This window comes from Triturus cristatus, chromosome 5_1, assembly GCF_964204655.1.
Source record: "Triturus cristatus chromosome 5_1, aTriCri1.1, whole genome shotgun sequence".
Lineage (NCBI taxonomy): Eukaryota > Metazoa > Chordata > Amphibia > Caudata > Salamandridae > Triturus > Triturus cristatus.
In genome coordinates this window covers 470,050,572-470,122,660 of record NC_140587.1, presented here as the reverse complement: position 1 = coordinate 470,122,660, position 72,089 = coordinate 470,050,572, and positions in this window count along the sequence as shown.

Below are 72,089 nucleotides of genomic sequence, written 5' to 3'. Positions count from 1 at the left end.
GATGACTTAGATTCCGTCCCCTCTGATTTGATAAATGTTCAGCAAAAATTTGCCGCAGGAATGGTGATAGGTTCAGAAGTAAGGGAAGCGATAGAACTGATTTTAGCTTATAGGGATGATTCCCCTCTTCGAGCACCAAGGGACCCTGATGGTTCACCGATTACTAGGAAAAGACGAGGTCAATATCCGATGAGGGAAGTTCCACCCATATGGCGCGAAGCAGTTCAAGCTGATGCGGTTAATGGTATTGCAGCTGCTCCGGCACATTTCCATAGAGTGTGGATACACATCCCTTGGAAGCGGGCCGAAGTATTAGCAGTAAAACAAGCGTTGCCAGACCGCGTAAAAATCCTGCTGGTTATTATAAAGAGTAAACGCAGACAGTTAAAGCGTGTGTCATGAATTTGGCAGACATTGAAATGCTATTTGGCAATGTAGTGCCACAGCCTATATGGGCCAAGATTCGGCAAGAGAACCACCCAGTCGCCCTAGGAGGTGATTGGCCAGCTATTGTAGCGGCAGATGCGCAACAAGTTGGCGGTGCTAAACCTGAGCCTCTGATTGCTGCCTTACCTGGCAGAATAATTAATCTAATAAAAACGCTGATGCCAGCGTTACGGGTATATTGGGATAAACTATCAGCATGCAAGCAAAAGAAGGACGAAAGCGTCTCTGACTTTTTCACTAGATTTGAAGAGACCTTCGTAGACCACAGTGGGCAAGATATGAGTACTGAGGGAGGTCAGAGGTTGTTTGTCGACAAGTTCGTGTTTAATTTACTACCTGAGCATAGTAACAAGTTAAAGGACGACAGCACAGATACTTGCAACTGCTCAGTATTACGAGAATAGAGAGAAAGAAGAGAAGGAAAAGTCAGAAAAGAAGACAAAAGATTTGAAGACTAAAGTACTATTGCAACAAGCGTATCCGCCTCGCTCGAATCAGTCAGATTCACAGCAGCGACCCCAGTTTCAACAACAGCCACAATTCCAGCAAGGGACGTCCCAAAGATTTAATTATGGATTTCCTCGACAACAGTTAGCATGGAATCAGTGTGCCTATTGTAAAAAGGAGGGCCATTATAAGAATGAGTGTCCAGTACTCCACGCACAGACTAGTGGTGTCCCAGCTCAGAGAGGAAATGTTGGGTTTATGCAAGCTCCTAGAGGTAGAGGACGTGGTACTATGACACCACCGGCTGATCGCCCATCAAATTATTTCGATCAGCGAAATGTACAATCTACGCAACCGGGTAGATCTCCACAGTATCATGTTGAAGATTACTATGAACATAATGAAGAGATTCAGAGAAGCGAGTACTAGGACAGCCACAGGCAAAGAGAGGGAGTAGTATCAGTTCCAGTTGATCAGAGTGGACCTTATGTCGCAGTAGTTACATCAGGCGTGGTCGAACCGTTTCTGTTGGATACTGGTGCGGCAAAATGTTCAATTATGCATGCGAAACTCCCTGGCGCACCTTTGTCTGGCTTAACGAATACTTCAGTAGGTTTCTCAGGCACCCCTGTTCACAATCCTGTTTCTAGTCCTTTATCAATTTCTGTTGGGCCATGCGAACTAGAAGCACCCCTTATCCTAACAACCGGTTGTAATGAGAATCTGCTTGGTTTAGATCTGTTAAAACGCCTGCATGCGACACTGTAGTGTTCTCCTTCGGGAGTACAGCTCACATTGGGCAAGAGAGTCATCTCTCCAATGTACTTGTCGATGGATAAGCTCCCACCGGAGCTGCGTTCTCTCCCTGATACTCTTTGGGCGACTGGTCCTAACGATGTAGGCCTCTTGGAAATTCCCCCTTATGTAGTAAGCCTGAAAGCAAATGTTAGATTCCCACGAATCCCACAGTATCGGATTTCGAATGAAGGTGAACGTGCACTTTTGCTGATCGTGAGAGACTTAATACAGAAAGATGTGATAGAGGAAACTAGAGGAAATGTCTGCAATAGTCCTGTTCTACCGATTTTAAAACGCACTGACCCTTCCAAACCTCCAATCTACAGATTTGTGATTGACCTCAGAGAACAAAATAGTGATTCCGCAGTTTCCTGTGGTACCAGATATCACTGCATTATTGATGTTGATTCCTGCCTCAGCCTCATGGTTTACAGTGATCGACTTAAAGAATGCCTTCTTCAGCATACCGATAGCCGAGGAAAGTAGAGACATTTTTGGTTTCTCCTTAGGAGGTCGCAGTTTCAGATTCAAACGCGCTCCACAAGGTTATTGTGAGAGCCCTTCAATTTACAGCCAAGCATTGAAGAGTCAATTAGATGCTCTTGTACTTCCTCCTGGTGTTGCTCTGATCCAATACGTAGATCTTTTATTGGCCGCTGATGACAAGGAAACTTGCAAAGCAGCCACAATTTCTTTATTACGTCATTTGTCAGACTTGCATCACAAGGTTTCACCTTCTAAACTGCAATATTGTTGCCAAGAAGTGACCTACTTACGTCATCTTTTGTCAAAGGAGGGAAGAAGGTTGACCCCAGAGAGAATCAAAGCAATTTCACAGATGACTGTACCAAGCACACAGAGAGAAGTGCGTGCGTTTTTGGGTATTACGTCATACTGTAGGCAATGGATCCCAAATTTTTCTCTCATGGCAAAACCATTGGTAGCCCTGACTGGAAAAGGTGTTCCGAGCCCTTTGCCATGGTCTGATGAATGTCAACAGAGTTTTTCCGACTTACGTGATGCGCTGTGTTCAGCTCCTGTGTTGGGTACTCCTGACTACAGTAAGCCGTTTACACTATATGTCCATGAAAGAGAAGGTTGTGCTTTGAGTGTATTAACGCAACAATTTGGTGACAAACAGCGGCCTTGTGCATATTTCTCATCCACATTAGATCCGGTAGCCCGAGCATTGCCAAGTTGTTTAAGAGCTACAGCAGCAGCTGCAGTGTCTATTCGACAGTCTGCTGGACTAGTCATGAACAACATGTTGGTAGTCATGGTTCCACATGCTGTGGATACACTCATGAATCGAACAAAAACTCAGCACCTCACCAGTGCTAGACTATCAGGCTATGAGCTGACACTTTTGGCAAGTCACATTCAGATCAAGCGATGCAACATATTGAATCCAGCAACGCTGTTGCCGACTACTCAGGAGTCGAGTGATTCAGAGCCCCATGATTGTTGTTTTAGAACTGAGGAAGAGACAAAAGGTAGGATTGATTTAAAAGATACCCCGTTACTAGATCCAGATGGCACTTTGTACGTCGATGGGTCATGTTTTAAACTACAGAATGGTGATGTGACGGCCGCGTATGCAGTTACGACTTTGAGTACGATTGTTGAGACCGCAAGAGTAAGTCAGAATTCTGCCCAAGCTGCAGAATTAATTGCACTAACAAGAGCATGTGTTTTAGCTGAGGGAAAGAGAGTGAATGTGTTTACTGATAGCCAATACGCCTTCGGCGTAGCACATAGCTTTGGACGTCTGTGGAAAGAAAGAGGTTTTCTCACGTCCCATGGGACTAAGATCCAACATGGACAGTTAGTCAGCGATCTATTGGAATCTCTGACCCTACCGAATGAAGTTGCGATTGTGAAGTGCAGTGCACATCGAAAGATTACGGATGATGTTGGCCGTGGGAATGCGTTTGCTGATGAGGTCGCCAAAGAGACGGCCAAGAACATGACGAGCCGAATGTACGTTGCAACGTCTGCGAGATGGATTGCTGAATCAGGAATGTGTGAGAATACGATTGAAAGTGTGAAGGCAATCCAGAATGAAGCAACTGAAAATGAGAAGAATGCATGGAAGGAAAAAACGGGTAAAGTGGATTCGAGTGGATGTTGGGTTGATTTGTCTGAACAGCAGCGTTGGATGTTACCTGATGCGTATGTGCTTGCAGTAGTCACGATGGCGCATGGAGCGGCGCACATCAGTTCGAAAGGGATTTGTAAACTGTTAGCTCCAGTATGGAAGAATGATGGAATTACTAAGTGTGCGGAAAGAGTGGTGAAAAACTGCATGATATGCCTGATGCATAATCCTGGCAAGGGAACCCCAACCCCAACTGGTCATTTTGCTCCCCCTTCTTGTCCCTTTGAAGTGATTCAGTTGGATTTTATCCACATGGACAGGTGTAACAATCTTAAATATGTCCTAGTGGTAGTCTGCCCCTTTTCAAGATGGATTGAGGCATATCCATTAAAGGATAACACTGCTATGTCCACTGCCAAAATCCTCCTCAAAGAGTACTTCCCCAGATATGGTATGCCACGGATTGTTTGGTCGGACAATGGAAGTGAGTTTGTAGGGAAAGTTATGAAGAGTGTGTGTACGGGTCTGGGAATCATCCAGAAATTCCACAGTGCGAATCACCCACAGTCAGCAGGTTTGGTTGAAGGGTACAATGGTACCTTGAAGCTGAAACTTGCTAAAATTCAAGCTTCCACTGGTCTATCTTGGCCAGACGCACTGCCTTTAGCTTTACTGTCCACCAGAGCGACTGTACACTCTCGAGTAGGGCTTAGCCCATATGAGATTGTGTTCGGTCGTCCTGCTAATGTTTGGGGAGTCCCTAGGCCAAAGGAATTCAAACAGATCGAATATCCAATGTTGATTGATTATCTTTATGACCTGACTGCTAAACTGAGCCTTATTCATCAACAGGTATTCGAATCCTTGCCTAAACTGCCAGAGAGTCCAGGTCACACGTTGAAACCCGGTGATCAAGTGGTGGTGCGAAATTTTGGGCGAACCCGGAACCTCCAGCCAAGATTCGTGGGCCCGTTCCAAGTGCTCCTGGCAACGAGAACTGCTGTACGCCTAGCTGGAAGGAAGAATTGGGTGCACGCTAGCCATACGAAGCGTGTCCCTCTCCCACTCCCCTATGACAACTAGGTTAGACAGGGATTTGGTGTATCCGAGACAGAACCTGTTCCTAGGCTCATCCCTTTCAGTGATGCAGAGTACATAACGGACAAACGAACTGAAACGCAGAACTCTGACACCTCACCAGGAACTGCTCCTTTGAACCCTGAACAGAGTGTTGTACGGGGGGAACATTTGTCACCTGTGGATTCAAACATTTCTGCACCTGTAGACCAGCTATTTCAAGATCAGACAAGACCCGGGAAGTACAGATATAATCTACGTTCTCATGCTATGAACCAATGACATTGCATAATTACCTTTCTGTTTGAAAACTGTTTTGATCTTATCGCATTTCATTCAGTCAGGAAGTTTGCTCTAAATTTTTATCCTTTTTTTGTTTTTGTTGTTCTCTCACCTTGCCATCTGGGTTACCGTAGGGTCGTAACGTGTGCCTTGTTTTAATTTGCAGGGAACCAGACACAAGGTCGGTTTCTTCTGTTTTACTTTGGGAACTCCCAGGGTAGACAGAGGCAATTTTTTAACAGGTACAAACCATCCGTTGCGAACGGTTGTAGAAGATGGAGCTTCCTGAACTGCGACGGGTTAACGTCATAAATATGCACAAGACAAAACTATATGAAATATTGTATAGCAAATGTTTTCTAATGCAATGTGCTCTGACACTTCTGATTGTTTTAATAACTTTGGTAGGCGGAATTATTTTTGGTATTCAATTGATCTTTGCACCTGTTACATCTACAGTATCTCCCCATGTTTCCGTTTCTCCGACTGTTGTTTCTCTTCATTCTTTCCATCCTTTTCCTGCCCATGAGCAAGCTCGACGCTCTGAGTTTATAAATTACACTTTCATTCAGCTCTTGCACCAACATCAACTAGTGGTTAACACAACAAACTGCTGGGTGTGTGGCTTGATACCACATACCATGGACAAGGGCATCCCTTATCTGGTTCTGCCCTTTAGTTATAATGGATCATTCTGGGCATTTCAGACCATGTTCGCTTATGCCCTAGAGACCTATCCCCCACGACCTCCGCGTTCCACCAGGTATAACTCCGCTAATAGAGCCTTGGTAAAAGGAATTACTGACATGGTTAGAGACGTCAATAACACTCCGTTCATTCCCAAGGATGAATTGCGAGTTTACATGGGTTGGAATGTTACGGAATATGGCATTACTTTGGGTGAGAACAAACGTAAAAGCTTGACTCCGATCTGGGTCGTACCCCACCAAGGTCACGTCTGTTTGCAAGGAAATGGGAGGAATCCAAAAGCTCGACTAGGGAAGAGTGACTGTGTCGAAACATACGTTTTCCCTTCACAATCTTCCCCTGCATTTTTAGCTGCTAAGGGTACCTATTTTGTTTTACCGAAACTGCGGGTGCCCTTAGTAACCTGACAGCTGAGCTTCAAGCGGATCGCCTCATGACTGTAAGGAATCTGAGGTCTTTCTGCAGGAGCGTCAGGAATCAGTAGAGTATGCCTCAATCCTCCCCTGTGGTTCTCCGACTCTATCAAACACTAGAGTAGCGGATGACTCAACAGGGGAAAACAGGGAAACAAAACAAGGGAAGGAGGGGGGTCCGGTTTATGGATGGGTGAAGAGGTCTTCGAGACTTGGCAACACTCTGCTGTAACATAAAGAATGGGTTAACAAAAACAACATACAGCCCCCTTATCTCTTCAGGAAATATTGTCTGTATATTTGCCTACCAAGCACAGCTACTTCTGATGTGAATCAGGATGGGGCATCACTCTGCAAGGCTTAGGCACATCGAATGTTGACCAGGATTAAAAGATGACTTCACTCTGGAACAGTCTATCGCACAGGCAGTAGACAGTTAATACTACTTCTACCCCAATGCATGTATGTCCCTCTTCCCAGTTTGATAAACTCACATGTTCTTCGTAAAGTGTCTCCTAAGAAGAGTGGAGTTGGTGTGTGGTTAGTGTTGCAGTAATCCTAAGAAAGAAACATAACAATTCACTTCCCACTCTCTGCAATATCCCAATGAGAGCAAATGAAAGCAGCGCCCCGCGCTGTTACCGTTTTCGTTCTGAAGGTGTTGACAAGACTGAGGCACGGTGGTTCACGCTAGCTATCCCTTCTTCTTAGGGGGGCGACAGAACCAAGCTAGCAGTAGATTGCCAGAAGACAGCGCGGATAAAAAGGGCTAATCCTGCTCTACTTCAACCTCCAACCAAACTGGACAAATGAGCGTAGGAACGACTAATGACAAACTATGACAAAACCAGACTATAGGAGAGATAGGGGTACTGCCTACAATCAGGTAAAAGAAACACAAAAACGGGGGACCAAACAAGGAACTGGGATAAGGGGGAAAATCTGCCTCGGTGGAAAGGCGCAGATACACTCACTCAGGTGATGAAGACGTGAGTGACTTCACGATGCTGCAGGCAATTCGTAACCACGGCGAAACCCAGAGAAGACAGACTGGAGACACCGGGGAAACTCTGCCGCTCAAGGCACAAGAGCAACGAACTGAAACGGCGTCACAAACAGCACAATAACGCCGGAGAACTTGTGCTCTCTACTCGTTAGGGAAACAATCCAAGACAACAACGACTCCGGGACGGGAACAGGAAGTCACGTGACGGAAGTCAGGCAAACGAAGTCAAAGACGGAAACAGGGCTCGGAGCTAGAACGCTAAGCGCGTTCGTTCCAGTTTCGAGTCCTTATATACTGGACCTGCGCACCCGTCCGTCCACCAGGCATGACAATGACGTTACAGAACCGTATGGTCCTTGATGTGTTACTTGCAGATCGAGGTGGGGTATGTAAGATGATCCAATCGAGTTGCTGTGTTTTTATCCCAGATAATGCGCCAACGGTATATAAGGCCATCTCTAAGTTACACAAAATCTCTGACTCTATTCATGTAGAGGAAGGTGACTGGTCACTAATGGGATGGTTCTGGAGTCTGTTATGTGCGTGGGGATGGAAGGTTCTGATAGTCACTGGTGTTGCGTTGGTATTTTTATTTTCGTGCTGTCTCATTGTTCAGTGTGGTCCTGCCTTATGTGGCCTTTGTGCTTCAACATGCGTAAGAAGACCACCTGTTTTTGGAGATACGCCACGAGATAGAGTAATGCTCCAGCAACATATCAGTGACCTGATGAACATAGAAATGGACTCTGACATAGAGTAAGTTATTGCCTATGTAAGGGCAAAAGGACGGTCTGAGGTTCTGTAGCGATCCGAACCCGTGTAATCGGTATCATAGTACTGACACGATTTTGGTACCAATGAACCGTAAATGATCCATTATATGCATGACCGTGTTTTCGCTGCACAACTAGCATGAATTCACTGAAAAATAGGGCATTCTGTTAAGTCATGACATCCATTTTAGATAGGGCATCCATTTTGTTTCTTGCCCTCACATAGTCAATGGACGAGCGATGACCCCGGCAGAATCGCCTTGTTAAGGACACGTAAGCTCGAGCCCCAAGAAAGGCTGACGCTGCATGACTAGGCAGAATCAAGCTGCCTCCCTTGCCTGAGGCCAGTCCTGCTATACTGGTTCTCGTGTCCATTATCCTGACTGAGAGGCCGAAGACAGTAGCCATGCCCGTTTATGATCCATAAACACCTCTTATCCTACTTTTTAATCCTTTGCACCTGGCTCTGCTCCTCTCCTTCTGGGCTTTTACAATGGGGAGGTTACGATTTTTATGATGGGGAGGATCGGGCAAAGAATGGAAAACTGACAAGGAGACCTGATCGAATACCGAAAACCTACGACTAATTATTGTTTGATGTCTATTTATTGTCTGTTTGGGATACCGGGTTGGGCATGAGAAATATTCGTGTAATGTTGCCTAAAGACATATTTCGTGTATTTAAGGAGCAACCCACTTAATGCAATTTGAACAGTCTCGTAGATTCTGCCTCTGTGTGGTTCCTATGACTTCTGTGTCCCTGCAGTAAATAAATCTTGGTCTCTGACGACACCATCGAGAAACCCGCGTCTCTGTTTATTTGTGCACCGAGACAGGAAGGAACCCAGGGGTCTTTGGGTGTTGTTTCCCTGACACCTCTGGACTCTTAAAAGTCCAGAACCTCAATGAAGGGACCAGTGCATCAGAGATCCTCCCATGAAGGGACCAGTGCTTCAACGATCATCCCATGAAGGGACCAGTGCATCAACAATCATCTCATGAAAGGGACCAGTGCATCACAGCACTCAAATTAGAGGTATGCAAGATAATCCCATGAAGGGACCAGTGCATCAGAGATCATCCCATGAAGGGACCAGTGCAACACAGCACTCAAATTAGAGGTATGCAAGATCATCCCATGAAGGGACCAGTGCATCAAAGATCATCCCATGAAGGGACCAGTGCATCAGGGATCCTCCCATGAAGGGACCAGTGCATCACAGCACTCCGATTAGAGGTATGCAAGATCATCCCATGAAGGGACCAGTGCAATAGAGATCATCCCATGAAGGGACCAGTGCACCAGATCATCCCATGAAGGGACCAGTGTACCAGATCATCCCATGAAGGGACCAGTGCATCAGAGATCAACCCATGAAGGGACCAGTGCATCAGAGATCAACCCATGAAGGGACCAGAGATCATCCGATGAAGGGACCAGTGCATCATAGCACTCAGTTTAGAGGTTTGCAAGATCATCCCATGAAGGGACCAGTGCATCAGAGATCATTCCATGAAGGGACCAACGCATCAAAGATCATCCCATGAAGGGACCAGCGCAGCAAAGATCATCCCATGAAGGGAGCAGCGCATCAAAGATCATCCCATGAAGGGAGCAGTGCATCAGAGATCATCCCATGAAGGGAAACAGTGTATCAAAGATCATCCCATGAAGGGACCAGTGCACCAGATCATCCCATGAAGGGACCAGTGCACCAGATCATCCCATGAAGGGACCAGTGCACCAGATCATCCCATGAAGGGACCAGTGCACCAGATCATCCCATGAAGGGACCAGTGCACCAGATCATCCCATGAAGGGACCAGTGCACCAGATCATCCCATGAAGGGACCAGTGCACCAGAGATCATCCCATGAAGGGACCAGTGCACCAGAGATCATCCCATGAAGGGGCCAGTGCACCAGAGATCATCCCATGAAGAACCAGGGCACCAGAGATCATCCCATGAAGGGACCAGGGCATCAGAGGTCATCCCATGAAGGAACCAGTGCATCAGAGATCATCCCATGAAGGGACCAGGGCATCACAGATCATCCCATGAAGGGAACCAGGGCATCAGATCATCCCATGAAGGGAACCAGTGTATCAAAGATCATCCCATGAAGGGACCAGAGATCATCCCATGAAGTGACCAGTGCATCAAAGATCATACCATGAAGGGACCAGTGCATCAAAGATCATCCCATGAAGGGACCAGTGCATCAAAGATCATCCCATGAAGGGACCAGTGCATCAGAGATCATCCCATGAAGGGACCAGTGCAGCGATCATCCGATGAAGGTACAAGTGCATCAAGGATCATCCCATGAAGGGACCAGTGCATCACAGATCATCCCATGAAGGGACCAGTGCAACACATCATCCCATGAGGGGACCAGTGCAACAGATCATCCCATACAGGGACCAGTGCAACAGATCATCCCACGAAGGGACCAGTGCAACAGATCATCCCACGAAGGGACCAGTGCAACAGATCATCCCACGAAGGGACAAGTGCATCAAAGATCATCCCACGAAGGGACAAGTGCATCAAAGATCATCCAATGAAGGGACCAGTGCATCAAAGATCATCCAATGAAGGGAGCAGCAAATCACAGCACTCAGATTAGAGGTATGCAAGATCATCCCATGAAGGGACCAGCGCACCACAGATCATCCCATGAAGGGACCAGTGCACCAGATCATTCCATGAAGCGACCAGTGCAGAGATCATCCCATGAAGGGACCAGTGCACCAGACATCATCCATGAAGGAACCAGTGCACCAGAGATCATCCCATGAAGGGACCAGGGTATCAGAGATCATCCCATGAAGGGACCAGGGTATCAGAGATCATCCCATGAAGGGACAAGGGCATCAGAGATCATCCCATGAAGGGACCAGGGCATCAGAGATCATCCCATGAAGAACCAGTGCACCAGAGATCATCCCAAGAAGGGACCAGGGCACCAGAGATCATCCCATGAAAGGACCAGGGCATCAGAGATCATCCCATGAAGGGACCAGGCATCAGAGATCATCCCATGAAGGGATCAGGGCATCAGAGATCATCCCATGAAGGGACCCAGTGCATTAGAGATCATCCCATGAAGAACCAGTGCACCAGAGATCATCCCAAGAAGGGACCAGTGCATCAAAGATCATCCCATGAAGGGACCAGTGCATCAGAGATCATCCCATGAAGGGACCAGTGCATCAGAGATCATCCCATGAAGGGACCAGTGCAGAGATCATCCCATGAAGGGACCAGTGCAACAGATCATCCCATGAAGGGACCAGTGCATCACAGATCATCCCATGAAGGGACCAGTGCATCACAGATCATCCCATGAAGGGACCAGTGCATCAGAGATCAACCCATGAAGGGACCAGTGCATCAGATAATCCCATGAGGGGACTAGAGATCATCCCATGAAGGGACCATTGCATCACAGCACTCAGAGGTATGAAAGATCATCCCATGAAGGGACCAGTGCATCAAAGATCATCCAAAGAAGGGACCAGTGCACCAGAGATCATCCCATGAAGGGACCAGTGCACCAGAGATCATCCCATGAAGTGACCAGTGCATCAAAGATCATACCATGAAGGGACCAGTGCATCAAAGATCATCCCATGAAGGGACCAGTGCATCAAAGATCATCCCATGAAGGGACCAGTGCATCAGAGATCATCCCATGAAGGGACCAGTGCAGCGATCATCCGATGAAGGTACAAGTGCATCAAGGATCATCCCATGAAGGGACCAGTGCATCACAGATCATCCCATGAAGGGACCAGTGCAACAGATCATCCCATGAGGGGACCAGTGCAACAGATCATCCCATACAGGGACCAGTGCGACAGATCATACCACGAAGGGACCAGTGCAACAGATCATCCCACGAAGGGACCAGTGCAACAGATCATCCCACGAAGGGACAAGTGCATCAAAGATCATCCCACGAAGGGACAAGTGCATCAAAGATCATCCAATGAAGGGACCAGTGCATCAAAGATCATCCAATGAAGGGAGCAGCAAATCACAGCACTCAGATTAGAGGTATGCAAGATCATCCCATGAAGGTACCAGCGCACCACAGATCATCCCATGAAGGGACCAGTGCACCAGATCATTCCATGAAGCGACCAGTGCAGAGATCATCCCATGAAGGGACCAGTGCACCAGACATCATCCATGAAGGAACCAGTGCACCAGAGATCATCCCATGAAGAACCAGTGCACCAGAGATCATCCCAAGAAGGGACCAGGGCACCAGAGATCATCCCATGAAGGGACCAGGGCATCAGAGATCATCCCATGAAGGGACCAGGGCATCAGAGATCATCCCATGAAGGGACCAGGGCATCAGAGATCATCCCATGAAGGGACCCAGTATATTAGACATCATCCCATGAAGGGACCCAGTGCATCAGATCAATGCATGAAGGGACCAGAGATCATCCCATGAAGGGGCCAGTGCATCACAGCACTCAGATTAGAGGTATGCAAGATCACCCCATGAAGGGACCAGTGCATCAGATAATCCCATGAGGGGACTAGAGATCATCCCATGAAGGGACCATTGCATCACAGCACTCAGAGGTATGAAAGATCATCCCATGAAGGGACCAGTGCATCAAAGATCATCCAAAGAAGGGACCAGTGCACCAGAGATCATCCCATGAAGGGACCAGTGCACCAGAGATCATCCCATGAAGGGACCAGTGCATCAAAGATCATCCCATGAAGGGACCCAGTGCATTAGAGATCATCCCATGAAGGGACCCAGTGCATCAGATCAATGCATGAAGGGACCAGAGATCATCCCATGAAGGGGCCAGTGCATCACAGCACTCAGATTAGAGGTATGCAAGATCACCCCATGAAGGGACCAGTGCATCAGATAATCCCATGAGGGGACTAGAGATCATCCCATGAAGGGACCATTGCATCACAGCACTCAGAGGTATGAAAGATCATCCCATGAAGGGACCAGTGCATCAAAGATCATCCAAAGAAGGGACCAGTGCACCAGAGATCATCCCATGAAGGGACCAGTGCACCAGAGATCATCCCATGAAGGGACCAGTGCATCACAGCACTCAGAGGTATGAAAGATCATCCCATGAAGGGACCAGTGCACCAGAGATCATCCCATGAAGGGACCAGTGCACCAGAGATCATCCCATGAAGGGACCAGTGCACCAGAGATCATCCCACGAAGGGACCAGTGCATCAGAGATCATCCCACGAAGGGACCAGTGCATCAGAGATGATCCCACGAAGGGACCAGTGCAACAGATGATCCCACGAAGGGACCAGTGCAACAGATGATCCCACGAAGAGACCAGTGCAACAGATGATCCCACGAAGGGACCAGTGCAACAGATGATCCCACGAAGGGACCAGTGCAACAGATGATCCCACAAAGGGACCAGTGCAACAGATGATCCCACAAAGGGACCAGTGCAACAGATGATCCCACAAAGGGACCAGTGCAACAGATGATCCCACAAAGGGACCAGTGCACAAAGGGACCAGTGCAACAGATGATCCCACAAAGGGACCAGTGCAACAGATGATCCCACAAAGGGACCAGTGCAATAAATGATCCCACAAAGGGACCAGTACAACAGATGATCCCACAAAGGGACCAGCGCATCAGAGATCATCCCATGAAGGGACCAGCGCATCACAGATCATCCCATGAAGGGACCAGTGCATCACAGATAATCCCATGAAGGGACCAGTGCATCAAAGATCATCCCATGGGGGACTAGAGGTCCTCCCTTGAAGGTACCAGTGCATCACAGTACTCAGATAAGACGTATGAAAACATCCTATGAAGGGACCAGTGCATCCAAGATCATCCCATGAAGGGACCAGTGCATCAAAGACGATCCCATGAAGGGACCAGTGCATCAAAGACGATCCCATGAAGGGACCAGTGCATCACAGCACTCAGATTAGAGGTATGCAAGATCATCCCATGAAGGGACCAGTGCAGCAATCATCCCATGAAGGGACAAGTGCATCAAGGATCATCCCTTGAAGGGACCAGTGCACCAGAGATCATCCCTTGAAGGGACCAGTGCACCAGAGATCATCCCATGAAGGGACCAGTGCACCAGAGATCATCCCATGAAGGGACCAGTGCACCAGAGATCAAGATTAGAGGTATGCAAGATCATCCCATGAAGGGACCAGTGCAACAGATCATCCCATGAAGGTACCAGTGCATCAGAGAACATCGCATGAAGGGACCAGTGCATCACAGCATTAAGATTAGAGGTATGCGCGATCATTCCATGAAGGGACCAGTGCATTAGAGATCATCCCATGAAGGGACCAGTGCACCAGATCATCCAATGACAGGACCAGTGCACCAGATCATCCCATGAAGGGACCAGTGCATCAGAGATCATCCCATGAAGGGACTAGTGCATCAGAGATCATCCCATGAAGGAACAAGTGCATCAGAGATCATCCCATGAAGGAACCAGTGCATCAGAGATCATCCCATGAAGGGACCAGTGCATAGGAGCACGCAGATTATAGGTATGCAAGATCATCCCATGAAGGGACCAGTGCATCAGAGATCATCCCATTTAGGGTAGGGGTGGGCGGAATTTGCGTAGTCGCGTTACGCAAATCTCTGCGAAATGGTTTAAAATCTCCGCGAACACGCAGAAATTCCGCGAACACGCGGAATTGCTTGTTCGCGAAGCTTTTTTCCTGTTCGCGACCTCTGTTTGCGTGCTCGGGGGAAATATCTCGCGAACACGCATTTTGAGATCGCGAACAAGCAAAAATTCCGCGAAGCCGCAGAAAGCGGAATTTTGGGCAATTCCGCGTTCTTCGCAGAACGCGAAATTACCTAGATTCCGCAAATTCCGCGAGCGGAACGGAATTTGCCACCCAGGCCTAATTTAGGGACCAGTACATCAGAGATCATCCCATGAAGGGAACCACTGCATCAGATCATCCCATGAAGGGAACCAGTGCATCAGATCCTCCCATGAAGGGAACCAGTGCATCAGATCCTCCCATGAAGGGAACCAGTGCATCAGATCCTCCCATGAAGGGAACCAGTGCATCAGATCATTCCATGAAGGGAACCAGTGCATCAGATAATCCCATGAAGGGAACCAGTGCATCAGATCATCCCATGAAGGGAACCAGTGCATCAGATCATCCCATGAAGGGGACCAGAGATCATCCCATGAAGGGACCAGAGATCATCCCATGAAGGGACCAGAGATCATCCCATGAAGGGACCAGAGATCATCCCATGAAGGGACCAGAGATCATCCCATGAAGGGACCAGTGCATCAGATCATCCCATGAAGGGAACCAGTGCATCAGATCATCCCATGAAGGGAACCAGTGCATCAGATCATACCATGAAGGGAACCAGTGCATCAGATCAACCCATGAAGGGGACCAGAGATCATCCCATGAAGGGACCAGAGATCATCCCATGAAGGGACCAGAGATCATCCCATAAAGGGACCAGAGATCATCCCATAAAGGGACCAGAGATCATCCCATGAAGGGACCAGTGCATCAAAGATCATCCTATGAAGGGACCAGTGCACCAAAGATCATCCCATGAAGGGACCAGTGCATCACAGCACTCAGATTAGAGGAATGAAAGATCATCCCATGACGGGACCAGTGCACCAAAGATCATCCTATGAAGGGACCAGTGCACCAAAGATCATCCCATGAAGGGACCAGTGCATCACAGCACTCAGATTAGAGGTATGAAAGATCATCCCATGACGGGACCAGTGCACCAAAGATAATCCCATGACGGAACAAGTGCACGGGAGATCATTCCATGATGGGACCAGTGCACGGGAGATCATCCCATGAAGGGACCAGTGCACGGGAGATCATCCCATGACGGGACCAGTGCACGGGAGATCATCCCATGACGGGACCAGTGCACGGGAGATCATCCCATGACGGGACCAGTGCACGGGAGATCATCCCATGACGGGACCAGTGCACGGGAGATCATCCCATGACGGGACCAGTGCACGGGAGATCATCCCATGACGGGACCAGTGCACGGGAGATCATCCCATGACGGGACCAGTGCACGGGAGATCATCCCATGACGGGACCAGTGCACGGGAGATCATCCCATGACGGGACCAGTGCATGGGAGATCATCCCATGACGGGACCAGTGCATGGGAGATCATCCCATGACGGGACCAGTGCATGGGAGATCATCCCATGAAGGGACCAGTGCATGGGAGATCATCCCATGAAGGGACCAGTGCATGGGAGATCATCCCATGAAGGGACCAGTGCATGGGAGATCATCCCATGAAGGGACCAGTGCATGGGAGATCATCCCATGAAGGGACCAGTGCATGGGAGATCATCCCATGAAGGGACTAGAGATCATCCCATGAAGGGACCAGGGCATCAGATCATCCCATGAAGGGACCAGTGCATCAGAGAACTCAGATTAGAGCCATGCAAGATCATCCCATGAAGGGACCAGTGCAACAGATCATCCCATGAAGGGACCAGTGCATCGGAGATCATCCCATGAAGGGACCAGTGCATCGGAGATCATCCCATGAAGGGATGAGTGCACCGGAGATCATCCCATTATGGGACCAGTGCATCAGAGTTCATCCCATGAAGGGACCAGTGCATCAACGATCATCCCATAAAGGGACCAGTGCATCAACGATCATCCCATGAAGGGACCAGTGCATCAAAGATCATCCCATGAAGGGACCAGTGCACCAGAGATCATCCCATGAAGGGACCAGTGCACCAGAGATCATCCAATGAAGGGACCAGTGCAACAAAGATCATCCAATGAAGGGAGCAGCGAATCACAGCACTCAGATTAGAGGTATGCAAGATCATCCCATGAAGGGACCAGCGCACCACAGATCATCCCATGAAGGGACCAGTGCACCAGATCATTCCATGAAGCGACCAGTGCAGAGATCATCCCATGAAGGGACCAGTGCACCAGACATCATCCATGAAGGAACCAGTGCACCAGAGATCATCCCATGAAGGGACCAGGGTATCAGAGATCATCCCATGAAGGGACCAGGGTATCAGAGATCATCCCATGAAGGGACAAGGGCATCAGAGATCATCCCATGAAGGGACCAGGGCATCAGAGATCATCCCATGAAGAACCAGTGCACCAGAGATCATCCCAAGAAGGGACCAGGGCACCAGAGATCATCCCATGAAAGGACCAGGGCATCAGAGATCATCCCATGAAGGGACCAGGCATCAGAGATCATCCCATGAAGGGACCAGGGCATCAGAGATCATCCCATGAAGGGACCCAGTGCATTAGAGATCATCCCATGAAGGGACCCAGTGCATCAGATCAATGCATGAAGGGACCAGAGATAATCCCATGAAGGGGCCAGTGCATCACAGCACTCAGATTAGAGGTATGCAAGATCACCCCATGAAGGGACCAGTGCATCAGATAATCCCATGAGGGGACTAGAGATCATCCCATGAAGGGACCATTGCATCACAGCACTCAGAGGTATGAAAGATCATCCCATGAAGGGACCAGTGCATCAAAGATCATCCAAAGAAGGGACCAGTGCACCAGAGATCATCCCATGAAGGGACCAGTGCACCAGAGATCATCCCATGAAGGGACCAGTGCATCAAAGATCATCCCATGAAGGGACCAGTGCATCAAAGATCAGGCCATGAAGGGACCAGTGCATCACAGCACTCAGAGGTATGAAAGATCATCCCATGAAGGGACCAGTGCACCAGAGATCATCCCATGAAGGGACCAGTGCACCAGAGATCATCCCATGAAGGGACCAGTGCATCAGAGATCATCCCACGAAGGGACCAGTGCATCAGAGATGATCCTACGAAGGGACCAGTGCAACAGATCATCCCACGAAGTTACCAGTGCAACAGATGATCCCACAAAGGGACCAGTGCAACAGATGATCCCACAAAGGGACCAGTGCAACAGATGATCCCACAAAGGGACCAGTGCAACAGATGATCCCACAAAGGGACCAGTGCAACAGATGATCCCACAAAGGGACCAGTGCAACAGATGATCCCACAAAGGGACCAGTGCAACAGATGATCCCACAAAGGGACCAGTGCAATAGATGATCCCACAAAGGGACCAGTACAACAGATGATCCCACGAAGGGACCAGCGCATCAGAGATCATCCCATGAAGGGACCAGCGCATCACAGATCATCCCATGAAGGGACCAGTGCATCACAGATCATCCCATGAAGGGACCAGTGCATCAAAGATCATCCCATGGGGGACTAGAGGTCCTCCCATGAAGGTACCAGTGCATCACAGTACTCAGATTAGAGGTATGAAAACATCCTATGAAGGGACCAGTGCATCCAAGATCATCCCATGAAGGGACCAGTGCATCAAAGACGATCCCATGAAGGGACCAGTGCATCACAGCACTCAGATTAGAGGTATGCAAGATCATCCCATGAAGGGACCAGTGCAGCAATCATCCCATGAAGGGACAAGTGCATCAAGGATCATCCCTTGAAGGGACCAGTGCACCAGAGATCATCCCATGAAGGGACCAGTGCACCAGAGATCATCCCATGAAGGGACCAGTGCACCAGAGATCAAGATTAGAGGTATGCAAGAGCATCCCATGAAGGGACCAGTGCATCAGAGATCATCCCACGAAGGGACCAGTGCATCAGAGATCATCCCATGAAGGGAGCAGCACATCACAGATCATCCCATGAAGGGACCAGCGCATCACAGATCATCCCATGAAGGGACCAGTGCATCACATATCATCCCATGAAGGGACCAGTGCATCACAGATCATCCCATGAAGGGACCAGTGCATCACAGATCATCCCATGAAGGGACCAGTGCATCAGAGATCAACCCATGAAGGGACCAGTGCATCAGATAATCCCATGAGGGGACTAGAGATCATCCCATGAAGGGACCATTGCATCACAGCACTCAGAGGTATGAAAGATCCTCCCATGAAGGGACCAGTGCATCAAAGATCATCCAAAGAAGGGACCAGTGCACCAGAGATCATCCCATGAAGGGACCAATGCACCAGAGATCATCCAATGAAGGGACCAGTGCATCAAAGAACAGGCCATGAAGGGACCAGTGCATCACAGCACTCAGAGGTATGAAAGATCATCCCATGAAGGGACCAGTGCACCAGAGATCATCCCATGAAGGGACCAGTGCACCAGAGATCATCCCATGAAAGGACCAGTGCATCAGAGATCATCCCACGAAGGGACCAGTGCATCAGAGATGATCCCACGAAGGGACCAGTGCAACAGATGATCCCACGAAGGGACCAGTGCAACGGGACCAGTGCAACAGATGATCCCACAAAGGGACCAGTGCAACAGATGATCCCACAAAGGGACCAGTGCAACAGATGATCCCACAAAGGGACCAGTGCAACAGATGATCCCACAAAGGGACCAGTGCAATAGATGATCCCACAAAGGGACCAGTGCAACAGATGATCCCACAAAGGGACCAGCACATCAGAGATCATCCCATGAAGGGACCAGCGCATCACAGATCATCCCATGAAGGGACCAGTGCATCACAGATCATCCCATGAAGGGACCAGTGCATCAAAGATCATCCCATGGGGGACTAGAGGTCCTCCCATGAAGGTACCAGTGCATCACAGTACTCAGATTAGAGGTATGAAAACATCCTATGAAGGGACCAGTGCATCCAAGATCATCCCATGAAGGGACCAGTGCATCAAAGACGATCCCATGAAGGGACCAGTGCATCACAGCACTCAGATTAGAGGTATGCAAGATCATCCCATGAAGGGACCAGTGCAGCAATCATCCCATGAAGGGACAAGTGCATCAAGGATCATCCCTTGAAGGGACCAGTGCACCAGAGATCATCCCTTGAAGGGACCAGTGCACCAGAGATCATCCCATGAAGGGACCAGTGCACCAGAGATCATCCCATGAAGGGACCAGTGCACCAGAGATCAAGATTAGAGGAATGCAAGAGCATCCCATGAAGGGACCAGTGCATCAGAGATCATCCCATGAAGGGACCAGTGCATCACAGATCATCCCATGAAGGGACCAGTGCATCACATATCATCCCATGAAGGGACCAGTGCATCACAGATCATCCCATGAAGGGACCAGTGCATCACAGATCATCCCATGAAGGGACCAGTGCATCACAGATCATCCCATGAAGGGACCAGTGCATCACAGATCATCCCATGAAGGGACCAGAGATCATCCCATGAAGGGACCAGTGCATCACAGCATTAAGATTAGAGGTATGCAAGATCATCCCATGAAGGGACCAGTGCAGCGATCATCCCATGAAGGGACAAGTGCATCAAGGATCATCCCATGAAGGGACAAGTGCATCAAAGATGATCCCATGAAGGGACCAGTGCACCACAGATCATCCCATGAAGGGACCAGTGCAACAGATCATCCCACGAAGGGACCAGTGCATCAAAGACGATCCCATGAAGGGACCAGTGCATCACAGCACTCAGATTAGAGGTATGCAAGATCATCCCATGAAGGGACCAGTGCATAAAAGATCATCCCATGAAGGGAGCAGTGCATCAGAGAACATAGCATGAAGGGACCAGTGCATCACAGCATTGAGATTAGAGGTATGCGCGATCATCCCATGAAGGGACCAGTGCATCACAGCAGAGAGATTAGCGGTATGAAAGATCATCCCATGAAGGGACCAGTGCATCAAAGATTATCCCATGAAGGGACCAGTTCACCAGAGATCATCCCAAGAAGGGACCAGTGCACCAGAGATCATCCCAAGAAGGGACCAGTGCACCAGAGATCATCCCATGAAGGGACCAGGGCATCTGAGATCATCCCATGAAGGGAACCAGTGCATCAGATCAACCCATGAAGGGACCAGAGATCATCCCATGAAGGGACCAGAGAGTCCCATGAATGGACCAGAGATCATCCCATGAAGGGACCAGAGATCATCCCATGAAGGGAGCAGAGCATCACAGGACTCAGATTAGAGGTGTGCAAGATCATCCCACGAAGGGACCAGTGCATGGGAGATCATACCATGAAGGGACCAGTGCATCAGAGATCATCCCATGAAGGGACCAGTGCATCAGAGATCATCCCATGAAGGGACCAGTGCAGAGATCATCCCATGAAGGGACCAGTGCATCAGAGATCATCCCATGAGGGGAATAGAGATCATCCCATGAAGGGACCAGTGCATAGGAGATCATCCCATGAAGGGACCAGTGCATCAAAGATCATCCCATGAAGGGACCAGTGCATCAAAGATCATCCCATGGAGGGACCAGTGCATCAAAGATCATCCCATGGAGGGACCAGTGTATCAAAGATCATCCCATGAAGGGACCAGTGCATCAAAGACCATGCCATGAAGGGACCAGTGCATCAAAGATCATGCCATGAAGGGACCAGTGCATCAAAGATCATGCCATGAAGGGACCAGTGCATCAGATCATCCCATGAAGGGACCAGTGCACCAGAGATCAACCCATGAAGGGACCAGTGCACCAGAGATCATCCCATGAAGGGACCAGTGCAGAGATCATCCCATGAAGGGAGCAGTGAATCAATGATCATCCCATGAAGGGACCAGTGCATCACAGCACTCAGATAAGAGGTATGCAAGATCATCCCATGAAGGGACCAGCGCAGAGATCAACCCATGAAGGGGACCCAGTGCATCAGAGATCAACCCATGAAGGGGACCCAGTGCATCAGAGATCAACCCATGAAGGGGACCCAGTGCATCAGAGTTCAACCCATGGAGGGACCAGAGATCAATCCATGAAGTGACCAGAGATCAACCCATGAAGGGACCAGAGATCATCCCATGAAGGGACCAGAGATCATCCCATGAAGGGACCAGAGATCATCCCATGAAGGGACCAGAGATCATCCCATGAAGGGACCAGAGATCATCCCATGAAGGGACCAGAGATCATCCCATGAAGGGACCAGAGATCATCCCATGAAGGGACCAGTGCACCAGATCATCCCATGAAGGGACCAGTGCATCAGATTATCCCATGAAGGGACCAGTGCATCAGAGCACACAGATTAAAGGTATGCAAGATCATCCCATGAAGGGACCAGTGCATCAGAGATCATCCCATTTAGGGACCAGTACATCAGAGATCATCCCATGAAGGGACCAGTGCATCAGAGATCATCCCATGAAGGGACCAGTGCAACAGATCATCCCATGAAGGGACCAGTGCAACATATCATCCCATGAAGGGACCAGTGCACCAGATCATCCCATGAAGGGACCAGTGCATCAGAGATCATCCCAAAAAGGGACCAGTGCATCAGAGATCATCCCATAAAGGGACCAGTGCATCAGAGATCATCCCATAAAGGGACCAGTGCATCAGAGATCATCCCATAAAGGGACCAGTGCATCAGAGATCATCCCATAAAGGGACCAGAGATCATTCCATGAAGGGACCAGAGATCATCCCATGAAGGGACCAGAGATCATCCCATGAAGGGACCAGAGATCATCCCATGAAGGGACCAGAGATCATCCCATGAAGGGACCAGAGATCATCCCATGAAGGGACCAGAGATCATCCCATGAAGGGACCAGAGATAATCCCATGAAGGGACCAGAGATCATCCCATGAAGGGACCAGAGGTCATCCCATGAAGGGACCAGAGATCATCCCATGAAGGGACCAGAGATCATCCCATGAAGGGACCAGAGATCATCCCATGAAGGGACCAGAGATCATCCCATGAAGGGACCAGAGATCATCCCAAGAAGGGACCAGAGATCATCCCATGAAGGGACCAGTGCATCACAGCATTAAGATTAGAGGTATGCAAGATCATCCCATGAAGGGACCAGTGCATCAAAGGTCATCCCACGAAGGGACCAGTGCCTCAAAGGCCATTCCATGAAGGGACTAGTGCCTCAAAGATCATCCCGTGAAGGGAGCAGTGCATCAGAGATCATTCCATGAAGGGAGCAGTGCATTACAGCACTCAGATTAGAGGTATGCAAGATCAACCCATAAAAGGACCAGTGCATCAAAATCATCCCATGAAGGGACCAGTGCAAAGACCATCCCATGAAGGGACCAATGCATCAGAGATCATTCAATGTAGGAACCAATGCAGAGATCATCCAATGAAGGGACCAGTGCATCAGAAATCATCCCATGAAGGGACCAGTGCATCAGAGATCATCCCATGAAGGGACCAGTGCATCAGAGATCATCCCATTAAGGGACCAGTGCATCAAAGATCATCCCATTAAGGGACCAGTGCATCAAAGATCATCCCATGAAGGGACCAGTGCATCAGAGATCATCCCATGAAGGGACCAGTGCATCAGAGATCATCCCATGAAGGGACCAGTGCAGAGATCATCCCATGAAGGGACCAGTGCAACAGAGATCATCCCATGAAGGGACCAGTGCAACAGAGATCATCCCATGAAGTGACCACTGCAACAGATCATCCCATGAAGGGACCAGTGCAACAGATCATCCGATGAAGGGACCAGTGCAACAGATCATCCCATGAAGGGACCAGTGCAACAGATCATCCCATGAAGGGACCAATGCAACAGATCATCCCATGAAGGGACCAGTGCAACAGATCATCCCATGAAGGGACCAGTGCATCGGAGATTATCCCATGAAGGGATGAGTGCACCAGAGATCATCCCATTATGGGACCAGTGCATCAGAGTTCATCCCATGAAGGGACCAGTGCATCAGAGATCATCCCATGAAGAGATCAGTGCATCACAGCACGCAGATTAGATGTATGCAAGATCATCCCATGAAGGGACCAGTGCATCAGCGATCCTCCCATGAAGGGAGCAGTGCATCAAAGTTCATCACAAGAAGGGACCAGGGCATCATTGATCATCCCATGAAGGGACCAGTGCATCATTGATCATCCCATGAAGGGCCCAGTGCACCAGATGATCCCACGAAGGGACCAGTGCAACAGATGATCCCACGAAGGGACCAGTGCAACAGATGATCCCACGAAGGGACCAGTGCAACAGATGATCCCACGAAGGGACCAGTGCAACAGATGATCCCACGAAGGGACCAGTGCAACAGATGATCCCACGAAGGGACCAGTGCAACAGATGATCCCACTAAGGGACCAGTGCATCAGATCATCCCATGAAGGCACCAGTGCATCAGAGATCATCCCATGAAGGGACCAGTGCACCGGAGATCATCCCATGAAGGGACCAGTGCAACAGATGATCCCATGAAGGGACCAGTGCAACAGATGATCCCATGAAGGGACCAGTGCAACAGATGATCCCATGAAGGGACCAGTGCAACAGATGATCCCATGAAGGGACCAGTGCAACAGATGATCCCATGAAGGGACCAGTGCAACAGATGATCCCATGAAGGGACCAGTGCAACAGATGATCCCATGAAGGGACCAGTGCAACAGATGATCCCATGAAGAGACCAGTGCAACAGATGATCCCATGAAGGGACCAGTGTAGGCCTGGGCGAAAATTTTGTTCCGTTCGCGGAAATTGCGATAATTTGACATGTTCGCATTCCGCGGAGAGCGCGAAAATGTCAAAAATTCCGGTTTCCGCAGCTTGGCGATAATTTGTTTCGTGCTCGCGCTGTAAAATAATACATTCTCGCGCGCGATCGCCTTACCTGAATCCCTGCGTTCGCCAACAAGTTTTCTTGATCAGGTCGCGTTCTCCATGAGATGTTGTATTGTTTTTAGCCATTTGCGCTGTCTCGCGACAGTTCGCGCCCGCAGTGACGTCATGCGTCGCGCGATCACATCTTTATTCTCGCGATCATGCACCGCGAGACAACTCAAAACAAGATGGCCGCGCCCGCAAGCAACCACATGGGTAAGTTGGCGACCCGCAACCATGCAGAAAATCTCGCGAACATGCCGGAAAAAAACTTCTGCATCTTCGCGATATTTCCGCTTGTTTGCGATATTTTTCAACATTTTCGCGATAATTTGCGAAAGTTAATTTCGCAAATTCCGCCCACCCCTAGACCAGTGCAACAGATGATCCCATGAAGTTACCAGTGCAACAGATGATCCCATGAAGGGACCAGTGCATGGGAGATCATCCCATGAAGGGACCAGTGAATGGGAGATCATCCCATGAAGGGACAAGTGCATGGGGGATCATCCCATGAAGGGACCAGTGCATCAGAGATCATCCCATGAAGGGACCAGTGCATCAAAGATCATCCCATGAAGAGACCAGTGCATCAGGGATTATCCCATGAAGGGACCAGTGCATCAAAGATCATCCCATGAAGGGACCAGTGCAGAAGAGCTAATCCCATGAAGGGACCAGTGCATCAGAGCTAATCCCATGAAGGGACCAGTGCATCAGAGCTCTTCCCATGAAGGGACCAGTGCATCAGAGATCATCCCATGAAGGGACCAGTGCATCAGAGATCATCCCATGAAGGGACCAGTGCATCAGAGATCATCCCATGAAGGGACCAGTGCATCAGAGATCATCCCATGAAGGGACCAGTGCATCACAGATCATCCCATGAAGGGACCAGTGCATCAAAGATCATCCCATGAAGGGACCAGTGCATCAAAGATCATCCCATGAAGGGACCAGTGCATCAAAGAACATCCCATGAAGGGACCTGTGCATCATATCTCAGATTAGAGGTATTTAAGATCATCCCATGAAGGGACCAGTGCATCAAAGATCATCCTATGAAGGGACCAGTGCATCACAGCACTCAGATTAGAGGTATGCAAGATCATCCCATGAAGGGACCAGTGCATCAAAGGTCATCCCACGAAGGGACCAGTGCCTCATAGGCCATTCCATGAAGGGACCAGTGCATCAAAGATCATCCCATGAAGGGAGCAGTGCATCAGAGATCATTCCATGAAGGGAGCAGTGCATTACAGCACTCAGATTAGAGGTATGCAAGATCAACCCATAAAAGGACCAGTGCATCAAAATCATCCCATGAAGGGACCAGTGCAAAGACCATCCCATGAAGGGACCAATGCATCAGAGATCATTCAATGTAGGAACCAATGCGAAGATCATCCAATGAAGGGACCAGTGCATCAGAAATCATCCCATGAAGGGACCAGTGAATCAGAGATCATCCCATGAAGGGACCAGTGAATCAGAGATCATCCCATGAAGGGACCAGTGCATCAAAGATCATCCCATTAAGGGACCAGTGCATCAGATCATCCCATGAAGGGACCAGTGCATCAGAGATCATCCCATGAAGGGACCAGTGCAGAGATCATCCCATGAAGGGACCAGTGCAACAGATCATCCCATGAAGGGACCAGTGCAACAGAGATCATCCCATGAAGTGACCACTGCAACAGATCATCCCATGAAGGGACCAGTGCAACAGATCATCCCATGAAGGGACCAGTGCAACAGATCATCCCATGAAGGGACCAGTGCAACAGATCATCCCATGAAGGGACCAATGCAACAGATCATCCCATGAAGGGACCAGTGCAACAGATCATCCCATGAAGGGACCAGTGCAACAGATCATCCCATGAAGGGACCAGTGCATCGGAGATTATCCCATGAAGGGATGAGTGCACCAGAGATCATCCCATTATGGGACCAGTGCATCAGAGTTCATCCCATGAAGGGACCAGTGCATCAGAGATCATCCCATGAAGAGATCAGTGCATCACAGCACGCAGATTAGATGTATGCAAGATCATCCCATGAAGGGACCAGTGCATCAGCGATCATCCCATGAAGGGACCAGTGCATCAACGATCATCCCATGAAGGGACCAGTGCATCATTGATCATCCCATGAAGGGACCAGTGCATCATTGATCATCCCACAAAGGGACCAGTGCAACAGATGATCCCACGAAGGGACCAGTGCAACAGATGATCCCACGAAGGGACCAGTGCAACAGATGATCCCACGAAGGGACCAGTGCAACAGATGATCCCACGAAGGGACCAGTGCAACAGATGATCCCACGAAGGGACCAGTGCAACAGATGATCCCACGAAGGGACCAGTGCAACAGATGATCCCACTAAGGGACCAGTGCATCAGATCATCCCATGAAGGGACCAGTGCATCAGAGATCATCCCATGAAGGGACCAGTGCACCGGAGATCATCCCATGAAGGGACCAGTGCAACAGATGATCCCATGAAGGGACCAGTGCAATAGATGATCCCATGAAGGGACCAGTGCAACAGATGATCCCATGAAGGGACCAGTGCAACAGATGATCCCATGAAGGGACCAGTGCAACAGATGATCCCATGAAGGGACCAGTGCAACAGATGATCCCATGAAGGGACCAGTGCAACAGATGATCCCATGAAGGGACCAGTGTAGGCCAGGGCGAAAGTTTTGTTCCGTTCGCGGAAATTGCGATAATTTGACATGTTCGCATTCCGCGGAGAGCGCGAAAATGTCAAAAATTCCGGTTTCCGCAGCTTGGCGATAATTTGTTTCGTGCTCGCGCTGTAAAATAATACATTCTCGCGCGCGATCGCCTTACCTGAATCCCTGCGTTCGCCAACAAGTTTTCTTGATCCGGTCGCGTTCTCCATGAGATGTTGTATTGTTTTTAGCCATTTGCGCTGTCTCGCGACAGTTCGCGCCCGCAGTGACGTCATGCGTCGCGCGATCACATCTTTATTCTCGCGATCATGCACCGCGAGACAACTCAAAACAAGATGGCCGTGCCCGCAAGCAACCACATGGGTAAGTTGGCGACCCGCAACCATGCAGAAAATCTCGCGAACATGCCGGAAAAAAACTTCTGCATCTTCGCGATATTTCCGCTTGTTTGCGATATTTTTCAACATTTTCGCGATAATTTGCGAAAGTTAATTTCGCAAATTCCGCCCACCCCTAGACCAGTGCATCAGATGATCCCATGAAGTTACCAGTGCATGGGAGATCATCCCATGAAGGGACCAGTGCATGGGAGATCATCCCATGAAGGGACCAGTGCATGGGAGATCATCCCATGAAGGGACCAGTGCATGGGAGATCATCCCATGAAGGGACCAGTGCATGGGAGATCATCCCATGAAGGGACCAGTGCATGGGAGATCATCCCATGAAGGGACCAGTGCATGGGAGATCATCCCATGAAGGGACCAGTGCATGGGAGATCATCCCATGAAGGGACCAGTGCATGGGAGATCATCCCATGAAGGGACTAGTGCATCAGAGATCATCCCATGAAGGGACCAGTGCATCACAGCACATAGATTAGAGGTATGAAAGATCATCCCAAGAAGGGACCAGTGCACCAGAGATCCTCCCAAGAAGGGACCAGTGCACCAGAGATCCTCCCATGAAGGGACCAGTGCACAAGAGATCATCCCATGAAGGGACCCGTGCACCAGAGATCATCCCATGAAGGGACCAGTGCATCACAGCACTAAGATTAGAGGTATGCAAGATCATCCCGTGAAGGGACCAGTGCATCAGAGGAGATCTTCCCATGAAGGGACCAGTGCATCAGATCATCTCATGAAGGGACCAGTGCATCGGATCATCCCATGAAGGGACCAGTGCATCACAGCACTAAGATAAGAGGTATGCAGGATCATCCCATGAAGGGACCAGTGCAAAGATCATTCCCTGAAGGGACTAGTGCATCAAAGATCATCCCCTGAAGGGACCAGTGCATCAAAGATCATCCCCTGAAGGGACCAGTGCATCAGATATCCCATGAAAGGACCAGTGCATATCAACTCAGATTAGAGGTATGCAAGATCATCCCATGAAGGGACGAGTGCATCAAAGATCATCCCATGAAGGGACAAGTGCATCGAAGATCATCCCATGAAGGGACCAGTGCACCAAAGATCACCCCATGAAGGGACCAGTGCATTACAGCACTCAGATTAGAGGTATGCAAGATCATCCCATGAAGAGACCAGTGCATCACAGCACTCAGATTAGAGGTATGCAAGATCATCCCATGAAGGGACCAGTGCATCAGAGATTATCCCATAAGGGACCAGTGCATCAGAGATTATCCCATGAAGGGTCCAGTGCATCAGAGATCATCCCATGAAGGGACCAATGCATCAAAGAAAATCCCATGAAGGGACCAGTGCATCACAGCACTCAGATTAGATGTATGCAGGATCATCCCATGAAGGGACCAGTGCATCAAAGATCATCCCATAAAGGGACCAGTGCATCAAAGATCATCCCATAAAGGGACAAGTGCATCAAAGATCATCCCATAAAGGGACCAGTGCATCAAAGATCATCCCATAAAGGGACCAGTGCATCAAAGATCATCCCATAAAGGGACCAGTGCATCAAAGATCATCCCATAAAGGGACCAGTACATCAAAGATCATCCCAGGAAGGGACTAGTGCACCAAAGATTAACCCAGGGAGGGACCAGTGCAACAAAGATCCAATGAAGGGACCGGTGCATCACAGCACTCAGATTATGGGTATGCAAGATCATCCCATGAAGGGACCAGTGCATCAAAGATCATCCCATGAAGGGACCAGTGCATCAGATATCCCATGAAAGGACCAGTGCATCAAAGATCATCCCATGAAGGGACCAGTCCATTAAAGATCATCCCATGAAGGGACCAGTGCATCACATCTCTCAGATTAGAGGTATGCAAGATCATCCCATGAAGGGACCAGTGCATCAAAGATCATCCCATGAAGGGACCCAGTGCATCAAAGATCATCCCATGAAGGGACCAGTGCATCAAAGATCATCCCATGAAGGGACCAGTGCATCAAAGATCATCCCATGAAGGGACCAGTGCATCAACGATCATCCCATGAAGGGACCAGTGCATCAGAGATTATCCCATGAAGGGATCAGAGATTATTCCATGAAGGGTCCAGTGCATCAGAGATCATCCCATGAAGGGACCAGTGCATCAGAGATCATCCCATGAAGGGACCAGTGCATCACAGCACTCAGATTAGAGGTATGCAAGAACATCCCATGAAGGGACCAGTGGATCAAAGATCATCCCATGAAGGTACCAGTGCATCAAATATCATCCCATGAAGGGACCAGTGCATCAAATTTCATCCCATGAAGGGACCAGTGCATCACAGCACTCAGATTAGCGGTATGCAAGATCATCCCATGAAGGGACCAGTGCAAAGATCATCCCATGAAGGGACCAGCGCAAAGATCATCCCATGAAGGGACCAGTGCATCACGGATCATCCCATAAAGGGACCAGTGCATCACAGCACTTAGATTAGAGGTATGCAAGATCCTCCCATGAAGGGACCAGTGCATCAAAGATCATCCCATAAAGGGACCAGTGCATAAAAGATCATCCCATAAAGGGACCAGTGCATCACAGCACTTAGATTAGAGGTATGCAAGATAATCTCATGAAGGAACCATTGCATCAGAGATCATCCCATGGAGGGACCAGTGCATCAAAGATCATCCCATGGAGGGACCAGTGCATCAGAGATCATCCCATGAAGGGACTAGTGCACCAGAGATCATCCCATGATGGGACCAGTGCACCAGAGATCATCCCATGAAGGGCCAATGCCCCAGAGCTCTCCCATGAAGGGACCGGTGCAGCAGAGCTTATCCCATGAAGGGACCAGTGCATCAGATATCCCATGAAAGGACCAGTGCATCAAAGATCATCCCATGAAGGGAGCACTGCACCAAAGATCATCCCATGAAGGGACCAGTGCACCAAAGATCACCCCATGAAGAGACCAGTGCATCACAGCACTCAGATTAGAGGTATGCAAGACCATCCCATGAAGGGACCAGTGCATCAGAAATCATCCCATGAAGAGACCAGTGCATCAGGGATTATCGCATGAAGGGACCAGTGCATCAGAGATTATCCCATGAAGGGACCAGTGCATCAGAGATCATCCCATGAAGGGACAAGTGCATCAGAGCTAATCCCATGAAGGGACCAGTGCATCAGAGCTCTTCCCATGAAGGGACCAGTGCATCAGAGCTCTTCCCATGAAGGGACCAGTGCATCAGAGCTCTTCCCATGAAGGGACCAGTGCATCAGAGCTCATCCCATGAAGGGACCAGTGCATCAGAGATCCGCCCATGAAGGGACCAGTGCATCAAAGATCATCCCATGAAGGGACCAGTGCATCAAAGATCATCCCATGAAGGGACCAGTGCATCACATCTCAAATTAGAGGTATGCAAGATCATCCCATGAAGGGACCAGTGCATCAAAGATCATCCCATGAAGGGACCAGTGCATCACAGCACTCAGATTAGAGGTATGCAAGATCATCCCATGAAGGGACCAGTGCAAAGATCATCCCATGAAGGGACCAGTGCATCAAAGGTCATCCCATGAAGGCACCAGTGCATCAAAGATCATTCCATGAAGGGACCAGTGCATTAAAGATCATCCCATGACGGGACCAGTGCATCACTGCACTCAGATTAGAGGTATGCAGGATCATCCCATGAAGGGACCAGTGCATCAAAGATCATCCCATAAAGGGACCAGTGCATCAAAGATCCAACCATAAAGGGACAAGTGCATTAAAGTTCATCCCATAAAGGGACCAGTGCATCAAAGATCATGCCATGAAGGGACAAGTGCATCAGAGATCATCCTATGAAGGGACCAGTGCATCAGAGATCATCCTATGAAGGGACCAGTACATCAAAGATCATCCCAGGAAGGGACCAGTGCAACAAAGATCCCATGAAGGGACCAGTGCATCACAGCACTCAGATTAGAGGTATGCAAGATCATCACATAAAGGGACCAGTGCATCAAAGATCATCCCATGAAGGGACCAGTGCATCAAAGATCATCCCATGAAGGGACCAGTGCATCAGATATCCCATGAAAGGACCAGTGCATCAAAGATCATCCCATGAAGGGACCAGTGCATTAAAGATCATCCCATGAAGGGACCAGTGCATCACATCTCTCAGATTAGAGGTATGCAAGATCATCCCATGAAGGGACCAGTGCATCAAAGATCATCCCATGAAGGGACCAGTGCATCAAAGATTATCCCATGAAGGGACCAGTGCATCACAGATCATCCCAATGAGGGGGCCTGTACATCAAAGATCATCCCATGAAGGGACCAGTGCATCAAAGATCATCCCATGAAGGGACCAGTGCATCAACGATCATCCCAAGAAGGGACCAGTGCATCAACGATCATCCCATGAAGGGACCAGTGCATCAGAGATTATCCCATGAAGGAATCAGTGATTATTCCCGAAGTGTCCAGTGCATCAGACATCATCCCATGAAGGGACCAGTGTATCAGAGATCATCCCATGAAGGGACCAGTGCATCACAGCACTCAGATTAGAGGTATGCAAGAACATCCCATGAAGGGACCAGTGCATCAAAGATCATCCCATGAAGGGACCAGTGCATCACAGCACTCAGATTAGAGGTATGCAAGAACATCCCATGAAGGGAACAGTGCATCAAAGATCATCCCATGAAGGGACCAGTGCAAAGATCATCCCATGAAGGGACCAGTGCATCAAAGATCATCCCATAAAGGGACCAGTGCATCACAGCACTTAGATTAGAGGTATGCAAGATAATCCTATGAAGGAACCAGTGCATCAGAGATCATCCCATGGAGGGACCAGTGCATCAAAGATCATCCCATGAAGGGACCAGTGCATCAGAGATCATCCCATGAAGGGACTAGTGCACCAGAGATCATCCCATGAAGGGACCAGTGCACCAGAGATCATCCCATGAAGGGACCAGTGCAGCAGAGTTTATCCCATGAAGGGACCAGTGCATCAAAGATCATCCCAGGAAGGGACCAGTGCATCAGATATCCCATGAAAGGACCAGTGCAAAGATCATCCCATGAAGGGACCACTGCACCAAAGATCACCCCATGAAGGGACCAGTGCATCAAAGATCATCCCATGAAGAGACCAGTGCATCAGGGATTATCCCATGAAGGGACCAGTGCATCAGGGATTATCCCATGAAGGGACCAGCGCATCAAAGATCATCCCATGAAGGGACCAGTGCATCAGAGCTAATCCCATGAAGGGACCAGTGCATCAGAGCTAATCCCATGAAGGGACCAGTGCATCAGAGCTAATCCCATGAAGAGACCAGAGCATAAGAGATCATCCCATGAAGGGACCAGTGCATCAGAGATCATCCCATGAAGGGACCAGTGCATCAGAGATCATCCCATGAAGGGACCAGTGCATCACAGATCATCCCATGAAGGGACCAGTGCATCAAAGATCATCCCATGAAGGGACCAGTGCATCAAAGATCATCCCATGAAGGGACCAGTGCATCATATCTCAGATTAGAGGTATTTAAGATCATCCCATGAAGGGACCAGTGCATCAAAGATCATCCCATGAAGGGACCAGTGCATCACAGCACTCAGATTAGAGGTATGCAAGATCATCCCATGAAGGGACCAGTGCAAAGATCATCCCATGAAGGGACCAGTGCATCAAAGGTCATCCCATGAAGGCACCAGTGCATCAAAGATCATTCCATGAAGGGACCAATGCATCAAAGATCATTCCATGAAGGGACCAGTGCATCAAAGATCATCCCATGAAGAGACCAGTGCATCAGAGATTATCCCATGAAGGGACCAGTGCATCAGAGATCATCCCATGAAGGGACCAGTGCATAACATCTCAGATTAGAGGTATGCAAGATCATCCCATGAAGGGACCAGTGCATAAAATATCATCCCATGAAGGGATGAGTGCACCAAAGATCACCCCATGAAGGGACCAGTGCATCAAAGATCATCCCATGAAGGGACCAGTGCATCTGATTTCATCCCATGAAGGGACCAGTGCATCAGATTTCATCCCATGAAGGGAATACTGCATCACATCACTCAGATTAGAGGTATACAAGATCATCCCATGAAGGGACCAGTGCATCAGAGATTAAACCATGAAGGGACCAGTGCATCAGAGATCATCCCATGAAGGGACCAGTGCATCAAAGATCATCCCATTAAGGGACCAGTGCATCAAATATCATCCCATGAAGGGACCAGTGCATCAAATATCATCCCATGAAGGGACCAGTGCATCACAGCACTCATATTAGAGGGATGCAAGATCATCCCATGAAGCGACCAGTGCATCAGAGATCATCCCATTAAGGGACCAGTGCATCAGAGATCATCCCATTAAGGGACCAGTGCAACAAAGATCATCCCGTGAAGGTACCTGTGCAACAAAGATCATCCCGTGAAGGGACCAGTGCAACAAAGATCATCCCGTGAAGGGACCAGTGCAACAAAGATCATCCCGTGAAGGGACCAGTGCAACAAAGATCATCCCGTGAAGGGACCAGTGCAACAAAGATCATCCCGTGAAGGGACCAGTGCATCAAAGATCATCCCATGAAGGGACCTGTGTATCACAGCACTCAGATTAGAGGTATGCAAGATCATCCCATGAAGGGACCAGTGCATCAGAGATTAAACCATTAAGGGACCAGTGCATCAGAGCTAATCCCATGAAGAGACCAGTGCATCACAGCACTCAGATTAGAGGTATGCAAGATCATCCCATGAAGGGACCAGTGCATCAAAGGTCATCCCATGAAGGGACCAGTGCATCAGAGATCATCCCATGAAGGGACCAGTGCATCAGAGATCATCCCATGAAGGGACCAGTGCATCAAAGATCATCCCATTAAGGGACCAGTGCATCAAATATCATCCCATGAAGGGACCAGTGCATCAAATATCATCCCATGAAGGGACCAGTGCATCACAGCACTCATATTAGAGGTATGCAAGATCATCCCATGAAGCGACCAGTGCATCAAATATCATCCCATGAAGGGACCAGTGCATCAAAGATCATCCCATGAAGGGACCAGTGCATCAAAGATCATCCCATGAAGGGACCAGTGCATTAAAGATCATCCCATGAAGGAACCAGTGCATTAAAGATCATCCCATGAAGTGACCAGTGCATCAAAGATCATCCCATGAAGGGAACAGTGGTGCATCAAAGATCATCCCATGAAGGGAACAGTGCATCAGATCATCCCATGAAGGGACCAGTACATCAAAGATCATCCCGTGAAGGGACCAGTGCATCAGATATACCATGAAATGACCAGTGCATCAAAGATCACCCCATGATGGGACCAGTGCATAAAAGATCATCCCATGAAGGAACCAGTGCATAAAAGATCATCCCATGAAGGAACCAGTGCATCAAAGACCATCCCATGAAGGGACCAATGCATCAGAGATCATCCCATGAAGGGACCAGTGCATCAGATATCCCATGAAAGGACCAGTGCATCAAAGATCATCCCATGAAGGGACCAGTGCATCAAAGATCATCCCATGAAGGGACCAGTGCAACAAAGATCATCCCGTGAAGGGACCAGTGCAACAAAGATCATCCCGTGAAGGGACCAGTGCATCAAAGATCATCCCGTGAAGGGACCAGTGCATCAAAGATCAACCCATCAAGGGACCAGTGCATCAGATTTCATCCAATGAAGGGACCAGTGCATGAGATTTCATCCCATGAAGGGAATAGTGCATCACATCACTCAGATTAGAGGTATGCACGATCATCCTATGAAGGGACCAGTGCATTAAAGATCATCCCATGAAGGGACCAGTGCATCAGAGATCATCCCATGAAGGGACTAGTGGATCATAGATCATCCAATGAAGGGACCAATGCATCAGACATAATCCCATGAAGGGACCAGTGCATCAGAGATCATCCCATGAAGAGACCAGTGCATCACAGCTCTCAGATTAGAGGTATGCAACATCATCCCATGAAGGGACCAGTGCAAAGATCATCCTATGAAGGGACCAGTGCATCAAAGATCACCCCATGAAGCTTCCAGTGCAACAAAGATCATCCCATGAAGGGACCAGTGCAACAAAGTTCATCCCATGAAGGGACCAGTGCAACAAAGTTCATCCCATGAAGGGACCAGTGCAACAAAGGTCATCCCATGAAGGGACCAGTGCAACAAAGATCATCCCATGAAGGGACCAGTGCAACAAAGATCATCCAATGAAGGGACCAGTGCATCACAGCTCTCAGATTAGAGGTATGCAGGATCATCCCATGAAGGGACCAGTGCATCAAAGATCATCCCATGAAGGGACCAGTGCATCAAAAATCATCCCATGAAGGGACCAGTGCATCAAATATCATCCCATCAAGGGACCAGTGCATCAAAGATCATCCCATGAAGGGACCAGTGCATTAAAGATCATCCAATGAAGGGACCAGTGCATCAGAGATCATCCCATGAAGGGAACAGTACATCAGAGATCATCCCATGATGGGAACAGTGCATCAAAGATCATCCCATGAAGGGACCAGTGCATCAGATCATCCCATGAAGGGACCAGTGCATCACATCACTCAGATTAGAGGTATGCAAGATCATCCCATGATGGAACCAGTGCATCAAAGATCATCCCATGAAGGGACCAGTGCATCAAAGATCATCCCGTGAAGGGACCAGTGCATCAGATATCCCATGAAAGGACCAGTGCATCAAAGATCACCCTATGAAGGGACCAGTGCATCAAAGATCATCCCATGAAGGAACCAGTGCATCAAAGACCATCCCATGAAGGGACCAGTGCATCAGAGATCATCCCATGAAGGGAACAGTGCATCAGAGATCATCCCATGAAGGGAACAGTGCATCAGAGATCATCCCATGAAGTGACCAGTGCATCAGAGATCATCCCATGAAGGGACCAGTGCATCAGAGATCATCCCATGAAGGGACCAGTGCATCAGAGATCATCCCATGAAGGGACCAGTGCATCAGAGATCCTCCTGTGAAGGGACCAGTGCATCAGAGATCCTCCTGTGAAGGGACCAGTGCATCATAGATCATCCCATGAATGGACGAGTGCATCAGAACTCATCCCATGAAGAGACTAGTGCATTACAGCACTAAGATGAGAGGTATGCAAGATCATCCCATGAAGGTAGCAGTGCCTCGAGTGATCATTCCATGAAGGGACCAGTGCATCAGAGATTATCCCATGAAGAGACCAGTACATCAGAGATCATCCCATGAAGGGACCAGTGCATCAAAGATTAACCCAGGAAGGGACCAGTGCATCAAAGATCGCATGAAGTGACCAGTGCATCACAGCACTCCGATTAGAGGTATGCAAGATCATCCCATGAAGGGACCAGTGCATCAAAGATCATCCCATGAAGGTACTAGTGCATCAGATATCCCATGAAAAGAACAGTGCATCAAAGATCATCCCGTGAAGGGACCAGTGCATCAAAGATCATCCCATGAAGGGACCAGTGCAACAAAGATCATCCCATGAAGGGACCAGTGCAACAAAGATCATCCCATGAAGGGACCAGTACAACAAAGATCATCCCATGAAGGGACCAGTGCAACAAAGATCATCCCATGAAGGGACCAGTGCAACAAAGATCATCCCATGAAGGGACCAGTGCATCAGATTTCATCCCATGAAGGGACCAGTGCATCACAGCACTAAGATTAGAGGTATGCAAGATCATCCCATGAAGGGACCAGTGCAAAGATCATCCCATGAAGGGACCAGTGCATCAGAGATCATCCCATGAAGGGACCAGTGCATCAAAGATCATTCCATGAAGAGACCAGTGCATCAGAGATCATCCCATGAATGGACCAGTGCATCAGAGATCATCCCATGAATGGAAAAGTGCATCACATCATCCCATGAAGGGACCAGTGCATCAAAGATCATCCCATGAAGGGACCAGTGCATCAAAGATCATCCCATGAAGGGAATAGTGCATCACATCACTCAGATTAGAGGTATGCAAGATCATCCCATGAAGGGACCAGTGCATCAGAGATCAGCTCATGAAGGGACCAGTGCATCAGAGATCATCCCATGAATGGACCAGTGCATCAGAGATCATCCCATGAATGGACCAGTGCATCACATCATCCCATGAAGGGACCAGTGCATCAGATTTCATCCCATGAAGGGACCAGTGCATCAGATTTCATCCCATGAAGGGAACAGTGCATCACATCACTCAGATTAGAGGTATGCAAGATCATCCCATGAAGGGACCAGTGCATCAGAGATCAGCTCATGAAGGGATCAGTGCATCAGAGATCATCCCACGAAGGGACCAGTGCATCAGAGATCATCCCATGAAGGGACCAGTGCATCACAGCACTAAGATTAGAGGTATGCAAGATCATCCCATGAAGGGACCAGTGCATCAAAGATCATCCCATGAAGGGACCAGTGCATCAAAGATCATCCCATGAAGGGACCAGTACATCAAAGATCATCCCATGAAGAGACCAGTACATCAAAGATCATCCCATGAAGAGACCAGTACATCAAAGATCATCCCATGAAGGGACCAGTGCATCAAAGATCATCCCATGAAGGGACCACTGCATCATTTCATCCCATGAAGGGACCAGTGCAACAAAGCTCATCCCATGAAGGGACCAGTGCAACAATGATCATCCCATGAAGGGACCAGTGCAACAAAGATCATCCCATGAAGAGACCAGTGCAACAAAGATCATCCCATGAAGAGACCAGTGCATCAGAGATCATCCCATGAAGGGACCAGTGCATCAGAGATCATCCCATGAAGGGACCAGTGCATCAGAGATCATCCCATGAAGGGACCAGTGCAACAGATCATCCGATGAAGGGTCCAGTGCATCAGATCATCCCATGAAAGGACCAGTGCATCAGATCATCCCATGAAGGGACAAGTGCATCAGAGATCATCCCATGAAGGGACCAGTGCATCAGAGATCATCCCATGAAAGGACCAGTGCATCAGATCATCCCATGAAGGGACAAGTGCATCAGAGATCATACCATGAAGGGACCAGTGCATGGGAGATCATCCCATGAAGGGACCAGTGCATGGGAGATCATCCCATGAAGGGACCAGTGCATGGGAGATCATCCCATGAAGGGACCAGTGCATGGGAGATCATCCCATTGAAGATCATCCCATGAAGGGACCAGTGCATGGGAGATCATCCCATGAAGGGACCAGTGCATGGGAGATCATCCCATGAAGGGACTAGAGATCATCCCATGAAGGGACCAGTGCATCAGATCATCCTATGAAGGGACCAGTGCATCAGAGAACTCAGATTAGAGCTATGGAAGATCATCCCATGAAGGGACGAGTGCATCAGAGATCATCCCATGAAGGGACCAGTGCATCAGAGATCATCCCATGAAGGGACCAGTGCATCAGAGATCATCCCATGAAGGGTCCAGTGCATCAGAGATCATCCCATGAAGGGACCAGTGCATCATAGATCATCCCATGAAGGGACCAGTGCAACAAAGATCATCCCATGAAGGGACCAGTGCAACAAAGATCATCCATTGAAGGGGCCAGTGCAACAAGATCATCCCATGAAGGGACCAGTGCAACAATGATCATCCCATGAATGGGCCAGTGCAACAAAGATCATCCCATGAAGAGACCAGTGCATCACAGCTCTCAGATTAGAGGTATGCAAGATCATCCCATGAAGGGACCAGTGCATCAGAGATCATCCCGTGAAGGGACCAGTGCATCAGAGATCATCCCGTGAAGGGACCAGTGCATCAGAGATCATCCCATGAAGGGACCAGTGCATCACATCTCTCAGATTATAGGTATGCAAGATCATCCCATGAAGGGACCAGTGCATCAAAGATCATCCCATGAAGGGACCAGTGCATCAGAGATCATCCCATGAAGGGACTAGTGGATCATAGATCATCCCATGAAGGGACCAATGCATCAGACATAATCCCATGAAGGGACCAGTGCATCAGAGATCATCCCATGAAGGGACCAGTGCATCAGAGATCATCCCATGAAGGGACCAGTGCAACAAAGATCTTCCCATGAAGAGACCAGTGCATCACAGCTCTCAGATTAGAGGTATGCAACATCATCCCATGAAGGGACCAGTGCAAAGATCATCCTATGAAGGGACCAGTGCATCAAAGATCATCCCATGAAGGGAATAGTGCATCACATCACTCAGATTAGAGGTATGCACGATCATCCTATGAAGGGACCAGTGCATCAAAGATCATCCCCTGAAGGGACCAGTGCATCAGAGATCATCCCATGAAGGGACTAGTGGATCATAGATCATCCAATGAAGGGACCAATGCATCAGACATAATCCCATGAAGGGACCAGTGAATCAGAGATCATCCCATGAAGGGACCAGTGCATCAGAGATCATCCCATGAAGGGACCAGTGCAACAAAGATCTTCCCATGAAGAGACCAGTGCATCACAGCTCTCAGATTAGAGGTATGCAACATCATCCCATGAAGGGACCAGTGCAAAGATCATCCCATGAAGGGACCAGTGCATCAGAGATCATCCCATGAAGGGACTAGTGGATCATAGATCATCCAATGAAGGGACCAATGCATCAGACATAATCCCATGAAGGGACCAGTGAATCAGAGATCATCCCATGAAGGGACCAGTGCATCAGAGATCATCCCATGAAGGGACCAGTGCAACAAAGATCTTCCCATGAAGAGACCAGTGCATCGCAGCTCTCAGATTAGAGGTATGCAACATCATCCCATGAAGGGACCAGTGCAAAGATCATCCTATGAAGGGACCAGTGCATCAAAGATCACCCCATGAAGCTTCCAGTGCAACAAAGATCATCCCATGAAGGAACCAGTGCAACAAAGGTCATCCCATGAAGAGACCAGTGCATCACAGCTCTCAGATTAGAGGTATGCAACATCATCCCATGAAGGGACCAGTGCAAAGATCATCCCATGAAGGGACCAGTGCATCAGAGATCATCCCATGAAGGGACTAGTGGATCATAGATCATCCAATGAAGGGACCAATGCATCAGACATAATCCCATGAAGGGACCAGTGCATAAGAGATCATCCCATGAAGGGACCAGTGCATCAGAGATCATCCCATGAAGGGACCAGTGCAACAAAGATCTTCCCATGAAGAGACCAGTGCATCACAGCTCTCAGATTAGAGGTATGCAACATCATCCCATGAAGGGACCAGTGCAAAGATCATCCTATGAAGGGACCAGTGCATCAGATTTCATCCCATGAAGGGAATAGTGCATCACATCACTCAGATTAGAGGTATGCACGATCATCCTATGAAGGGACCAGTGCATCAAAGATCATCCCATGAAGGGACCAGTGCATCAGAGATCATCCCATGAAGGGACTAGTGGATCATAGATCATCCAATGAAGGGACCAATGCATCAGACATAATCCCATGAAGGGACCAGTGAATCAGAGATCATCCCATGAAGGGACCAGTGCATCAGAGATCATCCCATGAAGGGACCAGTGCAACAAAGATCTTCCCATGAAGAGACCAGTGCATCACAGCTCTCAGATTAGAGGTATGCAACATCATCCCATGAAGGGACCAGTGCAAAGATCATCCCATGAAGGGACCAGTGCATCAGAGATCATCCCATGAAGGGACTAGTGGATCATAGATCATCCAATGAAGGGACCAATGCATCAGACATAATCCCATGAAGGGACCAGTGAATCAGAGATCATCCCATGAAGGGACCAGTGCATCAGAGATCATCCCATGAAGGGACCAGTGCAACAAAGATCTTCCCATGAAGAGACCAGTGCATCGCAGCTCTCAGATTAGAGGTATGCAACATCATCCCATGAAGGGACCAGTGCAAAGATCATCCTATGAAGGGACCAGTGCATCAAAGATCACCCCATGAAGCTTCCAGTGCAACAAAGATCATCCCATGAAGGAACCAGTGCAACAAAGGTCATCCCATGAAGGAACCAGTGCAACAAAGGTCATCCCATGAAGGGACCAGTGCAACAAAGATCATCCAATGAAGGGACCAGTGCATCACAGCTCTCAGATTAGAGGTATGCAAGATCATCCCATGAAGGGACCAGTGCATCAAAGATCATCCCATGAAGGGACCAGTGCATCAAAAATCATCCCATGAAGGGACCAGTGCATCAAAAATCATCCCATGAAGGGACCAGTGCATCAAAGATCATCCCATGAAGGGACCAGTGCATTAAAGATCATCCAATGAAGGGACCAGTGCATCAAAGATCATCCCATGAAGGGAACAGTACATCAGAGATCATCCCATGATGGGAACAGTGCATCAAAGATCATCCCATGAAGGGACCAGTGCATCAGATCATCCCATGAAGGGACCAGTGCATCACATCACTCAGATTAGAGGTATGCAAGATCATCCCATGATGGAACCAGTGCATCAAAGATCATCCCATGAAGGGACCAGTGCATCAAAGATCATCCCGTGAAGGGACCAGTGCATCAGATATCCCATGAAAGGACCAGTGCATCAAAGATCACCCCATGAAGGGACCAGTGCATCAAAGATCATCCCATGAAGGAACCAGTGCATCAAAGACCATCCCATGAAGGGACCAGTGCATCAGAGATCATCCCATGAAGGGAACAGTACATCAGAGATCATCCCATGAAGGGAACAGTGCATCAGAGATCATCCCATGAAGGGACCAGTGCATCAGAGATCATCCCATGAAGGGACCAGTGCATCAAAGATCATCCCATGAAGGGACCAGTGCATCAAAGATCATCCCATGAAGGGACCAGTGCATCAAAGATCATCCCATGAAGGGACCAGTGCACCAAAGATCATCCCATGAAGGGACGAGTGCATCAGAACTCATCCCATGAAGAGACTAGTGCATTACAGCACTAAGATGAGAGGTATGCAAGATCATCCCATGAAGGTAGCAGTGCCTCGAGAGATTATTCCATGAAGGGACAAGTGCATCAGAGATTATCCCATGAAGAGACCAGTACATCAGAGATCATCCCATGAAGGGACCAGTGCATCAAAGATTAACCCAGGAAGGGACCAGTGCATCAAAGATCGCATGAAGTGACCAGTGCATCACAGCACTAAGATTAGAGGTATGCAAGATCATCCCATGAAGGGACCAGTGCATCAAAGATCATCCCATGAAGGTACTAGTGCATCAGATATCCCATGAAAAGAACAGTGCATCAAAGATCATCCCGTGAAGGGACCAGTGCATCAAAGATCATCCCATGAAGGGACCAGTGCAACAAAGATCATCCCATGAAGGGACCAGTGCAACAAAGATCATCCCATGAAGGGACCAGTGCAACAAAGATCATCCCATGAAGGGACCAGTACAACAAAGATCATCCCATGAAGGGACCAGTGCAACAAAGATCATCCCATGAAGGGACCAGTGCAACAAAGATCATCCCATGAAGGGACCAGTGCATCAGATTTCATCCCATGAAGGGACCAGTGCATCAGATTTCATCCCATGAAGGAAATAGTGCATCACAGCACTAAGATTAGAGGTATGCAAGATCATCCCATGAAGGGACCAGTGCAAAGATCATCCCATGAAGGGACCAGTGCATCAGAGATCATCCCATGAAGGGACCAGTGCATCAAAGATCATTCCATGAAGAGACCAGTGCATCAGAGATCATCCCATGAATGGACCAGTGCATCAGAGATCATCCCATGAATGGACAAGTGCATCACATCATCCCATGAAGGGACCAGTGCATCAAAGATCATCCCATGAAGGGACCAGTGCATCAAAGATCATCCCATGAAGGGACCAGTGCATCAAAGATCATCCCATGAAGGGAATAGTGCATCACATCACTCAGATTAGAGGTATGCAAGATCATCCCATGAAGGGACCAGTGCATCAGAGATCAGCTCATGAAGGGACCAGTGCATCAGAGATCATCCCATGAATGGACCAGTGCATCAGAGATCATCCCATGAATGGACCAGTGCATCACATCATCCCATGAAGGGACCAGTGCATCAGATTTCATCCCATGAAGGGACCAGTGCATCAGATTTCATCCCATGAAGGGAACAGTGCATCACATCACTCAGATTAGAGGTATGCAAGATCATCCCATGAAGGGACCAGTGGATGCAAGATCATCCCATGAAGGGACCAGTGGATGCAAGATCATCCCATGAAGGGAATAGTGCATCACATCACTCAGATTAGAGGTATGCAAGATCATCCCATGAAGGGACCAGTGCATCAAAGATCATCCCATGAAGGGACCAGTGCATCAAAGATCATCCCATGAAGGGACCAGTGCATCAAAGATCATCCCATGAAGAGACCAGTACATCAAAGATCATCCCATGAAGAGACCAGTACATCAAAGATCATCCCATGAAGGGACCAGTGCATCAAAGATCATCCCATGAAGGGACCAGTGCATCAAAGATCATCCCATGAAGGGACCACTGCATCATTTCATCCCATGAAGGGACCAGTGCAACAAAGCTCATCCCATGAAGGGACCAGTGCAACAATGATCATCCCATGAAGGGACCAGTGCAACAAAGATCATCCCATGAAGAGACCAGTGCATCACAGCTCTCAGATTAGAGGTATGCAAGATCATCCCATGAAGGGACCAGTGCATCAGAGATCATCCCATGAAGGGACCAGTGCATCAGAGATCATCCCATTAAGGGACCAGTGCAACAGATCATCCGATGAAGGGTCCAGTGCATCAGATCATCCCATGAAAGGACCAGTGCATCAGATCATCCCATGAAGGGACAAGTGCATCAGAGATCATCCCATGAAGGGACAAGTGCATCAGAGATCATCCCATGAAGGGACCAGTGCATGGGAGATCATACCATGAAGGGACCAGTGCATGGGAGATCATCCCATTAAGGGACCAGTGCATGGGAGATCATCCCATGAAGGGACCAGTGCATGGGAGATCATCCCATTGAAGATCATCCCATGAAGGGACCAGTGCATGGGAGATCATCCCATGAAGGGACCAGTGCATGGGAGATCATCCCATGAAGGGACTAAAGATCATCCCATGAAGGGACCAGTGCATCAGATCATCCTATGAAGGGACCAGTGCATCAGAGAACTCAGATTAGAGCTATGGAAGATCATCCCATGAAGGGACGAGTGCATCAGAGATCATCCCATGAAGGGACCAGTGCATCAGAGATCATCCCATGAAGGGTCCAGTGCATCAGAGATCATCCCATGAAGGGACCAGTGCATCATAGATCATCCCATGAAGGGACCAGTGCAACAAAGATCATCCCATGAAGGGACCAGTGCAACAAAGATCATCCATTGAAGGGGCCAGTGCAACAAGATCATCCCATGAAGGGACCAGTGCAACAATGATCATCCCATGAATGGGCCAGTGCAACAAAGATCATCCCATGAAGAGACCAGTGCATCACAGCTCTCAGATTAGAGGTATGCAAGATCATCCCATGAAGGGACCAGTGCATCAGAGATCATCCTGTGAAGGGACCAGTGCATCAGAGATCATCCCGTGAAGGGACCAGTGCATCAGAGATCATCCCGTGAAGGGACCAGTGCATCAGAGATCATCCCATGAAGGGACCAGTGCATCACATCTCTCAGATTATAGGTATGCAAGATCATCCCATGAAGGGACCAGTGCATCAAAGATCATCCCATGAAGGGACCAGTGCATCAAAGATCATCCCATGAAGGGACCAGTGCATCAAAGATCATCCCATGAAGGTACCAGTGCATCAGATATCCCATGAAAGGAACAGTGCATCAAAGATCATCCCATGAAGGGAGCAGTGCATCAAAGATCATCCCATGAAGGGACCAGTGCATCATATCTCTCAGATTGGAGGTATGCAAGATCATCTCATGAAGGGACCAGTGCATCAGAGATTATCCCATGAAGCTACCAGCGCATCAAAGATCATCCCGTGAAGGGACCAGTGCATCAGTTATCCCATTAAAGGACCAGTGCATCAAAGATCATCCCATGAAGGGACCAGTGCAACAAAGATCATCCCATGAAGGGACCAGTGCATCAGGAATCATCCCATGAAGGGACCAGTGCATCAGAGATCATCCCATGAAGGGACCAGTGCATCAGAGATCATCCCATGCAGGGACCAGTGCATCAGAGATCATCCAAGGAAGGGACCAGTGCATCAGAGATCATCCCAGGAAGGGACCAGTGCATCAAAGATTAACCCAGGAAGGGACCAGTGCATCAAAGATCTTCCCATGAAGGGACCAGTGCATCAGAAATCATCCCATGAAGGGACCAGTGCATCAGAGATCATCCCAAGAAGGGACCAGTGCATTAAAGATCATCCCATGAAGGGACCAGTGCATCACAGCACTCAGATTAGAGGTATGCAAGATCATCCCATGAAGGGACCAGTACATCAAAGATTATCCCACGAAGGGACCAGTGCATCAAAGATCATCCCATGAAGGGACCAATGCATCAAAGATCATCCCATGAAGGGACCAGTGCATCACAGCACTCAGATTAGAGGTATGCAAGATCATCCCATGAAGGGACCAGGGCATCAAAGATCATCGCATGAAGGGACCAGTGCATCAGAGATCATCCCGTGAAGGGACCAGTGCATCAGAGATCATCCCGTGAAGGGACCAGTGCATCAGAGATCATCCCGTGAAGGGACCAGTGCATCAGAGATCATCCCGTGAAGGGGCCAGTGCATCAGAGATCATCCCGTGAAGGGACCAGTGCATCAGAGATCATCCCGTGAAGGGACCAGTGCATCAGAGATCATCCCATGAAGGGACCAGTGCATCAGAGATGATCCCATGAAGGGACCAGTGCATCAGAGATGATCCCATGAAGGGACCAGTGAATCACAGCTCTCAGATTAGAGGTATGCAAGATCATCCCATGAAGGGACCAGTGCATCAAATCATCCCAAGAAGGGACCAGTGCATCAAATCATCCCAAGAAGGGACCAGTGCATCAGGGATCATCCCATGAAGGGACCAGTGCATCAGGGATCACCCCATGAAGGGACCAGTGCATCAGGGATCATCCCTTGAAGGGACCAGTGCATCAGGGATCATCCCATGAAGGGACCAGTGCATCAGGAATCATCCCATGAAGGGACCAGTGCATCAGAGATCATCCCATGAAGGGACCAGTGCATCAGAGATCATCCCATGAAGGTACCAGTGCATCAGAGATCATCCCAGGAAGGGACCAGTGCATCAGAGATCATCCCAGGAAGGGACCATTGCATCAAAGATTAACCCAGGAAGGGACCAGTGCATCAAAGACCATCCCATGAAGGGACCAGTGCATCAAAGACCATCCCATGAAGGGACCAGTGCATCAGAGACCATCCCATGAAGGGAACAGTGCATCAGAGATGATCCCATGAAGGGACCAGTGCATCAGAGATGATCCCATGAAGGGACCAGTGCATCAGAGATCATCCCATGAAGGGACCAGTGCATCAGAGATCATCCCATGAAGGGACCAGTGAATCACAGCTCTCAGATTAGAGGTATGCAAGATCATCCCATGAAGGGACCAGTGCATCAAATCATCCCAAGAAGGGACCAGTGCATCAAATCATCCCATGAAGGGACCAGTGCATCAAATCATCCCATGAAGGGACCAGTGCATCAGAGATCGTCCCATGAAGGGACCAGTGCATCAGAGATCGTCCCATGAAGGGACCAGTGCATCAGGGATCATCCCATGAAGGGACCAGTGCATCAGGGATCATCCCATGAAGGGACCAGTGCATCAGGAATCATCCCATGAAGGGACCAGTGCATCAGGAATCATCCCATGAAGGGACCAGTGCATCAGGAATCATCCCATGAAGGGACCAGTGCATCAGGAATCATCCCATGAAGGGACCAGTGCATCAGAGATCATCCCAGGAAGGGACCAGTGCATCAGAGATCATCCCAGGAAGGGACCAGTGCATCAGAGATCATCCCAGGAAGGGACCAGTGCATCAAGGATTAACCCAGGAAGGGACCAGTGCATCAAAGATTAACCCAGGAAGGGACCACTGCATCAAATATTAACCCATGAAGGGACCAGTGCATCACAACACTCTGATTAGAGGTATGCAAGATCATCCCATGAAGGGACCAGTGCACCAGAGATCATCCCATGAAGGGACCAGTGCATCAGAGATCATCCCATAAAGGGACTAGTGCATCAGAGATCATCCCATGAAGGGACCAGTGCGTCAGAGATCATCCCATGAAGGGACCAGTGCATCAAAGATCATCCCATGAAGGGAATAGTGCATCACATCACTCAGATTAGAGGTATGCAAGATAATCCCATGAAGGGACCAGGGCATCAGACACCATCCCATGAAGGGACCAGTGCATCAGAGACCATCCCATGAAGGGACTAGTGCATCAGAGATCATCCTGTGAAGGGACCAGTGCATCAGAGATCATCCCATGAAGGTACCAGTTCATCAGAGATCATCCCATGAAGGGACCAGTGCATCAGGAATCATCCCATGAAGGGACCAGTGCATCAGGAATCATCCCAGGAAGGGACCAGTGCATCAGAGATCATCCCAGGAAGGGACCAGTGCATCAGAGATCATCCCAGGAAGGGACCAGTGCATCAAAGATTAACCCAGGAAGGGACCAGTGCATCAAAGATTAACCCAGGAAGGGACCAGTGCATCACAGCACTCAGATTAGAGGCATGCAAGATCATCCCATGAAGGGACCAGTGCACCAGAGATCATCCCATGAAGGGACCAGTGCATCAGAGATCATCCCATGAAGGGACCAGTGCATCAGAGATGATCCCATGAAGGGACCAGTGCATCAGAGATCATCCCATGAAGGGACCAGTGAATCACAGCTCTCAGATTAGAGGTATGCAAGATCATCCCATGAAGGGACCAGTGCATCAAATCATCCCAAGAAGGGACCAGTGCATCAAATCATCCCAAGAAGGGACCAGTGCATCAGGGATCATCCCATGAAGGGACCAGTGCATCAGGGATCACCCCATGAAGGGACCAGTGCATCAGGAATCATCCCATGAAGGGACCAGTGCATCAGAGATCATCCCATGAAGGGACCAGTGCATCAGAGATCATCCCATGAAGGGATCAGTGCATCAAAGATTAACCCAGGAAGGGACCAGTGCATCAAAGATCATCCCATGAAGGGACCAGTGCATCAGAAATCATCCCATGAAGGGACCAGTGCATCAGAGATCATCCCAAGAAGGGACCAGTGCATTAAAGATCATCCCATGAAGGGACCAGTGCATCAGAGCACTCAGATTAGAGGTATGCAAGATCATCCCATGAAGGGACCAGTACATCAAAGATTATCCCATGAAGGGACCAGTGCATCAAAGATCATCCCAAGAAGGGACCAATGCATCAAAGATCATCCCATGAAGGGACCAGTGCATCACAGCACTCAGATTAGAGGTATGCAAGATCATCCCATGAAGGGACCAGTGCATCAAATCATCCCAAGAAGGGACCAGTGCATCAAATCATCCCAAGAAGGGACCAGTGCATCAGGGATCATCCCATGAAGGGACCAGTGCATCAGGGATCACCCCATGAAGGGACCAGTGCATCAGGGATCATCCCATGAAGGGACCAGTGCATCAGGAATCATCCCATGAAGGGACCAGTGCATCAGAGATCATCCCATGAAGCGACCAGTGCATCAGAGATCATCCCATGAAGGGACCAGTACATCAGAGATCATCCCATGAAGGGACCAGTCATCACAGCACTCAGATTAGAGGTATGCAAGATCATCCCATGAAGGGACCAGTACAAAGATTATCCCATGAAGGGACCAGTGCATCAAAGATCATCCCATGAAGGGACTAATGCATCAAAGATCATCCCATGAAGGGACCAGTGCATCAGAGATCATCCCATGAAGGGACCAGTGCATCAGAGATCATCCCGTGAAGGGACCAGTGCATCAGAGATCATCCCGTGAAGGGACCAGTGCATCAGAGATCATCCCTTGAAGGGAACAGTGCATCAGAGATCATCCCGTGAAGGGACCAGTGCATCAGAGATCATCCCATGAATGGACCAGTGCATCAGAGATCATCTCATGAAGGGACCAGTGCATCAGAGATCATACCATGAAGGGACCAGTGCATCAGGAATCATCCCATGAAGGGACCAGTGCATCAGGAATCATCCCATGAAGGGACCAGTGCATCAGGAATCATCCCATGAAGGGACCAGTGCATCAGAGATCATCCCAGGAAGGGACCAGTGCATCAGAGATCATCCCAGGAAGGGACCAGTGCATCAAAGATTAACCCAGGAATGGACCAGTGCATCAAAGATTAACCCAGGAAGGGACCAGTGCATCAAAGATTAACCCAGGAAGGGACCAGTGCATCACAGCACTCAGATTAGAGGTATGCAAGATCATCCCATGAAGGGATCAGTGCACCAGAGATCATCCCATGAAGGGACCAGTGCATCAGAGATCATCCCATGAAGGGACCAGTGCATCAGAGATGATCCCATGAAGGGACCAGTGCATCAGAGATCATCCCATGAAGGGACCAGTGAATCACAGCTCTCAGATTAGAGGTATGCAAGATGATCCCATGAAGGGACCAGTGCATCAAATCATCCCAAGAAGGGACCAGTGCATCAAATCATCCCATGAAGGGACCAGTGCATCAGGGATCATCCCATGAAGGGACCAGTGCATCACATCATCACTTCATGAAGGGACCAGTGCATCAGAGATCATCCCATGAAGGACCAGTGCATCAGAGATCATCCCATGAAGGGACCAGTGCATCAAAGATCGTCCCATTAAGGGACCAGTGCATCAGAGATCGTCCCATGAAGGGACCAGTGCATCAGAGATCATCCCATGAAGGGACCAGTGCATCAGGGATCATCCCATGAAGGGACCAGTGCATCAGGGATCATCCCATGAAGGGACCAGTGCATCAGGAATCATCCCATGAAGGGACCAGTGCATCAGGAATCATCCCATGAAGGGACCAGTGCATCAGGAATCATCCCATGAAGGGACCAGTGCATCAGGAATCATCCCATGAAGGGACCAGTGCATCAGAGATCATCCCAGGAAGGGACCAGTGCATCAGAGATCATCCCAGGAAGGGACCAGTGCATCAAAGATTAACCCAGGAAGGGACCAGTGCATCAAAGATTACCCAGGAAGGGACCAGTGCATCAAAGATTAACCCAGGAAGGGACCAGTGCATCACAGCACTCAGATTAGAGGTATGCAAGATCATCCCATGAAGGGACCAGTGGATCAGAGATCATCCCATGAAGGGTCCAGTGCATCAGATCATCCCATGAAGGGACCAGTGCATCAAAGATCATCCCATGAAGGGACCAGTGCATCAGAGATCATCCCATGAAGGGACCAGTGCATCAGAGATCATCCAATGAAGGGACCAGTGCATCAGAGATCATCCAATGAAGGGACCAGTGCATCAGAGACCATCCCATGAAGGGACCAGTGCATCAGAGACCATCCCATGAAGGGAGCAGTGCATCAAAGATCATCCCATGAAGGGACCAGTGCATCACAGCTCTCAGCTTACAGGTATGCAAGATCATCCAATGAAGGGACCAGTGCAAAGATCATCCCTTGAAGGGACCAGTGCATCAGAGCTTATCCCATGAAGGGACCAGTGCATCAGAGATCATCCCATGAAGGGACCAGTGCATCAGAGATCATCCCATGAAGGGACCAGTGCATCAGAGATCATCCCATGTAGGGACCAGTGCATCGGAAATCATCCCATGAAGGGACCAATGAATCACAGATCTCAGATTAGAGTTATGCAAGATCATCCCATGAAGGGACCAGTGCATCAGAGATCATCCCATGAAGAGACCAGTGCATCAAAGATCATCCAATGAAGGGACCAGTGCATCAAAGATCATCCCATTAAGGGACCAGTGCATCAGAGATCATCCCATTAAGGGACCAGTGCATCAGAGATCATCCCATGAAGGGACCAGTGCATCAATGATCATCCCATGAAGGGACCAGGGCATCAGATTTCATCCCAAGAAGGGAATAGTGCATCATAGATCAGCCCATGAAGGGACCAGTGCATCAGAGATCAGCCCATGAAGGGACCAGTGCATCAGAGATCATCCCATGAAGGGACCAGTGCATCAGAGATCATCTCATGAAGGGACCAGTGCATCAGAGATCATCCCATGAAGGGACCAGTGCATCAGAGACTATCCCATGAAGGGAACAGTGCATCAGAGATCAGCCCATGAAGGGACCAGTGCATCAGAAATCAGCCCATGAAGGTAACAGTGCATCAGAGATCATCCCATGAAGGGAGCAGTGCATCAAAGATCATCACATGAAGGGAGCAGTGCATCAAAGATCATCCCGTGAAGGGACCAGTGCAAAGATAATCCCATGAAGGGACCCGTGAATCACAGATCTCAGATTAGAGTTATGCAAGATCATCCCATGAAGGGACCAGTGCATCAAAGATCATCCCATGAAGGGACCAGTGCATCAAAGATCATCCCCATGAAGGGACCAGTGCATCAAAGATCATCCCCATGAAGGGATCAGTGCTTCAAAGATCATCCCATGAAGGGACCAGTGCATCAGATATCCCATGAAAGGACCAGTGCAACAGATATCCCATGAAAGGACCAGTGCATCAAAGATCATCCCATGAAGGGACCAGTGCATCAAAGATCATCCCATGAAGGGACCAGTGCATCACATCTCTCAGAGTAGAGTCATGCAAGATCATCCCATGAAGGGACCAGTGCATCAGAGATCATCCCGTGAAGGGACCAGTGCATCAATGATCATCCCATGAAGGGACCAGTGCATCAATGATCATCCCATGAAGGGACAAGTGCAACAAAGATCATCCCATGAAGGGACCAGTGCAACAAAGATCATCCCATGAAGGGACCAGTGCATCAGATTTCATCCCATGAAGGGACCAGGGCATCAGATTTCATCCCATGAAGGGAATAGTGCATCACAGCACTCAGATTAGAATTATGCAAGATCATCCCATGAAGGGACCAGTGCATCAAAGATCATCCCGTGAAGGGACCAGTGCATCAAAGATCATCCCGTGAAGGGACCAGTGCATCAAAGATCATCCCGTGAAGGGACCAGTGCATCAAAGATCATCCCGTGAAGGGACCAGTGCATCAAATCATCCCAAGAAGGGACCAGTGCATCAAATCATCCCAAGAAGGGACCAGTGCATCAGGGATCATCCCATGAAGGGACCAGTGCATCAGGGATCACCCCATGAAGGGACCAGTGCATCAGGGATCATACCTTGAAGGGACCAGTGCATCAGGGATCATCCCATGAAGGGACCAGTGCATCAGGAATCATCCCATGAAGGGACCAGTGCATCAGAGATCATCCCATGAAGGGACCAGTGCATCAGAGATCATCCCATGAAGGTACCAGTGCATCAGAGATCATCCCTGGAAGGGACCAGTGCATCAGAGATCATCCCTGGAAGGGACCAGTGCATCAGAGATCATCCCAGGAAGGGACCATTGCATCAAAGACCATCCCATGAAGGGACCAGTGCATCAAAGACCATCCCATGAAGGGACCAGTGCATCAGAGACCATCCCATGAAGGGAACAGTGCATCAGAGACCATCCCATGAAGGGAACAGTGCATCAGAGATGATCCCATGAAGGGACAGTGCATCAGAGATGATCCCATGAAGGGACCAGTGCATCAGAGATCATCCCATGAAGGGACCAGTGCATCAGAGATCATCCCATGAAGGGACCAGTGAATCACAGCTCTCAGATTAGAGGTATGCAAGATCATCCCATGAAGGGACCAGTGCATCAAATCATCCCAAGAAGGGACCAGTGCATCAAATCATCCCATGAAGGGACCAGTGCATCAGGGATCATCCCATGAAGGGACCAGTGCATCACATCATCACTTCATGAAGGGACCAGTGCATCAGAGATCATCCCATGAAGGACCAGTGCATCAGAGATCATCCCATGAAGGGACCAGTGCATCAGAGATCATCCCATGAAGGGACCAGTGCATCAGAGATCGTCCCATGAAGGGACCAGTGCATCAGAGATCATCTCATGAAGGGACCAGTGCATCAGAGATCATCCCATGAAGGGACCAGTGCATCAGAGACTATCCCATGAAGGGAACAGTGCATCAGAGATCAGCCCATGAAGGGACCAGTGCATCAGAAATCAGCCCATGAAGGTAACAGTGCATCAGAGATCATCCCATGAAGGGAGCAGTGCATCAAAGATCATCACATGAAGGGAGCAGTGCATCAAAGATCATCCCGTGAAGGGACCAGTGCAAAGATAATCCCATGAAGGGACCCGTGAATCACAGATCTCAGATTAGAGTTATGCAAGATCATCCCATGAAGGGACCAGTGCATCAAAGATCATCCCATGAAGGGACCAGTGCATCAAAGATCATCCCCATGAAGGGACCAGTGCATCAAAGATCATCCCCATGAAGGGATCAGTGCTTCAAAGATCATCCCATGAAGGGACCAGTGCATCAGATATCCCATGAAAGGACCAGTGCAACAGATATCCCATGAAAGGACCAGTGCATCAAAGATCATCCCATGAAGGGACCAGTGCATCAAAGACCATCCCATGAAGGGACCAGTGCATCACATCTCTCAGAGTAGAGTCATGCAAGATCATCCCATGAAGGGACCAGTGCATCAGAGATCATCCCGTGAAGGGACCAGTGCATCAATGATCATCCCATGAAGGGACCAGTGCATCAATGATCATCCCATGAAGGGACAAGTGCAACAAAGATCATCCCATGAAGGGACCAGTGCAACAAAGATCATCCCATGAAGGGACCAGTGCATCAGATTTCATCCCATGAAGGGACCAGGGCATCAGATTTCATCCCATGAAGGGAATAGTGCATCACAGCACTCAGATTAGAATTATGCAAGATCATCCCATGAAGGGACCAGTGCATCAAAGATCATCCCGTGAAGGGACCAGTGCATCAAAGATCATCCCGTGAAGGGACCAGTGCATCAAAGATCATCCCGTGAAGGGACCAGTGCATCAAAGATCATCCCGTGAAGGGACCAGTGCATCAAATCATCCCAAGAAGGGACCAGTGCATCAAATCATCCCAAGAAGGGACCAGTGCATCAGGGATCATCCCATGAAGGGACCAGTGCATCAGGGATCACCCCATGAAGGGACCAGTGCATCAGGGATCATACCTTGAAGGGACCAGTGCATCAGGGATCATCCCATGAAGGGACCAGTGCATCAGGAATCATCCCATGAAGGGACCAGTGCATCAGAGATCATCCCATGAAGGGACCAGTGCATCAGAGATCATCCCATGAAGGTACCAGTGCATCAGAGATCATCCCTGGAAGGGACCAGTGCATCAGAGATCATCCCTGGAAGGGACCAGTGCATCAGAGATCATCCCAGGAAGGGACCATTGCATCAAAGACCATCCCATGAAGGGACCAGTGCATCAAAGACCATCCCATGAAGGGACCAGTGCATCAGAGACCATCCCATGAAGGGAACAGTGCATCAGAGACCATCCCATGAAGGGAACAGTGCATCAGAGATGATCCCATGAAGGGACAGTGCATCAGAGATGATCCCATGAAGGGACCAGTGCATCAGAGATCATCCCATGAAGGGACCAGTGCATCAGAGATCATCCCATGAAGGGACCAGTGAATCACAGCTCTCAGATTAGAGGTATGCAAGATCATCCCATGAAGGGACCAGTGCATCAAATCATCCCAAGAAGGGACCAGTGCATCAAATCATCCCATGAAGGGACCAGTGCATCAGGGATCATCCCATGAAGGGACCAGTGCATCACATCATCACTTCATGAAGGGACCAGTGCATCAGAGATCATCCCATGAAGGACCAGTGCATCAGAGATCATCCCATGAAGGGACCAGTGCATCAGAGATCGTCCCATGAAGGGACCAGTGCATCAGAGATCGTCCCATGAAGGGACCAGTGCATCAGAGATCGTCCCATGAAGGGACCAGTGCATCAGGGATCATCCCATGAAGGGACCAGTGCATCAGGGATCATCCCATGAAGGGACCAGTGCATCAGGAATCATCCCATGAAGGGACCAGTGCATCAGGAATCATCCCATGAAGGGACCAGTGCATCAGGAATCATCCCAGGAAGGGACCAGTGCATCAGAGATCATCCCAGGAAGGGACCAGTGCATCAGAGATCATCCCAGGAAGGGACCAGTGCATCAAAGATTAACCCAGGAAGGGACCAGTGCATCAAAGATTAACCCAGGAAGGGACCACTGCATCAAATATTAACCCATGAAGGGACCAGTGCATCACAACACTCAGATTAGAGGTATGCAAGATCATCCCATGAAGGGACCAGTGCACCAGAGATCATCCCATGAAGGGACCAGTGCATGAGAGATCATCCCATAAAGGGACCAGTGCATCAGAGATCATCCCATGAAGGGACCAGTGCGTCAGAGATCATCCCATGAAGGGACCAGTGCATCAAAGATCATCCCATGAAGGGAATAGTGCATCACATCACTCAGATTAGAGGTAAGCAAGATAATCCCATGAAGGGACCAGGGCATTAAACATCATCCCATGAAGGGACCAGGGCATTAAAGATCATCCCATGAAGGGACCAGTGCATCAGAGACCATCCCATGAAGGGACCAGTGCATCAGAGACCATCCCATGAAGGGACCAGTGCATCAGAGATCATCCCGTGAAGGGACCAGTGCATCAGAGATCATCCCATGAAGGTACCAGTTCATCAGAGATCATCCCATGAAGGGACCAGTGCATCAGGAATCATCCCATGAAGGGACCAGTGCATCAGGAATCATCCCAGGAAGGGACCAGTGCATCAGAGATCATCCCAGGAAGGTACCAGTGCATCAGAGATCATCCCAGGAAGGGACCAGTGCATCAGAGATCATCCCAGGAAGGGACCAGTGCATCAAAGATTAACCCAGGAAGGGACCAGTGCATCAAAGATTAACCCAGGAAGGGACCAGTGCATCAAAGATTAACCCAGGAAGGGACCAGTGCATCACAGCACTCAGATTAGAGGCATGCAAGATCATCCCATGAAGGGACCAGTGCACCAGAGATCATCCCATGAAGGGACCAGTGCATCAGAGATCATCCCATGAAGGGACCAGTGCATCAGAGATGATCCCATGAAGGGACCAGTGCATCAGAGATCATCCCATGAAGGGACCAGTGAATCACAGCTCTCAGATTAGAGGTATGCAAGATCATCCCATGAAGGGACCAGTGCATCAAATCATCCCAAGAAGGGACCAGTGCATCAAATCATCCCAAGAAGGGACCAGTGCATCAGAGATCATCCCATGAAGGGACCAGTGCATCAGGGATCACCCCATGAAGGGACCAGTGCATCAGGGATCATCCCATGAAGGGACCAGTGCATCAGAGATCATCCCATGAAGGGACCAGTGCATCAGAGATCATCCCATGAAGGGATCAGTGCATCAGAGATCATCCCATGAAGGGATCAGTGCATCAAAGATTAACCCAGGAAGGGACTAGTGCATCAAAGATCATCCCATGAAGGGACCAGTGCATCAGAAATCATCCCATGAAGGGACCAGTGCATCAGAGATCATCCCAAGAAGGGACCAGTGCATTAAAGATCATCCCATGAAGGGACCAGTGCATTAGAGCACTCAGATTAGAGGTATGCAAGATCATCCCATGAAGGGACCAGTACATCAAAGATTATCCCATGAAGGGACCAGTGCATCAAAGATCATCCCAAGAGGGGACCAATGCATCAAAGATCATCCCAAGAAGGGACCAGTGCATCACAGCACTCAGATTAGAGGTATGCAAGATCATCCCATGAAGGGACCAGTGCATCAAATCATCCCAAGAAGGGACCAGTGCATCAAATCATCCCAAGAATGGACCAGTGCATCAGGGATCATCCCATGAAGGGACCAGTGCATCAGGGATCACCCCATGAAGGGACCAGTGCATCAGGGATCATCCCATGAAGGGACCAGTGCATCAGGAATCATCCCATGAAGGGACCAGTGCATCAGAGATCATCCCATGAAGGGACCAGTGCATCAGAGATCATCCCATGAAGGGACCAGTACATCAGAGATCATCCCATGAAGGGAACAGTGCATCAGAGATGATCCCATGAAGGGACCAGTGCATCTGAGATCATCCCATGAAGGGACCAGTCATCACAGCACTCAGATTAGAGGTATGCAAGATCATCCCATGAAGGGACCAGTGCATCAGAAATCATCCCATGAAGGGACCAGTGCATCAGAGATCATCCCAAGAAGGGAACAGTGCATTAAAGATCATCCCATGAAGGGACCATTGCATCACAGCACTCAGATTAGAGGTATGCAAGATCATCCCATGAAGGGACCAGTACAAAGATTATCCCATGAAGGGACCAGTGCATCAAAGATCATCCCATGAAGGGACTAATGCATCAAAGATCATCCCATGAAGGGACCAGTGCATCACAGCACTCAGATTAGAGGTATGCAAGATCATCCCATAAGAGGACCAGGGCATCAAAGATCATCCCATGAAGGGACCAGTGCATCAGAGATCATCCCGTGAAGGGACCAGTGCATCAGAGATCATCCCGTGAAGGGACCAGTGCATCAGAGATCATCCCTTGAAGGGAACAGTGCATCAGAGATCATCCCGTGAAGGGACCAGTGCATCAGAGATCATCCCATGAATGGACCAGTGCATCAGAGATCATCTCATGAAGGGACCAGTGCATCAGAGATCATCCCATGAAGGGAACAGTGCATCAGGAATCATCCCATGAAGGGACCAGTGCATCAGAGATCATCCCAGGAAGGGACCAGTGCATCAGAGATCATCCCAGGAAGGGACCAGTGCATCAGAGATCATCCCAGGAAGGGACCAGTGCATCAAAGATTAACCCAGGAAGGGACCAGTGCATCAAAGATTAACCCAGGAAGGGACCAGTGCATCAAAGATTAACCCAGGAAGGGACCAGTGCATCACAGCACTCAGATTAGAGGTATGCAAGATCATCCCATGAAGGGACCAGTGCACCAGAGATCATCCCATGAAGGGACCAGTGCATCAGAGATGATCCCATGAAGGGACCAGTGCATCAGAGATGATCCCATGAAGGGACCAGTGCATCAGAGATCATCCCATGAAGGGACCAGTGAATCACAGCTCTCAGATTAGAGGTATGCAAGATCATCCCATGAAGGGACCAGTGCATCAAATCATCCCAAGAAGGGACCAGTGCATCAGGGATTATCCCATGAAGGGACCAGTGCATCAGGGATCATCCCATGAAGGGACCAGTGCATCAGGGATCACCCCATGAAGGGACCAGTGCATCAGGGATCATCCCATGAAGGGACCAGTGCATCAGGGATCATCCCATGAAGGGACCAGTGCATCAGGAATCATCCCATGAAGGGACCAGTGCATCAGGAATCATCCCAGGAAGGGACCAGTGCATCAGAGATCAACCCAGGAAGGGACCAGTGCATCAAAGATCATCCCATGAAGGGACCAGTGCATCAAAGATCATCCCATGAAGGGACCAGTGCATCAAAGACCATCCCATGAAGGGACCAGTGCATCAAAGATCATCCCATGAAGGGAACAGTGCATCAGAGATGATCCCATGAAGGGACCAGTGCATCAGAGATGATCCCATGAAGGGACCAGTGCATCAGAGATCATCCCATGAAGGGACCAGTGAATCACAGCTCTCAGATTAGAGGTATGCAAGATCATCCCATGAAGGGACCAGTGCATCAAATCATCCCAAGAAGGGACCAGTGCATCAAATCATCCCATGAAGGGACCAGTGCATCAGGGATCATCCCATGAAGGGACCAGTGCATCACATCATCACTTCATGAAGGGACCAGTGCATCAGAGATCATCCCATGAAGGACCAGTGCATCAGAGATCATCCCATGAAGGGACCAGTGCATCAGAGATCATCCCATGAAGGGACCAGTGCATCAAAGATCGTCCCATGAAGGGACCAGTGCATCAGAGATCGTCCCATGAAGGGACCAGTGCATCAGAGATCATCCCATGAAGGGACCAGTGCATCAGAGATCATCCCATGAAGGGACCAGTGCATCAGGGATCATCCCATGAAGGGACCAGTGCATCAGGGATCATCCCATGAAGGGACCAGTGCATCAGGATCATCCCATGAAGGGACCAGTGCATCAGAGATCATCCCAGGAAGGGACCAGTGCATCAGAGATCATCCCAGGAAGGGACCAGTGCATCAAAGATTAACCCAGGAAGGGACCAGTGCATCAAAGATTACCCAGGAAGGGACCAGTGCATCAAAGATTAACCCAGGAAGGGACCAGTGCATCACAGCACTCAGATTAGAGGTATGCAAGATCATCCCATGAAGGGACCAGTGGATCAGAGATCATCCCATGAAGGGTCCAGTGCATCAGATCATCCCATGAAGGGACCAGTGCATCAAAGATCATCCCATGAAGGGACGAGTGCATCAGAGATCATCCCATGAAGGGACGAGTGCATCAGAGATCATCCAATGAAGGGACCAGTGCATCAGAGATCATCCAATGAAGGGACCAGTGCATCAGAGACCATCCCATGAAGGGACCAGTGCATCAGAGACCATCCCATGAAGGGAGCAGTGCATCAAAGATCATCCCATGAAGGGACCAGTGCATCACAGCTCTCAGCTTAGAGGTATGCAAGATCATCCAATGAAGGGACCAGTGCAAAGATCATCCCTTGAAGGGACCAGTGCATCAGAGCTCATCCCATGAAGGGACCAGTGCATCAGAGATCATCCTATGAAGGGACCAGTGCATCAGAGATCATCCCATGAAGGGACCAGTGCAACAAAGATCATCCCATGAAGGGACCAGTGCATCAGAGATCATCCCATGTAGGGACCAGTGCATCGGAAATCATCCCATGAAGGGACCAGTGAATCACAGATCTCAGATTAGAGTTATGCAAGATCATCCCATGAAGGGACCAGTGAATCACAGCTCTCAGATTAGAGTTATGCAAGATCATCCCATGAAGGGACCAGTGCATCAAAGATCATCCCATGAAGGGACCAGTGCATCAAAGATCATCCCATGAAGGGACCAGTGCATCAAAGATCATCCCATGAAGGGACCAGTGCATCAGAGATCATCCCATTAAGGGACCAGTGAATCAGAGATCATCCCATGAAGGGACCAGTGCATCAATGATCATCCCATGAAGGGACCAGGGCATCAGATTTCATCCCAAGAAGGGAATAGTGCATCATAGATCAGCCCATGAAGGGACCAGTGCATCAGAGATCAGCCCATGAAGGGACCAGTGCATCAGAGATCATCCCATGAAGGGACCAGTGCATCAGAGATCATCTCATGAAGGGACCAGTGCATCAGAGATCATCCCATGAAGGGACCAGTGCATCAGAGACTATCCCATGAAGGGAACAGTGCATCAGAGATCAGCCCATGAAGGGACCAGTGCATCAGAAATCAGCCCATGAAGGTAACAGTGCATCAGAGATCATCCCATGAAGGGAACAGTGCATCAAAGATCATCACATGAAGGGAGCAGTGCATCAAAGATCATCCCGTGAAGGGACCAGTGCAAAGATAATCCCATGAAGGGACCAGTGAATCACAGATCTCAGATTAGAGTTATGCAAGATCATCCCATGAAGGGACCAGTGCATCAAAGATCATCCCATGAAGTGACCAGTGCATCAAAGATCATCCCCATGAAGGGACCAGTGCATCAAAGATCATCCCGTGAATGGATCAGTGCTTCAAAGATCATCCCATGAAGGGACCAGTGCATCAGATATCCCATGAAAGGACCAGTGCAACAGATATCCCATGAAAGGACCAGTGCATCAAAGATCATCCCATGAAGGGACCAGTGCATCAAAGATCATCCCATGAAGGGACCAGTGCATCACATCTCTCAGAGTAGAGTCATGCAAGATCATCCCATGAAGGGACCAGTGCATCAGAGATCATCCCGTGAAGGGACCAGTGCATCACAGCACTCAGATTAGAGGTATGCAAGATCATCCCATGAAGGGACCAGTACAAAGATTATCCCATGAAGGGACCAGTGCATCAAAGATCATCCCATGAAGGGACTAATGCATCAAAGATCATCCCATGAAGGGACCAGTGCATCACAGCACTCAGATTAGAGGTATGCAAGATCATCCCATAAGAGGACCAGGGCATCAAAGATCATCCCATGAAGGGACCAGTGCATCAGAGATCATCCCGTGAAGGGACCAGTGCATCAGAGATCATCCCGTGAAGGGACCAGTGCATCAGAGATCATCCCTTGAAGGGAACAGTGCATCAGAGATCATCCCGTGAAGGGACCAGTGCATCAGAGATCATCCCATGAATGGACCAGTGCATCAGAGATCATCTCATGAAGGGACCAGTGCATCAGAGATCATCCCATGAAGGGAACAGTGCATCAGGAATCATCCCATGAAGGGACCAGTGCATCAGAGATCATCCCAGGAAGGGACCAGTGCATCAGAGATCATCCCAGGAAGGGACCAGTGCATCAGAGATCATCCCAGGAAGGGACCAGTGCATCAAAGATTAACCCAGGAAGGGACCAGTGCATCAAAGATTAACCCAGGAAGGGACCAGTGCATCAAAGATTAACCCAGGAAGGGACCAGTGCATCACAGCACTCAGATTAGAGGTATGCAAGATCATCCCATGAAGGGACCAGTGCACCAGAGATCATCCCATGAAGGGACCAGTGCATCAGAGATGATCCCATGAAGGGACCAGTGCATCAGAGATGATCCCATGAAGGGACCAGTGCATCAGAGATCATCCCATGAAGGGACCAGTGAATCACAGCTCTCAGATTAGAGGTATGCAAGATCATCCCATGAAGGGACCAGTGCATCAAATCATCCCAAGAAGGGACCAGTGCATCAGGGATTATCCCATGAAGGGACCAGTGCATCAGGGATCATCCCATGAAGGGACCAGTGCATCAGGGATCACCCCATGAAGGGACCAGTGCATCAGGGATCATCCCATGAAGGGACCAGTGCATCAGGGATCATCCCATGAAGGGACCAGTGCATCAGGAATCATCCCATGAAGGGACCAGTGCATCAGGAATCATCCCAGGAAGGGACCAGTGCATCAGAGATCAACCCAGGAAGGGACCAGTGCATCAAAGATCATCCCATGAAGGGACCAGTGCATCAAAGATCATCCCATGAAGGGACCAGTGCATCAAAGACCATCCCATGAAGGGACCAGTGCATCAAAGATCATCCCATGAAGGGAACAGTGCATCAGAGATGATCCCATGAAGGGACCAGTGCATCAGAGATGATCCCATGAAGGGACCAGTGCATCAGAGATCATCCCATGAAGGGACCAGTGAATCACAGCTCTCAGATTAGAGGTATGCAAGATCATCCCATGAAGGGACCAGTGCATCAAATCATCCCAAGAAGGGACCAGTGCATCAAATCATCCCATGAAGGGACCAGTGCATCAGGGATCATCCCATGAAGGGACCAGTGCATCACATCATCACTTCATGAAGGGACCAGTGCATCAGAGATCATCCCATGAAGGACCAGTGCATCAGAGATCATCCCATGAAGGGACCAGTGCATCAGAGATCATCCCATGAAGGGACCAGTGCATCAAAGATCGTCCCATGAAGGGACCAGTGCATCAGAGATCGTCCCATGAAGGGACCAGTGCATCAGAGATCATCCCATGAAGGGACCAGTGCATCAGAGATCATCCCATGAAGGGACCAGTGCATCAGGGATCATCCCATGAAGGGACCAGTGCATCAGGGATCATCCCATGAAGGGACCAGTGCATCAGGATCATCCCATGAAGGGACCAGTGCATCAGAGATCATCCCAGGAAGGGACCAGTGCATCAGAGATCATCCCAGGAAGGGACCAGTGCATCAAAGATTAACCCAGGAAGGGACCAGTGCATCAAAGATTACCCAGGAAGGGACCAGTGCATCAAAGATTAACCCAGGAAGGGACCAGAGCATCACAGCACTCAGATTAGAGGTATGCAAGATCATCCCATGAAGGGACCAGTGGATCAGAGATCATCCCATGAAGGGTCCAGTGCATCAGATCATCCCATGAAGGGACCAGTGCATCAAAGATCATCCCATGAAGGGACGAGTGCATCAGAGATCATCCCATGAAGGGACGAGTGCATCAGAGATCATCCAATGAAGGGACCAGTGCATCAGAGATCATCCAATGAAGGGACCAGTGCATCAGAGACCATCCCATGAAGGGACCAGTGCATCAGAGACCATCCCATGAAGGGAGCAGTGCATCAAAGATCATCCCATGAAGGGACCAGTGCATCACAGCTCTCAGCTTAGAGGTATGCAAGATCATCCAATGAAGGGACCAGTGCAAAGATCATCCCTTGAAGGGACCAGTGCATCAGAGCTCATCCCATGAAGGGACCAGTGCATCAGAGATCATCCTATGAAGGGACCAGTGCATCAGAGATCATCCCATGAAGGGACCAGTGCAACAAAGATCATCCCATGAAGGGACCAGTGCATCAGAGATCATCCCATGTAGGGACCAGTGCATCGGAAATCATCCCATGAAGGGACCAGTGAATCACAGATCTCAGATTAGAGTTATGCAAGATCATCCCATGAAGGGACCAGTGAATCACAGCTCTCAGATTAGAGTTATGCAAGATCATCCCATGAAGGGACCAGTGCATCAAAGATCATCCCATGAAGGGACCAGTGCATCAAAGATCATCCCATGAAGGGACCAGTGCATCAAAGATCATCCCATGAAGGGACCAGTGCATCAGAGATCATCCCATTAAGGGACCAGTGAATCAGAGATCATCCCATGAAGGGACCAGTGCATCAATGATCATCCCATGAAGGGACCAGGGCATCAGATTTCATCCCAAGAAGGGAATAGTGCATCATAGATCAGCCCATGAAGGGACCAGTGCATCAGAGATCAGCCCATGAAGGGACCAGTGCATCAGAGATCATCCCATGAAGGGACCAGTGCATCAGAGATCATCTCATGAAGGGACCAGTGCATCAGAGATCATCCCATGAAGGGACCAGTGCATCAGAGACTATCCCATGAAGGGAACAGTGCATCAGAGATCAGCCCATGAAGGGACCAGTGCATCAGAAATCAGCCCATGAAGGTAACAGTGCATCAGAGATCATCCCATGAAGGGAACAGTGCATCAAAGATCATCACATGAAGGGAGCAGTGCATCAAAGATCATCCCGTGAAGGGACCAGTGCAAAGATAATCCCATGAAGGGACCAGTGAATCACAGATCTCAGATTAGAGTTATGCAAGATCATCCCATGAAGGGACCAGTGCATCAAAGATCATCCCATGAAGTGACCAGTGCATCAAAGATCATCCCCATGAAGGGACCAGTGCATCAAAGATCATCCCGTGAATGGATCAGTGCTTCAAAGATCATCCCATGAAGGGACCAGTGCATCAGATATCCCATGAAAGGACCAGTGCAACAGATATCCCATGAAAGGACCAGTGCATCAAAGATCATCCCATGAAGGGACCAGTGCATCAAAGATCATCCCATGAAGGGACCAGTGCATCACATCTCTCAGAGTAGAGTCATGCAAGATCATCCCATGAAGGGACCAGTGCATCAGAGATCATCCCGTGAAGGGACCAGTGCATCAATGATCATCCCATGAAGGGACCAGTGCATCAATGATCATCCCATGAAGGGACAAGTGCAACAAAGATCATCCCATGAAGGGACCAGTGCAACAAAGATCATCCCATGAAGGGACCAGTGCATCAGATTTCATCCCATGAAGGGACCAGGGCATCAGATTTCATCCCATGAAGGGAATAGTGCATCACAGCACTCAGATTAGAATTATGCAAGATCATCCCATGAAGGGACCAGTGCATCAAAGATCATCCCGTGAAGGGACCAGTGCATCAAAGATCATCCCGTGAAGGGACCAGTGCATCAAAGATCATCCCGTGAAGGGACCAGTGCATCAAAGATCATCCCGTGAAGGGACCAGTGCATTAAAGATCATCCCGTGAAGGGACCAGTGCATCAAAGATCAAACCCGTGAAGGGACCAGTGCATCAAAGATCATCCCGTGAAGAGACCAGTGCATCAAAAATCATCCCGTGAAGGGACCAGTGCATCAGAGATCATCCCAGGAAGGGACCAGTGCATCAATGATCATCCCATGAAGGGACCAGTGCAACAAAGATCATCCCATGAAGGGACCAGTGCAACAAAGATCATCCCATGAAGGGACCAGTGCAACAAAGATCATCCCATGAAGGGACCAGTGCAACAAAGATCATCCCATGAAGGGACCAGGGCATCAGATTTCATCCCATGAAGGGACCAGTGCATCAGATTGTATCCCATGAAGGGAATAGTGCATCACAGCACTAAGATTAGAGGTATGCAAGATCATCCCATGAAGGGACCAGTGCATTAAATATCATCCCATGAAGGGACCAGTGCATCAGATATCATCCCATGAAGGGACCAGTGCATCAGATCATCCCATGAAGGGACCAGTGCATCAGAGATCATCCCATGAAGAGACCAGTGCATCAGAGATCATCCCATGAAGGGACCAGTGCATCAGAGATCATCCCATGAAGGGACCAGTGCATCAGAGATCATCCCATGAAGGGACCAGTGCATCAGAGATCATCCCATGAAGGGACCAGTGCATCAAAGATCATCCCATGAAGGGACCAGTGCATCAGATTTCATCCCATGAAGGGACCAGTGCATCAAAGATCATCCCATGAAGGGACCAGTGCATCAAAGATTATCCCATGAAGGGACCAGGGCATCAAAGATCATCCCATGAAGGGACCAGTGCATCAAAGATCATCCCATGAAGGGACCAGTGCATCAAAGATCATCCCATGAAGGGACCAGTGCATCAAAGATCATCCCATGAAGGGAGCAGTGCAACAAAGGTCATCCCATGAAGGGAGCAGTGCAACAAAGGTCATCCCATGAAGGGACCAGTGCATCAGAGATCATCCCATGAAGGGACCAGTGCATCAGAGATCATCCCATGAAGGGACCAGTGCATCAGAGATCATCCCATGAAGGGACCAGTGCATCAGAGATCATCCCATGAAGGGACCAGTGCTTCAGATTTCATCCCATGAAGGGAACAGGGCATCAGCTTTCATCCCATGAAGGAAATAGTGCATCACTGCACTCAGATTAGAGTTATGCAAGATCATCCCATTAAGGGACGAGTGCAAAGATCATCTCAAGAAAGGACCAGTGGATCAAACATCATCCCATGAAGGGACCTGTGCATCAAAGATCATCCCATGAAGGGACCAGTGCATCACAGCACTAAGATTAGAGGTATACAAGATCATCCCATGAAGGGACCAGTGCATCACAGCACTCAGATTAGAGGTATGCAAGATCATCCCATGAAGGGACCAGTGCATCAAAGGTCATCCCATAAAGAGACCAGTGCATCAGAGATCATCCCATGAAGGGACCAGTGCATCAGGAATCATCCCATGAAGGGACCAGTGCATCAGGGATCATCACATGAAGGGACCAGTGCATCAGGGATAATCCCATGAAGGGACCAGTGCATCAGATTTCATCCCATGAAGGGACCAGTGCATCAGATTTCATCCCATGAAAGGACCAGTGCATCACAGCACTAAGATTAGAGGTATGCAAGATCATCCCATGAAGGGACCAGTGCATCAGATTCCATCCCATGAAGGGACCAGTGCATCAGATTTCATCCCATGAAGTGACCACTGCATCATAGCACTCAGATTAGAGGTATGCAAGATCATTCCATGAAGGGACCAGTGCATCAGAGACCATCCCATGAAGGGACCAGTGCATCAAAGATCATCCCATGAAGGGACCAGTGCATCAAAGATTATTCCATGAAGGGACCAGGGCATCACAGATCATCCCATGAAGGGACCAATGCATCACAGATCATCCCATGAAGGGACCAGTGCATCAAAGATCATCCCATGAAGGGACCAGTGCATCAAAGATCATCCCATGAAGGGACCAGTGCATCAAAGATCATCCCATGAAGGGAGCAGTGCAACAAAGGTCATCCCATGAAGGGAGCAGTGCAACAGAGTTCATCCCATGAAGGGACCAGTGCATCTGATTTCATCCCATGAAGGGACCAGTGCATCAGATTTCATCACATGAAAGGACCAGTGCATCACAGCACTAAGATTAGAGGTATGCAAGATCATCCCATGAAGGGACCAGTGCATCAGATTTCATCCCATGAAGGGACCAGTGCATCAGATTTCATCCCATGAAGTGACCACTGCATCACAGCACTCAGATTAGAGGTATGCAAGATCATCCCATGAAGGGACCAGTGAATCAGTGATCATCCCATGAAGGGACCAGTGCATCAGAGATCATCCCATGAAGGGACCAGTGCATCAGAGATCATCCCATGAAGGGACCAGTGCTTCAGATTTCATCCCATGAAGGGACCAGGGCATCAGATTTCATCCCATGAAGGGAATAGTGCATCACTGCACTCAGATTAGAGATATGCAAGATCATCCCATTAAGGGACCAGTGCATCAAAGATCATCCCATGAAGGGACCAGTGCATCAAAGATTATCCCATGAAGGGACCAGGGCATCACAGATCATCCCATGAAGGGACCAGTGCATCACAGATCATCCCATGAAGGGACCAGTGCATCACAGATCATCCCATGAAGGGACTAGTGCATCACAGATCATCCCATGAAGGGACCAGTGCATCACAGATCATCCCATGAAGGGACCAGTGCATCAAAGATCATCCCATGAAGGGACCAGTGCATCAAAGATCACCCCATGAAGGGACCTGTGCATCACAGATCATCCCATGAAGGGACCAGTGCATCACAGATCATCCCATGAAGGGACCAGTGCATCACAGATCATCCCATGAAGGGACCAGTGCATCACAGATCATCCCATGAAGGGACCAGTGCATCAAAGATCATCCCATGAAGGGACCAGTGCATCAAAGATCACCCCATGAAGGGACCAGTGCATCACAGCACTCAGATTAGAGGTATGCAGGATCATCCCATGAAGGGACGAGTGCAAAGATCATCTCAAGAAAGTACCAGTGGATCAAACATCATCCCATGAAGGGACCTGTGCATCAAAGATCATCCCATGAAGGGACCAGTGCATCACAGCACTAATATTAGAGGTATGCAAGATCATCCCATGAAGGGACCAGTGCATCAAAGGTCATCCCATAAAGGGACCAGTGCATCAGAGATCATCCCATGAAGGGACCAGTGCATCAGGAATCATCCCATGAAGGGACCAGTGCATCAGGAATCATCCCATGAAGGGACCAGTGCATCAGGGATAATCCCATGAAGGGACCAGTGCATCAGAGATCATCCCATGAGGGGACCAGTGCATCAGAGACCATCCCCATGGAGGGACCAGTGCATCAGAGACCATCCCATGAAGGGAGCAGTGCATCAAAGATCATCCCATGAAGGGACCTGTGCATCACAGATCATCCCATGAAGGGACCAGTGCATCAGAGATCATCTCATGAAGGGACCAGTGCATCAGAGATCATCCCATGAAGGGACCAGTGCATCAGAGACTATCCCATGAAGGGACCAGTGCATCAGAGATCATCCCATGAAGGGACCAGTGCATCAGATTTCATCCCATGAAGGGACCAGTGCATCAGATATCCCATGAAAGTACCAGTGCAAAGATCATCCCATGAAGGGACCAGTGCATCAAAGATCAGCCCATGAAGGGACCAGTGCATCAGGTTTCATCCCATGAAGGGACCAGTGCATCAGATTTCATCCCATGAAGGGACCAGTGCATCAGATTTCATCCCATGAAGGGAATAGTGCATTTCAGCACTAAGATTAGAGGGTATGCAAGATCATTCCATGAAGAGACCAGTACATCAGAGATCATCCCATGAAGGGACCAGTGCATCAGGAATCATCCCATGAAGGGACCAGTGCATCAGATCATCCCATGAAGGGAGCAGTGCATCAGAGATCATCCCATGAAGGGACCAGTCATCACAGCACTCTGATTAGAAGTATGCAAGATCATTCCATGAAGAGACCAGTGCATCAGAGATCATCCCATGAAGGGACCAGTGCATCAGGAATCATCCCATGAAGGGACCAGTGCATCAGATGATCCCATGAAGGGACCAGTGCATCAAATCATCCCAAGAAGGGACCAGTGCATCAAATCATCCCAAGAAGGGACCAGTGCATCAGGGATCATCTCATGAAGGGACCAGTGCATCAGGGATCATCCCATGAAGGGACCAGTGCATCAAAGATCATCCCATGAAGGGACCAGTGCATCAGGGATCACCCCATGAAGGGACCAGTGCATCAAAGATTAACCCAGGAAGGGACCATTGCATCAAAGACCATCCCATGAAGGGACCAGTGCATCAAAGATCATCCCATGAAGGGAACAGTGCATCAGTGATGATCCCCTGAAGGGACCAGTGCATCAGAGATGATCCCATGAAGGGACCAGTGCATCATAGATCATCCCATGAAGGGACCAATGAATCACAGCTCTCAGATTAGAGGTATGCAAGATCATCCCATGAAGGGACCAGTGCATCAAATCATCCCAAGATGGGACCAGTGCATCAAATCATCCCATGAAGGGACCAGTGCATCAGGGATCATCCCATGAAGGGACCAGTGCATCACATCATCACTTCATGAAGGGACCAGTGCATCAGAGATCATCCCATGAAGGACCAGTGCATCAGAGATCATCCCATGAAGGGACCAGTGCATCAGAGATCATCCCATGAAGGGTCCAGTGCATCAGAGATCGTCCCATGAAGGGACCAGTGCATCAGAGATCGTCCCATGAAGGGACCAGTGCATCAGAGATCGTCCCATGAAGGGACCAGTGCATCAGGGATCATCCCATGAAGGGACCAGTGCATCAGGGATCATCCCATGAAGGGACCAGTGCATCAGGGATCATCCCATGAAGGGACCAGTGCATCAGAGATCATCCCAGGAAGGGACCAGTGCATCAGAGATCATCCCAGGAAGGGACCAGTGCATCAGAGATCATCCCAGGAAGGGACCAGTGCATCAGAGATCATCCCAGGAAGGGACCAGTGCATCAAAGATTAACCCAGGAAGGGACCAGTGCATCAAAGATTACCCAGGAAGGGACCAGTGCATCAAAGATTAACCCACGAAGGGACCAGTGCATCACAGCTCTCAGATTAGAGGTATGCAAGATCATCCCATGAAGGGACCAGTGGATCAGAGATCATCCCATGAAGGCTCCAGTGCATCAGATCATCCCATGAAGGGACCAGTGCATCAAAGATCATCCTATGAAGGGAACAGTGCATCAGAGATCATCCCATGAAGGGACCAGTGCATCAGAGATCATCCAATGAAGGGACCAGTGCATCAGAGATCATCCCATGAAGGGACCAGTGCATCAGAGACCATCCCATGAAGAGACCAGTGCATCAGAGACCATCCCATGAAGGGAGCAGTGCATCAAAGATCATCCCATGAAGGGACCAGTGCATCACAGCTCTCAGATTAGAGGTATGCAAGATCATCCCATGAAGGGACCAGTGCAAAGATCATCCCTCTAAGGGACTAGTGCATCAGAGCTCATCCCATGAAGGGACCAGTGCATCAGAGCTCATCCCATGAAGGGACCAGTGCATCAGAGATCATCCCTTGAAGGGACCAGTGCAACAAAGATCATCCCATGAAGGGACCAGTGCATCAGAAATCATCCCATGTAGGGACCAGTGCATCAGAGATCATCCCATGTAGGGACCAGTGAATCACAGATCTCAGATTAGAGTTATGCAAGATCATCCCATGAAGGGACCAGTGAATCACAGCTCTCAGATTAGAGTT